The sequence below is a fragment of the Papilio xuthus genome, unplaced genomic scaffold (assembly GCF_000836235.2).
Source record: "Papilio xuthus unplaced genomic scaffold, Pxut_1.1 DF827680.1, whole genome shotgun sequence".
Taxonomy (NCBI): Eukaryota; Metazoa; Arthropoda; class Insecta; order Lepidoptera; family Papilionidae; genus Papilio; species Papilio xuthus.
In genome coordinates, this window is record NW_013530969.1 from 6,393,211 (window position 1) to 6,465,299 (window position 72,089).

Sequence of the window (72,089 nt, forward strand, 5' to 3'; positions counted from 1 at the left end):
GAGTCGTGGACGTCTAGTAAAACATAAATCCAAATATCTTGGCCTATAACCAGCTTGCATTTGATACTAAGTGAACCCTAAAATGTAAAAGCAATTTCGCACAACATAAATAATGTAAACGAACAACACTGAATATATTTCAAGTTTAACCCATAGCAATTCCTTACCGTTACATGAAATGCAAGCCCGATAGAAGACAATCACTTCAATCAGTTCTAAGTTGCCCTTGTAAGCCTTAAGAGTTCCCATACTGGGCACGTATTGTTGACGCAAGTAAATCAACATTAACATGTAAAGAAAAAAAAAACTAGTTCCGAAAAAAATAAGAAGGGCGAAAGCCATTGTGTTACGTTTTCGCACACGGAAGTTCCCATTTCAATATACGTTTGAAGGTAACAATAATATAACAATAAGACCACAGACAATGAAGCAGAGAAACGAGAGCACTCTATTGTCTGTGGAGCAGCTGATCTCCAAGATCACCTTATTCTTAATGCAATTTTAAAAGTAATAAATATCGGCATTGATTCTGAAATGTCTCACCAAGTTTATCGTTCCAATTTTTAAATGAATTACTGACATTGAAGTTATCTGTTATTTGAAACGTAAAATAACGATGTTTGCTAAAAGGTAAATGTCAATGTTGTCGCGTGCCGTTATGTGTAAAAAAAATATCCTAGGTTATATGTAGTTTCCTAGCTCAATTAATGTTAATCGTATTAACCGTTGGCAGATGTTTTCATGCAACCTTTTACTTTACATTCTACTTGACGTAATACATATATCTAAAAAAACTTACGTTCATTTGAATGGAGATCTTTTCTTTATAGTAACTAGCTGTAGTCCACGACTCCGTCCGCTCGGGATAAAAAAGACAATTATTAGCCTATGTGTTTTTCCAGACTGTGTTGTATATGTATGGTAAATTTCGTCGGGGTAGGTTTAGTCGTTCTGGAGATACCTTCAAACAAATATACATCCATCTATCCATCCATCTATTAAGAAGTTTTTCATGTCACAATGTTAGTTACCATACTCCTCTGAAACGGCTTGACCGATTTTTATAAGCATATTTAGTAGGTCTAAGAATCGGCTACTGTCTTTTTTTATTCCTGCGAGGACGGAGTCGCGGACGATAACTAGTTTGTTTATATATTTTGATACAGATAATAAAACTTAACCAAAGAAACTATCGTGCAATTTCTGACTTATGAAACGTATCTGCAATTTATCATCAATTGTTTTTAACAAAACAACTGTATTTATAACCAAATATGCAGTAGAATTATAAAGTAAGAAACATACTAACCGTGGGTTTCTGAGGCTAAAATCACCGTTAAAACATATTATCTCTGTCTCTCAAAGATAAACAAGGATTACGATATGTTTTGGTCTCCGAAATCAACGGTAATAGTAAAAAAGAAACTTGACAGACGGACGGACGGACAACAAAGTGTTCCTATAAGGGTTTCGTTTTATTCCTATGAGGTACGGAACCCTAAATATATGTATAGATTATGTCTCTTTCTATATTATTTATTAATCGTTCATAATTATTGTCGGTTTTCATAACATCGAATAAACGAACATCTAAGTATGCAAATTATTACAAATTATGTGTAAATTAAATATATTCATAAATTAGATAGTTAAGATATACAATAATAATTGTTATTACAATTGAAATAGGGTCTACATTCGTTTGAAATTTAAATGGAATTTTAATTCAAGAAACCATTCTACCATTATTGGTAGGGCGTAACTAAAAATCAAAGCGGTCGTTATTATAAAAGATATTCGCTCCGAATACATAACTGTCATATTAATTCAAAATGTTTAAACTACTAAGCGTCACCCCTATCTTAACTGTATTTATAATACAGTTTCCTTAGGGTGGTGTCCAAAAAAACGTGGGTAAGACATAAAAAATCTGACAGAGGAAAAGAAATTACTTAATACCTGTCTTGTTTCAGAATTGATTTAAACTTATGTTAGTAAAAAAACGCAATGTTTTTTTTTAAAGCATATCTAAGTTAAATTTATTCATTGTACAAACTGGCTGGTTTTCAATAGTTTTTTTTTGTTTAAAAAAAAACCTACTTACGTGTACACACCAAATTTTTTAATGCAACTACTATAACGAACGAACATATATTTTTAAAGCATCGATTTTTACTTATTACTAAATAAATAAAAGACAATCGATGTAATTTAAAGAGGCGTAAATAATAACGTACTTTTTGTAGCATGAATTAATTATTTGTTTTATCGATTTAAATTCATGCCAAAAAATTCGTAATAGATTTATTTATTTATTTAAAAACTGTATAGCATCCTTACAGTATACAACCAATTTGACACTATACACACTTTACATAACAATTTACACGATAACATATTTTATAATAACAGTAAATAATACATAACAATGATAAATAAAAAGAAAAAAAAATACATATAATTCAGTGCAAGAATATATCAACGCGTAACTAAACATCAATATTCAAACGTCTTCCACACATCTGTACGCAGCCTCTGTGAATTTCGACTCGCTGCAACTAAATAAATCTATATCTCTAGATATGATATTGAGAATGGATATGGAATTCTTACCACGATTAACCTTTTCAAGCACTGATTTTTGGATACAGTTACATGCGCCTTGATGACGCTCTATCGGTAGATAAAATAGGTTAATTGTCTTAAGAATCCTGTCACAAATATCAGAGAAAAACCACGAAAATTTAAAGTTGTATATACTTTAATTTTTTATTACAAAATAAACTAGAACTTACTCTACATTATATCTTTTATTCATATACATAAGTGGGTGATATTAATTCGTAGTCGGCACGCAATACCTTTTAGTTACAATTTCCGTTCGTTCAAGACTGACCCTAAGTCCGCCATCGCCTTGCAAAGGTCGGCCGTGAGTACGTTACATTCCAACAATGACCTTTATTTTTTGCTGGATTACGTCCAGTTACGACTCTAGTTATCGATTAATTATGTTACTGCGAAAGTACAAAGTTATTTTAATTTAATGTTATGTATGTAACATTCTTAGAATTCTATTTGTTATAGATAGGGGGAAAGGAGCAGTGCGTTGGGTTAACTTAACCTCCACTACTACTTTTCTTGAAACGTACACTTGTTGTGACGCACACTCATCAGACGAAACGCGGAATGGCTTCCACTTGACGCCTGTCTTCTGTGTGGTCGTGGTATTACACCGGGCGAGCCGGGCCAATTCGTGCGAAGATGTTAAAGCGGGCTCTACGACTGTTAAAATTTGTAATTAAGTTTTGACTTAAAACACGTTTTAAAATTGGGACGAAACACGCCGATAATTTACACTACTACCCCTGACCGTGGCGCACCATAATGAAGTAGTCTACTGTAATGTTACATTCATTCCATGAACACCTCTCATTGAGTTCAACCCTTTGTCCGCCGGGGTGGAGGCGGCCCACTGGGCGCAGCGTGGGCTCTTTATGACCTCGAACAATCACCGGACGAAGGGTTGAATCGACATGTAATGAGCACAGTAAATTTTTGACACGTGCACATTTGGAGGGTTTTGTTTCGTGTTTTGCCGCTCGAGGCGAATAAATAGACGCCGCGGGGTGTTTTGATGAAATTAGATGCGTGCACAATGACTCAATTATAATGTAAATAAATGCATACATTTATCATTGTAACTGAAGCGTGTGGACATTGCTAGATTCAAATGCATTCCTTAATTCTAATCTAACATGAAAAGCATCATCTCATCAACATCAGCTCACTATATCCACCGAGGGGCTCAGAGCCTACCCTAAGTTAGGGGTGACTAGGCCATAGTCAACCACGCTGGCCCAGTGCGGGTTGACTTCACACATATCATTGAATTTCTTCTCAGATATGTGCAGGTTGCATCACGATGTTTTCCTTCACCGTAAGAACGTATTATACATATGTAAATCGGAAATGGAAAAAGACATTGGTACATGGCGGGATTCGATCTGCAGATTGCAAGTCAAGTGCTTGACCCCTGAGCCACCGACGCTCAATGAAAAGACTATATTAAATAAAATTTAAAAGCAGAGAGAGATAGGTTAAGGTTACCTACCTACCCCTTTGGGTTACGGGTTTGAGTTATGTTGGTGTTGTTTTTAAAGAAATGTACAAACAAGATAAAAACTACAAGTAATAAACTAGAAACATTTCTTAGTTTGTCGTGTATGTTATAAAGATAGGTTAAGTTACAAAAATTACGCAGATTCATGTAGTTTCTTATGTTTATTATCTAGCAATAATGAAATAAGAGTACAATCCAGCATATTTTTTTTTTATTATATCAAAAGGTGGCAAACGAGCGAGCGGCCACCTAAAATCGCTCAAATAGCGAGGTGACCGTTGCCCATAGACATACGCAATTGCATATGCGTTGCCTATCTTTAATCGACGGAGGAGATGATGCACAGAAAGAAAATATTTTCCCTTTCCATGAATCCTCTCATCCGGAAAGTCCACTTCCATTTCCCATCCTTTCCTTATAAGAAAGAGGGTGGGAAGGGAAAGAGGACTATAGAAGGCCTCCGGGACGCACACTCATCAGACAAAACGCGGAAGTGCTTCCACTTGACGCCTGTCTTCTGTGTGGTCGTGGTATTTCACCGGGCGAGCCGGGCCAATTCGTGCGAAGATGTTAAAGCGGGCTCTACCACTGTTGCAGTATGCTTTCAACTTTTATGAACAAACAAAAATCACAATAAACACTAGTATTGATAGTCAATGACAATTTTGTGACCTCCTACAGCGCGACATATCAAAGATAATAAAATACATTGTAATGTCAGATGCTTACAAATTGCGATGATTGGGCAGTATTCTCTATATACAACTGTTATTGGGATTTTCTACTCTATACCCTTGTGATAAAGTTTAATTTCGCATTTGTTATTTATGATTTTGTCATAGGCCGCCCGCAAGGTACGATGTCGAATTTGATAAATGCACTTCTAGTGAATATGTTCGTAATTTAGATGTAAAATGGACAATGTATCAATTTATCGGCGAAATCAAACGGATTTTATATCGGAAAAATGTTATGTCATTCTATTTAATATATCTTACTAATATTATAAAAGCGAATGGATGGATGTTTGTTTGAAGATATCTTCAGAACGACTGAACGAATCACGATGTAATTTGCCATGGATGTTGAACATAGTATTGAAGAATTCCGCGCGGACGGAGTCCCGAGCTACAGCTAGTTATAGTATAAAAATATTTTTCATATATTATAGAATAAAAATCACACGAAAAAAGTGTACAAACTTTTTAAGAATTAATGGCTTTATTCGTATAATTAATTAGTGTCACGTGATTATTATAGCTAAAAATATATACTAAAATAAACTCATAATTGTAATCTAAGACCTTAAAATATACGACACTGCATTAATCTAATGATTTTTTTTTAATTTTACCGTTTACCAGAGATTATTTTGATAGCTTCATTAGTTCTGAATATTATAAAAACACCCTATAAATTATAATAACATAAAAGGGCAACACTAATACAATTTATTTTTATTGCTACACTGTATATCAACAAATTTGATTATCTGTATCAAACAGATGGCAAGCAGCAGTTGGTGTTCAAATAGAGATTTAAAAAAAAATAACCCGAATATCGTTTGGTGGACAAAAAAACTTTTATCATAATTTTAATGCTACTGACGTAATGATAACATGATTTAACGATGATTTTTTTGTTTATTACATAATAGTATTGTAAAAACATTAATTCAAAATCAAACCTATAACTGTTAAAAAATAATTTAAAAACAATCGAACTTCTTCAATATTTTTCTGTTAAATCCTACAACAAATTTATTTAAATTATTATGAACATATCTTAAAAAAACACCTATAACATAGCATCAAACAGTCAAAAAACTGTGCCTTGCTTCGTGATAATTTTGACAGTTTAACAAACAGGGCGCCATATTGGATAACAGGTGGCGAAACGGAACAGATTTTATCTTTTAATCTAATTATGTAACCGTGGAATCAAAAAAAACGTTAAACGTTGACTGACATGATATATAATTTAATGTAGACAGGACAGTGCAACAAGACGAATCTCAAACGATTTTCTAGGTTATTAAGTGTAATATAAAACAAGTTAATAAAATTTATACATTCGTTTGAACTGATAATTCCAGATCGTTTTTCTTGGTCGAGAAAACTAAGACGTGACCTAAATAATTAGAAAAAGGAACGTACAAGAACAAAAGAGGTTTATTACGCACTCTTTAATATTCTCCGCTATTGCTTGCTTGTCTATGACTTCTTGTTCTCTGTTTCAAGAAAGACTGAAACGAAAGATATAGTTGCTATCATACTTCTTTTTAATATTATAGATGGATGGATGTTTTTAGAAGGTATCCCCAGAAAGACTGCATGGATCTTACTTAAATTTGACATGATGTAGTACATAGCCCGGAAGAAAACATAGGCTACTGTAATATCCGAGTATTTGGAGGGTTTTATGGCTCACCAACACCCCGTACCACACAACCGCCTCGTTCCCTGTCACAACTGACATGACTTTGTCGCTTAAAACAAGCAAGACTATAGCCAGTATAGTACAGTTGCTAAGTTTATTTTAATAACGCGCGGAAGGAGTTTTGTTCGACAGCTATTCGTACCATAATTCATAAACCAAGATAGTGCGTTCATTAAATGTCATAGGTTCGATATTACCCTGAAAGTTTTAATGATAATTGATTATACGAACCCTTAAAACATTAGACAACCCCGTCCCTATAATTAAAGCACTTAACATTATAGTGACCGTACATTATTTTGGTATATCGCGTAAATTGGTAATTTTCTCACGTGATGTTTAATTGGTACGGACCACGGACACCTGCGGTCACGTACCGGAACAAAGTATTGGTACGAATGCACCTTAGTATCGTGTTAGTTTACAAGTGACCAGTTACCGTTATATTAATGTGATATATTTTTAAAGTAAGGGTAGGTTTTTATTGTAGTTAGTAGCCTTAGTAAATATAAATCGTATTTACAATATTAAATTTAATGATGGTCTTACGTTAAATGGAGGTTAGTTGGTTGTTTACGAATTTAAAACACTTAAAACTTATTTGAATAACTATTTTAGCAACCTACAGGTCCTTTTTTAATAAATAACCTTAAATAATAGAATGATTTGATAGAATTCTACTAAATGTAAAAATTTATTTTTAAAAATTCAAAGAAAGCAGTATCATTTTTTCACAATCCTCTGTAACAGGCCTGTATTTTTTTCAAAGATATGGTGCCAACAATTTCGATGTTATTACCGTGTGCTAAGCTCTTACATTATTAAAATAAATAAAGGCAGGTTAAATGTTACGTAACACCTGTTGTGACGTATAATTAGGAATTCGTAAAAACTTTTCCTTGCAACGTAAACACCGACGGACAAAGAGAATACTATGGTGTTCAAACTATTCAAATACTAACTATCGTCCGCGGTACCGTCCGCGTTGAATTTAAAAAATAATAATAAGTAGCCTATAAGTTCTTACAGACTATTTTCTACATCTATCCCAAATTTCAGCAAGATCCGTTAAGCCATTCTGGAGATATCTTCAAACAAACATCCATCCATCCATCTAAAAATTCGCATATATAATATTAGTAAGAACTAAGATATATCTGAGCTTTAGTTAATATTAAGATGAACTAATTAATATAGGTACATTTAACACTAATTAATTTAATTATTCGTTGCCGGCACCGGCTAGTTAAGGAACCCATCCGGACTCCGTCTTCACGACAAGTGTTTAATTCTCTAACATAATGTAGATTCTTAGTACGTCAAAAAAGTTTGAGCACCACTGGTCTACAGTTATTTCCATAGCAGGTGTGTAACATAAACACAAGTAAACGGTATATTTGTATTCTATTATTTTTTGCGTGCTAAAATACACCCCTTAATGAATCTTAATTTCTTATCCTGTTTTCCTAATTCTAAAAAATAATTTTAAAATTTTTACTTTATAAGGATCATTAGTAGATTTATGAAAACTTAACAAAACTCTTATAAATATTATTATAAAAATATTGCTTTCCCTCATTTTCTTTAAAAATGTCAGGATAAAATTGCAAAGAAGGAGGATGTAAAATGAGAGTTATTTACAACTAGCTGTAGCTCGCGACGCCGTTCGTACATTTATAAAAAAACTTAATCTATAGTCTATGTATTCTTCCAGGCTATCCATTCAACCGTTCTGATTATAACTTCTAACAAACATCTATCCATCCATCCAAACATTCGCATTTATAATATTAGTCGCAAGTAAAATGGAAAAGAGAGAAGTGTACTTTTTATGTATTTTATTTATGGAATAACGTTCTTTTAATTTTTTGAAAATTTATCGTCTTTTTTTTAGTAAAACCGTTGTCAGTTCATTATATTGCGTCACGGTTATATTAAATTCGCGTTACATTTCGTTCCGGAGACGATCTTTACCGTTTTTACTCATTGAAAACTATTTCCTATATTGTCTTGATGTTTATAACTTATACATTGTCTACTTCAAGTGCGGTTTAGCGTGAATACAGCAAATAGAATATTTAACACGACTGACGAAAAAATTATCTTAAATCATAAAAACAAAGATAAAATCAAACAAAAAATAAAAAAGTATTTGTGAAGTTCTTCCGCAAACTACAGTTTTCTATATTTTTGTTTGTCTAACTACATAACGATTGAAGTTTTTGTAGTTTTTTCCAACTGAACACTTTGATATCTACTATAACAAAAGTTTGAATAAATTGTTTTACAGTTTCTTTTGTTCGCCGCTAGGGGGAACTTTTTAGCGTTTATAGCTAATTCAAATACGTATATTTTTCTTGGTTAGTTAGTCGTACAACTGTAGATATAGGTTTAAAAATACCCAACTGCATACTATGAGTTTTGAATAATTACATAGTGGTCGAGAATTTAAAAAATGTTTTTAGTCATACATTTTTGACATAATATTATTGTTTATAAAGATATAATAAGCTATTTAATTTATTAACATTGCAACAGAAAAAATAGTTTTCTCTGGTATACTTCTTTTCAAATATCTTGACGGCTCAAGGTAGTCAGTACACTGCGAAGTGCCCCCCACCCGCATTCTACGCCCCGTTACACTTAACATTATGTTATATGCAGCGACTCGCAAGAGCCAACAAGATATCTGAAAATTACTATACCCTGACGATGACTGATGACTACTTGAAGTTTAAAAAATACTTAACCCAATTTAAAAATATTTTACGATCTCAACAAGAAGTCACATACAATAAGAAGTCAAGTTGAGGTTGGTTAATCTAGCAGTAAAATATTTTATAGCTTATTTTATTACCGGTATAGTTAGGGTTGTATAATTAAAACATTTTGTTATTCTTTATTGGAATTACTTATTGTTAAATAAACATCTAATTGTTATGATGTTGACAAAGAATGAAACGTATTGTCGTACTTCAGAGCGTTTATAATATGCGAACGTTTGGATGGATGGATGTTACAAGTTATCTCCAGAACGGCTCAACACATCTCGATGAAATTTGTCTAACATATAGAACATAGTCTGGAAGAACACATAAGCTACTTATTAGGTTTCTATTTAATTTCGCGCGTACGTAGTCGCGGGCGATAGCTAGTATTGTAACAAGAGGACATAGGGTCACACTAGTCGTTGTATTTTACGCTTAAGTTTAAGTATTAATTCGGATTTGAGCGTTACAATTGGTTGCCATTGTAAACTTAATTTTAAATATTGGAAAGCGTTACTCGACATTTAAAATCATCTCCAATCCGTTATATTTCACTTGCCGTAAACTAAACGGTCGAGTAAATAGTTTTAATTACTTACGGTTCATAATGTTTTACAAGTTGAGCAAATTGTTTAATAACAGCCAAGTGTATCAAGCCCACTGACCAAGATACGGTATGTTACCGTTAGATTGTGTAACTCGCCCAAATGAAATTTGACAAAATGTAATAAATTGACTAATTGCATAACAATTCACAAAGTGACGGAATTCCGACGCATTGTAAAAAGTAATTTGTCTATGCAAAGATTCACCGTTATGTACGTTATAATTTTCAAAAGTTGGTTAATTTAAAGGTACTTACCGAATACATTTTTATAAAGTTTATTTTTTAATGCAATTTATGATTGAGTTCGTTCGATATTCTATTTGTAGATACTTCAACTTTCCAGGGTACATAAGAAACTGACAGTATTCAAAATTTGTCAGTGACAAGTCTACCGCTACGGAACAGCTAACGGATTCCCAATGACTTGAGAGTTTTGATACTTTTCTCTTAGCAATGCTTTACTATTAACAACTGTATGAAATTTATACGTCTTGATACTTTCACTTTTGTAACCGTATGCCTAAAATGAAAGGCTATCTTAATATTTCATGGAAGACTATCGATATTAACTTAGCACTTTTAATTATTTTTATTAGAAGTTCCAGTATCAAGTAAACCACCGAGATATTGTTTGTATTATTTTACTTTTTACTATGTATTATGGCTAACATCTAATTAAAGTAAATGTTAAAAAAATCTTATAATTATTACCAACTTTTTACTTTTGACTTTTTTTAATATTAAGATAAAAACTTAAGAGGACTGTCGTAAAAAAAAACGAATCAGTGACTCATCCAATACTATGAATAACATATTTAATATCGATATAAATATATTATACGCGTATTAAAAGGGGTAAAAGATACTTTAAGTAAAAGGAAGCTGCAAATCTTTTATAGATATTCTTATCAGAAGATCGTCTTGCAACCGATAAGGCGCCAAAACAAAACAACAAAAAAAAACAACCCTAAGGTATACGCGGTCGTTTTCTTACAATACTTCGTACATCCCTTTCACACCTGTACGTAAATATGTGTGCAAGAACGAGACGAAATGTGTATAGCAAATGACAGTCCCCAGGTAAGTTCCATGCATGAATTTATTTGGACACGAGCTTTTCGCGCGAAAGCACGTCCGCGTTCGGTTGTTCGATTTGTCCGGTTTACTTTAAAAAGTGTTTGAAGAATTTTATTTTTGAATTTCGAACTGATTGTGAAAACTTTGGAATAAATTAAATTTTATTTTTAAATTTTATAAAAAAGACACGTGTTGATATGTGCGTTGTGCGACAGTTGGATTTTAAAAGTGACATCTTGAAGATCCTTTTGTGTAGGGATATCCTTTGAAAAAGGACACAAGCGGTAAGGTTATTGTAAGATTTTATTATAACATATGGCAAGGGAATTTTCTGTTACAAAGTATTGAAAAAAAAACAAATATTTTTTTTCAAACTTCATAGTTTATCTAAATATTCTTACATAAATCTATTTTACATAAAATCATCGTAAAATAATGTTAAGAATACTGGCCATATTTAAAAATGTGGCCACACTTTTACAATAAAAAATAAAAAAAACATTTAAAGTGTTCTATTCTATATTTGAATAGGATATTTGTGTTTACTTACGAGTTTGGCGCGTAAAATCCAGGTAGAAGCATGAAGATTGGAGCGGGTTGGAGGTTTAGTTTTTTTAATCATAAATTCCGACCTTCATTTATAACAGTCATTTATACATTAGTATAAACAGTCAGGTATTTGATACTATAGCCTTCTTTTAGATAAGTTATCATTAGTTTTAAGATTGATGGATTAAAGACTTTAACTGGGTTGAATTAAAGTCGACTTTATACCACCAAAGTTAATGTAAAATAACTTTATTTTATTGTCCGAATTATATGGTTTTAATATATTGTTGTCGTTTTAATTCACCGATAATATTATAAATATTTCAAGAGGTACAATAGTTAAGTTCAAATTATTATATTTTTTAAATAATAACCTGTGTATTTTGAATATCTTCATTTGTAGATAGCGTAATTAAGAAACGGATTGAGTCTCATAAATTCACGCTTAATACCGCAATTATCTTTTCAATAATATAGATGGCGCTAGCAGTTTGCTGTTTTATTAATCACTGTTTTTAGTATTTAATTATTAGTTCTTTTTTAAATTTCATGTTTTTGATTATCATCAGAATCGACAATGATTGCGTTTTTATATATTTAGCGTAACGTTATATAACGCAGTAAGAATCATATGATTTCAAGAAGAGTCTAGAAGAGCTTATATTTAGCTACTAGCTGTAGCACGCGACTCTGTCTGCGCGGTATTATTAAAAAAATAGCCTATGTGTTCCAATACTATGTTCTACATCTGTAATCTGTAAATCTGTAAAAAATGGTAGTAGCCGGTTTTCAGACTTATTGAATATGATAGAATATTGTGACACGAGGATTTTATATATATGAATACTAGCTGTCGCCCGCGACTCCGTCCGCGTGGATATAAAAAAAAACTTAATTAGTGTAGCCCACCCATCCATTCATCCACATCACATCCATCTAAACATTCGCATTTATAATATTAGTAGGTTAAATAAAAATAAGCTATTTAAGGCATAAATTCGAATAAAAAAATAGTATCCTATGTCCGTCTCCTGGCTCTTAGCTATCTCCTCGCCAATTTTCAACCATATAGGTAAAGCTGTTCTTGAGTTATAAATAGTGTAACTAACACGACTTTCTTTTATATATATATAAGATATATATTTATAAAAAAAATGTTTTATACATCATATAGTCTTACTCGGACATACATTATACTGATTGTATAAAAGTCAATTCAAATTTAATGAATAAAAAAAATAAGGGCCCTTACACACTCACTTGAGGAAACAACAATAAAACAAAGAGTCATAACAACCACTTCTCACGCTCACTTATATCAGCTTACCTTCAAGGGTCAGTAATTCCATTAATTAGCGATAGACAGAGACAAACAATTATTTTCAACGTCTACAAGAAAGAGTGAGCAGAGTAAATAGATTATTACACACCCTTACAGTTTAGCGGAGCGTACACGGATTTTTTTTGCACGTTTTTTTCTTTCAGTCTGTGAACGGCTTTTACAGTCTGTTGCATTCTCTATTGATGGAAATTAAAAAATATAATTATTGTTTTAAAAATGTAGTTAACATTTGTAATGGACATAAACTTTGTAGCTTACAATTTTAGAAAATCAGATTCAAAGTTGAAATTCAAAGTCTCTAATCAGTCCGTTATACTTAAAAAGCTTGATATTTTCCTCAGATTCAGGATTTCACAGTTTCATCACTAATACACATCGAAAAACATGATTTGAAACATGTCAAAGAATTCTTCCAAGAAATTATTAGTGATTTTCTAATATTTTTTTATATCATAAGGTGGCAAACGAGCAAGCGAATTGAAATCGCTGAAATAGCGAAGCGACCGTTGCCCATAGACATACGCAATTGCATATGCATTGCCTACCTTTAATCGCCGAGGAGGGGATGCACGGAAAAAAAATATATATTCTCTTTCCACGCATCCTCTCATCCTGAATGTCCACTTCCACTTCCCATCCTTTCCTTATGAGAAAAAGTGTGGGAAGGGAAAGTGGACAAAATAGGCCTCCGGGACGCACACTCATCAGACGAAACGCGGAATTGCTTCCACTTGACGCGTGTCTTCTGTGTGGTCGTGGTATTTCGCCGGGCGAGCCGGCTCGATTCGTGCCAAGATGTTATAGCGGGCTCTACCACTGTAAGAGATTACTAGACAACACAATGACAAGCCCTTAACGATAGAATAAAAAAAAATTAAACAAATCGTTATTTTAATGACAACATGTACACACTTAAGTCTTCCTTATGACGTCATGCGAATCATAAAAATGTCTTCCCACTGCATTGTTATTGAAATTTATGTGTTTAGAATTTTAAACCAGGAGTGCGTATTTAATTAAAATGGGGTACCCTTTTTTGTTTCGTCTTAACCAAGGATCAATTTTTAATTCTTTTACAACTCACGAGGATTTTAAATCTAGCAAAAAATTAAAATTACTTTAGCCTGAGGCAAATTTAATTTTTGAGATTTCTTTTTTGCTTGCGTTTTTTTTTACAGGTGCTGTAAAAAGCATTTCTTTCATTCGGCATAAGATTTTAATAAATTCCAATAACTTAGTGAAGATTTTTTTCTTTTCTTTTATAAGGCCAGTTATAAAAAAGTTTTTATCGTTCTCACGAAAAGGTACCCTTACGTTTTGATAACAAGTGAAGGTTGGAATAAAAAATATGTCAAGATATTGTAACAAAATGCGCAGTAAAAGGGGTTGAATCGAGTGCACCCAGGAACTAAATTAACTGATACCGATCGAACTTTTAAACCGTTGTTGCTCCACAAGACTCCATTAAGGAAAAATAACATCCGCGTGCTCTTTGTTATTGCGACATTGGATACTTAATTTTTTATGTTTTATTACTATAAGCATCTATGCAAGATTTAAAAAAAAAGGTGGTAATATTTTTTTTTTATTTATAAAGTATATTGAATATTTATAATTTTCTATCAATCTAATAGTACTATTATAGTTAGTTTAAAATTGTGCCACTTACAAAAAAGAGTTTATATGAAATTTTTATTTACTTTTCATTAACTCCGGTAACGATTTTTTTAAATGTTACAGGAAGTACCATAAAAAAATAAAAAAATCCAACCAAACTAACTTCCAGGAATCTTCCAAATCACCAAAACTGAATATCCATAGATAATAAAACTATCTAAAAAGCTATAACTTACGATCTGATATACGTTTTCAATGACACAAAATTATGCTACATGTCCCCAACCCCCAGGTGTCCGGCCCTGTAAATCACCCTGCTTGGCCTCCTGACCTTAGGGTTTTAAGGATTAGGGTACGATATTCCCAGGATATACGAGGTGGTAAAGTTAAATAGATAACACGCGTAATAAATATATCAATGTTCACTTTATATATTATATAAAAATGAACATTAAAAAAAATATTTTGTAAAAAAATCATGACATTTTTTTATACCAAATATGCTTTTAGTCTTCGACTAAGGCATCGGATGTTTCTTATTATCCCAGTATTTTTTTTTTAATATTAAAACTTGTTTTTCAAGTAGACAACAGACGAGACTACTTTTTGCAAATAATAAATTAAGAAAGGAACGAGGGCGAACGACAAAGTTTTGTTCACAATGCAAGTTAACAAAGGGGAGAAAACGAAGGAATTGAGTTTTAATATTGAACATTTATCGCATCAAAAGGGAACTAAAAAAATAAGTTTTTGATTTAAGTACGATAAGCAATCATCACTGTTTTTAATGCATTAACAGTAACCACTAAGGCTGATCTTTAGTGTAGGTTTCATATACCCTTTGTTAATTTTCACTAAGAGTCACCTTTAATGGTCATTAAACAACTGTAAGTGGGGTACAGAGATGTAGTAAATCATAATTTTAAGGAATTCAAATTAAAATTAATAAAATAAATATGTGACCCATAACTATGTCATTCAGTGATAACGTAACTTTTTAATAGTAAAAGAATTTTTGAATTGTCGCAGTAGTTTTTTTTTTATTTATAAAAAAATGTTGTATAAAAATTTGCATTAGTAGTGTTACTTGCCATCTGTGGGTCTATCACGAATATTTGCGACATAAATTTTCGTAACACATCGGCAAAATACATATCATTTGTATGAGAATTATCGTTATACTTTATTCCCGGCTAATACAAAATTAGAATAATATAGATGACGTTACTCTTTGGTTATAGGCCCTCTGATGTTCGATTTATAATTGCATTTTAAAACAAGAATAAGCTATTATATATATTATTTCTTTAACCAAAATACTTCATATTTTTTACGACTTCCGTGGCTATTTCTCTATCAGTTCCCACGTCGATGCTCCCGCGTTACTTTCCTTCACCTTAATGATATAATTCACAGATAGCGCAAACTAATTACAGATTAAAAATAATTGCCTTGTTACTCGACCATAGAGTTACTTTATTAATACAACCTCTTTGTTTAGTTTCACTCATTATCTTTCTAATGGGTGTTATAATTATGTACATTAAAATTTACTACATAATTTCATACTTTTACTGTAATAATACTTTTTGCTTGTAGATAAATATGTACAGACAAACAGTTCGTAATTTTAGTTCTTATTAATATTATAAATGCGAATGTTTAGATGGATGTTTGTTAGAAAGTATCTCCAGAACGAATACACGGGTCTCGATGAAATTTGGCATAGATGAAGAACATAGACTGGAAGAACACATCATCAGCTCACTATACGTCAGCATTGAGGGGCTCGGAGCCTACCCAAAGTCACGGGTGACTAGGCCATAGTCAACCACGCTAGCTCAGTGCGGGTTGGTTGACTTCACACATATCATTAAATTTCTTCTCAGATATGTGCAGGTTGCATCACGATGTTTTCCTTCACCGTGAGAACGTCGGATATATGTATATATGTAAATCTGAAATAGAAAAACACATTGGTACATAGTGGGATTCGACCCAGGACCTGCAGCTTGTAAGTCAAAGGCTTCCCCAGAGCCACCGACGCTCTGGAAGAACATAGGCTATTATTTTTTTTAAATTCTAAACTAGTTTTTAATAAGTTTATGACTATATACTATAATTCACTCTATGAAGTCTTAACATTTTTTTTATATTATATAGTTAAAATATAATTTCAATCAATGTGAATTGGAACTAGTTTTATATAAATCAACCTAATACATTATAACGAACGTATGAAAAAATTAGTAATAACTCATCGAAGGGTAACTAAAGCCCCACATATTCCTTACAAGTTACTTTTAATAATAATATAATTCGTAGACTTCGATATACCCGCCCCTCAATATTACCTCGTAAATTTCCCATAGACCGAGACAACGGCAATTGTTGACAAAAATAAATCATTGCATTTACATGAAGTTTGGTCAAAGAAAAAACTTTGAGAAATAAACTAGATCGGAATTTACACTGTTAAGCAAATTTAACTCTTACTATATTATGATAAGGTTGAATGTAGAATGTATTATATTTAAATAAGGGCGCAACTGTAGTCTTCAAAGATTTTTGCACACTTCCTCAAACAATAACAAAAGAAATGTGAAGGAAGGTTAACAATACTCTTGGGATGAGCCACGATCAGTTGCTCTAGATTGCATAACAATTAAAATTATTATTAAATATACGATCTATAGGGCTATTTTGTATACAACAATGGACCCAATTTCGAAAGGATGAAGGTTTCTTTACCTTTGACATCTGCTATTGAATTCACATTTCGTATCTTGCATTAAATTTGGCTGTTGCAGAAGTTTTAAATTATTCTCAAGAAACTTGTGTAGAGCCCACTTTAACATCTTCGCACGAATCGGTCCGGCTCGCCCGGTGAAATACCACAACCACACAGAAGACAGGCGTGAAGTGGAAGCAATTCCGCGTTTCGTCTGATGAGTGTGAGTCCCGGAGGCCTTCTTTAGTCCAATTTCCCTTCCCACACTTTTTCTTATAAGGAAAGGATGGGAAGTGGAAGTGGACTTTCCGGATGAGAGGATGCATGGAAAGGGAAAATATTTTCTCTCTGTGCATCCTCTCCTCCGTCGATTAAAGGTAGGCAACGCATATGCAATTGCGTATGTCTATGGGTAACGGTCACATCGCTATTTCAGCGATTTCAGGTGACCGCTCGCTCGTTTGCCACCTTATAATATAAAAATAAAAAAAATTGAAAAAAATTATCTGTCATATTTAATCAATAAACTTACTTTTAAATACTAAAGTTTTAATGTATGTATGGATGGTTGTCACTACTTTATAATGGCCTAATGAAATTGGAGGAAATTTGCAACAGCTGGAATAGCGCATAGAGTACTTAGTTTTAAATTAGACTCTAACAAAGTCGCTGTCTATCTTCATAAATTTTCTTCTTATAGTGCCTCATCAGTCTTGAAGGTTGGCCGCTAACTTGGAATATTTGGTTCTGTCAAGTGCAAGGCGAAACAGTTCCTCCGCTGACCTAATTACCATCTCTAATATTACGTTTATCATACTAATATTATCTCCAGAACGGCTGAACGGATCATTATGAAATTTTGCACAAATATGTTCTATAGTCTGATATAACACATAGGTTATAAATTAAGTTTGTTTTATTCCAGACGTAGTCGCGGACGACAACTAGTAGCTTAATAAAATAAACGTTTCACCCGCTCCCCTTATTATATTATCATAGTGTCCGCGAGGTGGCGCTATCAACCACATGTCATGTGTAGATTTACGTAATAGATAAGGCATCGTAACATATTGCTAGGACGTTAAGAAGACATATTTTAGTTTATTGACCTAGGTGTTAGAAATAGGTGACATCTGGACAAAAACCTTGAATTTTGGCCGGATATAACGGAAAGTTTTTGCCAATGTTGGCCAAAAGTACAGATGTTTATAAAGACATATTGTATCGTAAACGTTAATTAATTAATACTTTTAAGTGTTATTTTATTTATTATCTTTTATAAGTAAAGCAATATTGTTTTCTTTTCTTGTATTACGTTTCAATTTGAGTGTGAACCAAACTGTATTAATTCGTACAATAAAAAGTGCATTGCAATGCAATATCTATATCTATCGAATCTGAATCTGTTCAACGTTTTTCTATGAATATAACTTATTAGATTCCAATTAGAATATTTACTTGTTTAAACTGGTATATTTAAATCTGTAACTGCAAACATATTGTCATCTCACGCATTTTCTCTGAAAAAACAAAGACAACACTATGGTTAATTATTCAAACTTTCGTGAGATATTATACTAAACTGATATATAAACACGGCTAAACACTCACGTATATACGTCCGGTGGCGGCACCGATTAGTTTCAAGCCCATTGGGGGCCCTTCATCAGGATGAGTGGTACTGATATTATTTCGAGGACGCGGCCCGTAGCCCTCGTGAGCGCGAAACAACACCATGTTTTGTAGAGATGTTACAACATTGGAACATTCGGTATGATACGACTCAACAGGGGGGTTACAAGGTGCATTCGCTTCGAAGCAATTCAATAACTAATTTCAAAAATGTATGCAATAGACGCGCAACAATAACAAGACTTATCGAAAGTTATAGTCAGTTCTATACATTTTTGAAGTTCGCTATGGAATCGCCAATATTGCAAGCGTTGAACAATTTTTTCGCTTGGCACAGGACAGTAAAGGGTTCGCTGAGCTGACGGCCAACCTCCAGTAATGGAGAGGCATTAGAAGGAGATGAAATCGCGTCGAAGCGAATGAATTTGGTCTAACCCCGAAGATATATGAAGTTATAATTTGCATGTCTTTGATCAGATAAACGTAGACAATGCGTAGGAGTCGAAACAATAGTGACGTAAGCGTATTGTTACCCAATTCCTTTGACTTTTATAAGACAGGACCTGTCATGACAGCACATTCCTCTCTGTCAAATAAATAAAAAGTTTTAATCTTACTTGTGCGAGTATTGTGCCAGCAAGCGTTTATAAATACGTCTCAATTTTACGTTTCACTATGATATGCAAATGTGATTATCATTTAGCTCAACTTATACCAAAAGTGGCAGGATTTATTTAGAACAATGGCGGCTATTAGCCTAGTCCGTTTCTCTATAGTCAAAGAGTTATCGGCCTTGTGATTTGCAAGTCGTACTGTTGCAATCGATTCCATAACGGGCACAATGGATAATCTGTGTCGCCTTTGAATGATTCATACAAAATGTAGCAAACATTGTTGAATATAATTCCAAAAAAAATGTCACCTAAATGATGCTGTAATGCAAAAGCACACAATTACATAAAATAAAAACTTAATTTGTCTATAAATTATGTTATTCACTACGATTTTTTTCTTATTTTTCTAAACTTTATTATAACATAGAAGAGAAATAAAATAATGAAACTACTTGTAATTGCTAACATTTATCGCGGCGGCGGCGCTACTAATTTGAAGTGGGGGCGTGCGGCAGCTGCGCCCGCGCCTCTTGACTTCCACACTACTGTACCAAAGGGTTACCTTACAGGGTTGCCTCTTGTAACAAAATTATAATATTATTTACATCCCTTCTTCAAGTACTCCACGAAAATTAAAGTAAATTTGAGTAGAGAGAGCAAAGTTTAATTCAGCTTCAGGGCCATCTTGGATGAAAACGAACACCTTGAAGTACAGCATTTTTTTTTTAATTTTGCCATTGTTAGAAATTATCATCATTATCAGCTCCCTGTAGGTCGCCACTGAAGGGCTCTGACCCTATCTTAAATTTGTGTTGTTAGAAATTACGAATCAAGAATGACATTATAAACTTATATGTATTGCTATGAAGGTGACAACCCTGTTCTTAAAAGCTACTTTACGTATGAATTTCCTGCATTTATAGTTCGTAAATCTATTATGTTAAGGCTCATTTTTCTTTTTAATAAACAAAAGCCATACAATTGTGTTAATTTGTTTTAAGTGATATTTAGTTTGGATTTAGATATCAAATACTGAGTGGTTTATTGGATAACGTTTACTTTGTAACGCGGTTTCGTGTCACTTTACAATCCTACGAAGTGTTACGATTTGATTTATCTATTAGATTACATGTAATCATTTTACTAATAAAGTGTTTGGAGTCTTAACTTATTGAAGAGAACAGTACCGATAAAAAAATACTAGCTGTCGCCTCCAACTCTGTCCGCATGGAATTAAAAAAGTTAATTAGTATCCTATGTGTTCTAACAGACTAAGTTCTACATGTGTGCCAAATTTCATCAAGATCCGTTCAGCCGTTCCGGAGATACCTTCAAGCAAACATCCATCCATCTGTCCATATAAATATTCGCATATTTATCTGGAAGTAAATAAAAATGTCGCTATAAATCTGAAAGCGTTAGAAACTTTATTATACGGTAGATCTCTTTTTTGACAAAATACCTTTGCCTTGGTCTACCCACTGTTGTACTTCTCCTGTACTTTCCACGGCATGCAAATATATGTTCCACCAAAATTCATAAACCTCGTATTACATTCAAAATTAATGTACAGTCATGTACATATACATTAAGAATAAAATTTTACGGCTCACCATCACGTTCATGACATTTTCCGGTATCGTTCGCATATTAAATAATTTCCGATATAAATGTTCCAGAAATGTATTTATTTTGTCGTAATAAAGAGGGAAACGTACGCAACAACGTATCTGAATTATTCATGAAACGTACGCCACCTGCCGGCGTAACCGAAAAACATTGTCAATCGATATATAATATAGTAAGAACAGTACCGGAATAATTGAAAATAAATTATTACGATCAAGTAATTTTATTTCATAGGTTAAATATTACAAGAATATAGTCTGGAAGAATACATAGACTATTAATTAACTGTTTTTTAATTCCGAGCGGACCGAGTCCTGTAATTAAAAAAATATATGATAATAGGAAAGGGTAAAAAGTAAAAAAATGGGAAAATGATTCCGTTCTGATTAACACAAATTTTAGGATTAGGAAAATTGACAAATCTAAAACATTTGTGTAAGAATTTAATTTTAAACATTTTCAAATAAACTTTAGTACGCGATTATACCAATGGCCTAATTTAACATTCAATTGATATTCGATCCATATGGGACAGAATGTATAAATTCAAAAGCCCGACGACAAACTTGCACTGTCAAATCATCCAAGATACAAAGAAAAAAGTATCCGTTTTGGCACAAGCCGGTTCTAGTACTTGGCAAACGTTGCAATATTAACTCTTTTTATTTGCCATTTATGTCACTCTTAATACCACCACCTCTAGACTGAAATTTACTCATTTTAATGTCACATTACTTTTAGGTATTCATCTTCAGATCTTAAAATACAAAACTAAATTCAAGAATCGAATCCGCTAAAACGTGTTCCATTCAATACGTTGACATTCAAGAGTGTTGCCAGTGCAAATGTGAATTTTATATAATTCTAAACCTTATGCAGTTACACGATCGGAAACTTAATATTATTGAGCCGCAATACAATCTGTGGCGTATAAGAAACTTTTTGTTCAGCCACCCCAAGTTTCAAGTCGAGACGTGAATTCGATATTAAAAAATGCTCCAGAAGAAATCTTAAATACAATAGTAATTTGACGTTAACGCTAGGGAGAGGATAATAGTCGTACGCCCTGTTTTTGCGGTGTTGTATTTAGTTCGCAAAATCTCCGGGGTCGTTTTGTGTACACTGGTTTCTGAGCACAGCATGTGTCTGTCAGTACGGCGGGAATGAATGCTAGCCGAGATTCAAATTATACACTCGATTTGGTTAGTTGAGGGAAGTATGAATTATTGCCTCCGCGTAACCGAAGTGAAATCGGCCATTTTGTAAGGTTTACAAAGCTTTAATTCGCTGCCAATTTTTTGGTATTATAACGTGTCATTGTATTCGTAAGCGATTAGGTTGTATAATTAATTTATTATATTTAAATATTCTTTAAAGTAATTAAAATATTATTATGAATATACTACATACAATGAAATTATAACGGATTTAATTACAGTTTTATGCATATTTTACTCGGTAAAAGTTTTTCTTATAACAAGATGGACATACATAAAGACAAAACATTAAACTTAATGTTATGTAGTGAATTATTGAGTTAACTTTAAAGCCGTCTTTAACCTCAAATTTTATAGATCTGCAGTAAAACTGTTAGAAATATCACTGTTACTGTGTTATCTGGGACACGAGTTATAATTTACTTTTAAGGTTAAACTAGACTAGTTTAAACTTACGATTTATTACTTATTTAATAGCTTTAATGATTGTGAGTTTTGAAATCGACAAAAGAAAGATATAAGATAGACATAATTAATTTTAATTATATATAACCCTTGTAATTATATGAAGAAATTCGGCGTTACCTAAATTTATATACTTTTTTTTATATCATAAGGTGGCAAACGAGCGAGCGGCCACCCGAAGTCGCTGAAATAACGAAGCGACCGCTGCCCATAGACATACGCAGTTGCATATGCGTTGTCTACCTTTAATCGACGGAGGAGAGGATTCACAGAAAGAAAATATTTTCCCTTCCTATGCATCCTCTCATCCGGAAAGTCCACTTCCACTTCCCATCATTTCTTTATAAGTAAAAGGGTGGGAAGGGAAAGAGGACTAATATTGGCCTCCGGGATGCACACTCATCAGAGGAAACGCGGAATTGCTTCCACTTGACGCCTGTCTTCTTTGAGGTCGTGGTATTTCACCGGGCGAGCCGGGCCAATTCGTGCGAAGATGTTAAAGTGGGCTCTACCACTGTTAAAATACATTAATTTTACATTATACATATTTACATTATATTAATATACATTTGAGTTGCTTTTTAAAATACATATTGCGAATTTACAACGACATTTCAACAAACCTATTGGATTACATTGATAAGTTATTATTCAATCTGGATTCCGTTTTATCCATTTCAAATGGATTCAATCTAAAGCGTGTCTAAGCCAAGGCTCACGCGGATACCGTTATAACTATCAAATGCACGAAGTCGTAGTATACGTCGTCAGCTTAGCTAATCGCCAAAAACGACTGCAATTTGTACTATTTATTGCAATGAAATTTCAACTTTAATGTTATAGGAATAAGTGTTATATTGTCTCGTTTTATATATTAATACATTATTGATGTATTTAGAGTTTTGTTATTTATAAGTCTACGTTAATTAAGTTACCCGATTTGGTTATGGAATTTCATTGGTGTTTCTGACATGTTTTTACTCTATGCCTACATATTTCCATCTTACTAATATTATAAATGCGAATGTTTGAATGAACGGATGGATGTTTGAATCTCGAAAACGGCTACATGGAACTTTTTATTTTATTTTATGACCTGGTAACATAAACCTTTAGGTCATATCTTATTTGGACACTGATAGCTTTTATTGCTACATGGAACTCGATAAAATTTAACATAGAGCACAATCTATAAGAACACAGGCTAATAATTCCACGCGGACGGAGTTGCGTGTGACAACTAGTCTTTTAATCCCACAGAGTATGTAACTTGTTGATATAATTCACAACTATATTACTTTAGCTTTTTTTAGTTAGTAAAGGAATCTTACCTTCTATCGGAATCGTCTACGTCCTATAAATGAACACATTTAGAATGTGCTCTATATTCCAAATATGTCAAATTTGTTTGCGAAATCTCTGATATGCTGACTTTATTTCTAATATCTTGTACACGAACATTCCTCGTACCTAACGGTTGTGGGAATTGTACAGAGTCGTGACAAATCGACACACTGTCAGCGCACGATGACAGATTACAATGGCCGCCCATTGGTGGCACGACTCAGCAAAAAGCGCGCCAAAGTAAATGTCATCTGTCAAAATTACCCGCGCTATTTGTATTGTTGCATGTTTTATAGTGTTAATCATATTATAAAGAAAATAATCCAAAATATTCAAAGCTAATGGTAAAAATAATTGTCATTTAATCTGTGTCATGAAAATACACTAAAAAATGACAACAATTTCATTTAATTAAATTCGAAAATGAATACAAAAATTCTATAATTGCTTTCCTGTTTTTTCAATCGTAGATATAATATAAATTCTATTTATATCTCATTGTATTTTTTTGTTACTGTAATTTATTAAATATAGCAAAAATAAGTGTTAAATAACCGCACTAACATTTTATTACACTTACGACTTATCTAGAAAAGATAAGAAACCAAGTTGTGATCATACGATATAAAGTTCAAGGAAGCCTTCACAAAGTGTCTTATCTTGCTTTATAACATCTATTAATAACTAAGTTAACATTAAACTTACGTGCTTAAGCTTACATAACTATGTTTAGTTATACGTAGACATAAATTTCACCGATTTTAAAATTACCTTTGAACATAGAAATATATTTTTAATATTTTGTTTACAGGTACAAAATGCTGAAGTGGGCAGTATACAAAAAGAATCAGGATGGTCAAACGATTATTCCGCAAACAGAAGTCAAAAATCCTAATTCAAATGAACGTTTCAATGAAAGGGCTCGTAGATCATTAGATGCTCAAGTGGTGAAGAAATGTAAGAAACCAAGTCGTTATCAAAGAAGATCTATGGGAGCAACTGGCAGAAAAAATACCAATAAATGTATAGACAAAGAAAACATAAATTGTATTGGCAATACTCCTAATTACTATAAACCAGGCTTTATTAAGAATACCGAAAATATTGCCTTGAAAGATGTTAGCAACATAACACCTACCTCTGTCACCCCAGTAAAGAAATTTGATCAAATCAAATTTTATGAGGATAACCAAAAAGATGAACTATTCCCTGAATTGCCACCGACTCCTCCGTCATACAGCAGAAGAGTTAGAGAAGCAAAGAAGAGGAAATTAGAAATGAGTAGCTTGAACAATAGCGAAACTTTTACAAGAAACCTTAGCGCTTATAAATCTGAAAGAAGAATTAATAATATTGATAGAAGTCTCTTATGTTCACAAAGACTAAGTCATAGCATCTCGGAGCCATCTTTAAACAATCTCACGGACAGACTTAGTGCGACAACGGCCAGTAGTAGAAACTCTCTCAATTTAGAAAAGTATTCAAGTAAAAATAAACATGTATGTACAACTAAATCAATGAATCATGATATAGTTGAAATAGAATACGATGAAAATCTAGTTATAAACTGTTTAGAAAAGCCATTAGTCGTCGATAAACATGAAATAGAAAAATCTACATTACCTATCTTTGGTCACAACATATTTATGGACAATCCTGTATATTTAAAAAAGAATGAAGATATGCCAATTAGTATAAGACCTTTGAAAAGAACTAGGAAAAAATCAAATGACTTTGAAAGTTCTTTTAAATCTCCATGTATGGATAAAAAGGATACACATGCTCTTGTTAGAGATGGATGTTCGCCAATATCAATGACACCGTTGTCTTTAAAATTAGAAGCACTAAGATTTAGTGCAATGAGTACACATGAAATAAATCTAACTAAAAAGGCAACTCCTGTAAGCGAGGTAACTCAATACTTTCCCAAAATTGAAAACCCTTTCAACTTAATCTTAAAAGATGAAGAAACCTCCACAGAAATGGAAAATAAATTTATATTAGGAAAAGATTCTTTGACAAATGCATCTGAGTCTACAGTATCGACTACTCAAATGGGTGATGTAACACTTGAAAGAATGATAGAAGACATTATCAAAAGTACAAAGATTGTCAAATCTAAACGAAGAATATTAAAAAATATTCCCGATCCAAAGTTGACTGTGGAAGAAGAAAAACCTCCTTTAGACACTGTCAAAGATTTATTTGTACGACCACAAACAGAACATAAATCAAATTTAATTAAAGAGGCTAAATACGTAAATTTATCACGAGAAAGTTCGGTATCGCCTAAAAATAGTCCAACAAAGAAGATGTTGCCTGTTCATAAAGTCAATGATAAATTACTAAAAAACGTACCGATAGGTTGTTTTCTATTAGACGATGGAGATGGGTATAACGAAAGAGAAGTTCGTACACCTAGCAAACTGAATGATGACATAGAATTAGAACAAAATAGGAATATAAATAAACCCTTACACAGGTCATATTCTTTAAGTGCATGTAGTAGTAGAAGTAATATGCATTACACGCTATCAGAATCTACTCCAGATTTACATACTTCAAATGGGAACGTTCGTTTAAGAAGACAAAGATGTATACGTAAAAAGAAAACTGCAAAAAGCAATGAAAGTCTATGTAAACAGCAAATGGATCCAAACTCCCCTAAACCTTCATTACTACGTACTCTGGAAATGGGCATACCCAGCCCCGTATTAGAATTGCAAAACGTATCGTTATGCGAGCCTCTTAATTCCCCTTTCCTGTTCCAGCCCAACGTATACGATGATGAAAATATACATAATGCATCAATTCTAACAAATGTTTCACACAGCAGTTTAATGTCTTATAAACCGATTCAACAAAATATAAGATCTAGAGAATTATTTGGTTTAACTTTAGAAAATGGTATACCCAGCCCTATAACTCCAGCTGTAGGTGTTAAACGGCAAAGCAATGTTCTCAGTGAAGAAAGGGCTAGTAAAACTAGTAAATTAGACGAAGACATAATCACGAACGATGCGTTAACTCCTGTATTAGAATATAAGTCTACGAGACGATGTCTGACGTATTCTCTAGAGGAAAGTAGTATTAATAGTAGCGAAGAAAAACGAAGAAGCGTAGCTAGTAATCGTTTAGAGCGTAGTACTGATAGATTTCAGACATTAAAAGCAACTATAGATCTAGAAATTAAAACTAGACACGACACAATAGATGTTCACGGTGAGTGGTGACTATCGAACTTCTTTTAACTTTTTTTTATTTTTCTTTTAAAGTAAACATTTATTTTTATTATTTGTTTGTCTTTGCAGTTATTCGATGTCGAGATCTTCAGCGACCAACAGGACAAACGGAAGATATTAATGCTTATGCAAAGGTAATGTTCATAAATAAAGAACATGACACTTTCTATAGCGAAGATGTCATTTTCTATTTTATCAATAACAATTACTGCAAGGCCGATTACTTGGCTAAGGTCACGGGAGTGGATTGGATGCGGGTGGCACGGGACCGAGTATTGAAGCAACCGATGGGGAGGTCTGAGTCCGGCAGTGGACAAACTCCTGATAATGATGATGATGAATTACCTTTTTGGGTTATTAAACATGATATTATTAGACTACTTAAGTAAATTTACAGTATGTTCATGGCATTTTAAAATATATTTTTCATAATTTTACCAGGTTGTCATAACTGATGTGAATGAGAGCCAGTCGCTACCGTCTCAGAGGTCAATATTCCAGCGCACTTCGGTTCTGTATGGGAAACGAGAGCCAGAATTCCAGCGACATCTGAAGCTGCCTCTACCAACTGCTGTGTATGATTATCAGATGCTGCACGTCTCTGTCTGGCATCGAGACAAGAAATACAGGTAAGATATACTGAACAATACTTTTATACTATCATTATTGTTGTCTGGTCTTAAATAGACTATGTTGGTAGTTTTGGTTACCATTGATATTTTCTCGTGTTGTGTTTTCTAGAAGACCGTTTCACAAATATATGCAAAGTTCGGAATTCATAGTTGCAATTTTAGTTATATTTACAAATTTTAAAATTTATTAATGTCCACAAAAGACGAGATACCGCGCTTCTGAATGAATACTGATCGGCTTAAATATTTATTCTAAATCTTATCGGCACTGAATCTAAATCTATTGCAAAGATCACTATCGTAATAGGATCGCAAATCTCATCGGTAGCTGAAAGCACCTATTGAAATCGGTCTAGGTGGCTGGCTACATGAAAAATTTTTCACTCTTCCCCATCGTGTACCGTTCATACATAAGATATCGGGGGTGGAAATGACGCGAGCGTGGGACTGCGCACATCGATCGATGGCAGGGCGGCGCAACCCCGGCCAGTCGACGTCCTAACTCCACGCTGTGAGTGTCCATTTTGCGACCCGGTGTTTTAGAATTACGCATTGAACATAGCTGTGTTGTGTACGATCGTGTTTGTGGATTGTGTGTGCACAACGGATTTATTGTATTTATCGACTCCGGTGTCAATTTGCTGTGGTATAGGAGTAATTTGGGTAAGGGTCCCGGTGCCGGGCGGCTACTGATAGTGTTTGACATGTAATGATTTAAATTTACGATTTCTTTGTTTGATTGCTACTTTATAACTCAAATATTACTAAGTATTATTTAAGTTTTAGTATGTAGTTAAAATATCTTTCATTTTGATTTTAGTTTGAATGATAGATAACGACTTTATGGTTTCCTATCGTGCCTGCATCTTAATATATTAATCAAAATTAAATAAATTAAAATGTTTAAATTGCAATTACACCTTAAATGTAACCATATCAAAAATGTAATATGAAAAAAAATCTGTCCCGTACCATATTTATGAGTAAGCCCACATTTCAGGTCAATATTTGACGAGTATAATTTGATGGAGCCATTACAAATATCAAAGCATTAAGCTTATGCGATAAGATAAATATTATTTTATGACTTTTCTTTGACAATGACGCTTTATACAATAAAATCCTATTAAAACTAAATTATTAATAAGCATCGTAATAAAATTAATGAAAATATTATAATAATTCACAATAGATCTGAAATATAAAGGGTGTTTTAAATGTAAAATTATATTTTTATTAATTGGATCTCCATTCCCATAAGATTAAGGTGGTTTGGATATTCTGCGGAGGGATGATGATGATATAAGCAAAAAAGTAATGAGATTGATTGATGGCTACAAAGGTAGAGAAAGACCAAAAAAATACGCATGGATTGCGTAAAAGATGATATGCGTAGGAAGGTGGTAGATTCAGATATGACGGCTAACAGAGATGTATGGAGGAGTAGTACATACCGTGCCGACCAATAGGTTGATGATGATGATGGTTTCTATAGCCAAAATACCTGTACAAACATATATTGTTACCCTTCTTTTTCCTTGTAATAGACAGAGATATGTATGTTTACCAGTGGCAGTGGAAACTGTTAAGATTGAATCACAAACAATGTCCGAGAGATATGTCATAATGCAACGTCGAAAAGAATTGTAGTGTCATTAGTTGGAGCGCTGGCGAGCGTCCAATTTGCCGAAACCTTGGAGTTTGATATTGTCATGAGTGGCAGATATTCTTTGCTATTATTGCTGTTACTAACCAAGGGAAATGAGGTCAATATAGCCTGTCAAACTATATGACCCGGTGGACACAAGTGAAAAATTACAAAGGTTCATAAGGACAATACAAAAAGAGTCACATGATCCTAGTAGAATGGTAGTTGACGTGTCAATAATTTTCTATGTCTTATTTCCTGACAGATCGAACCGCGATAACAGCGTCTCTACCGGGTCAGATAACTTTGTTAGTCTACAACCTACGAAAAGAGGTTAATTATTTTAATCGACTACATCAATACGTAGACTAATCTACGGCGTAGCATTAGTCTACGTCTTCAGAAAGATTAATCGATACTGGTCGTATAACTTTACATAGAGTAAACTTACGTAGAACTAACAAACTTTAACTTGTAAGACCATAATGGTAGTTTTCAAGTTTCAATTAAGATTTTCTTTTACACAATGGATGTTTTGCAAAGCATTAATTGCACGTTTTATGTCCTAAAATTGTGGAGTTCAATCATCTGCCATTTTCAAATAAATAAGTTAACTTACAAGCCGTTACATACTTCTAGTTTTCTTTTTCTTCTAAAGGTAATCTAGGGTATATGAATTTTCGGAATATAAGTTCTCAATCTAGGCTTTCAATAAATAATTACCTACATACATAGATAATTTTATTCTTTACTTAAACCATCGATGTCTTAGAAGTTTTTTTTTGTTTATAAAAAACACATGTCAGAAAATAAATGCTAACAACTGACAATGTATCGTCTTAATAATTCAGATTTAACGATCTATAGTCGGCTTTCAAATGAAACAAGGGGAGCCGTTCTGAAGGCTAAGTAATAAATAATAGAATAGGGTAAATGATACAGTAATGTCTACCATTTTAAATATTAAAACACTCATATCCGTATGATTTACAGTGGTTTGTGTTATGTTCATTTGTTTAACAAATTAATAAGTACCTAGAAACATAAATGTTCTCTAACCGTGGATTTTCACTGCTGATGAACACAGGTAAAAACATATTTTCATCTCTTTCATTTTCTATGAACCAAACAAGGATAACAATAATTTTCCAGATGAACCAATAATGAATTTTTAAAACACATTTTATTTCATATATCATCAAGGAACAAAATTATGGTATATCGTTTAGGTTAGAAATAAAATTAAAGTTTTGTAATTACAAGAAAATCAATATAGCAAACGTGAGCGTGAGAAAACATCGTCCCAGGCTCGGACAAGTCAAATAGACTTTCCACTCGGCCATTGTTGGCTGACTTCTTAATCAAACACGGTATTTACCTTTGCCTCCGTTCGGTCGTAATATTACAGGATTCATTCGTGCAATACAATTTTTTTATTTATATATACCTAGCAGAGGATCCCTTTGCAGGGATATGTATTTATGTAGTTCGTCTACTTACTTCCTTTTTATATATTCTACTAGAAGTCGCCCGCGAGCTAAAAAAAAAAATAGTAGCCTACATGTTCTTTAGAGTATGTTCTATATCTGTGCCATCTTTCATAAAGATCAGTTGAGCCGTTCCGGAGATACCTTCTAACAAACGTACATCCATCTAAACTTTCGCATTTATAATATTAGTAAGACTAGTCGTTAGTCACGTGCTTTCTTGAGTAACCTTGTCTGTAGATGTCCCAGTTTCCAAGTCCGTCCACATTGGAACAAAATACAATATATCTGGCATAGTGACTGAGTTTCAAAAGATGATGTGACTAGAATTTTTCATAACGTTGGGTAATAATTGAAGAGTTGGACACACTAATGAGCACTCTTCGTAATAAGTCAGATTTTTTTGTTTTCTTTTTTAGAAAACTTAAATGTTGACCTTACATTTTGTTATTTCAGTTTTAAAATAAAGAACATATAAACTATTTCTTTATGAATTTAGAAAGAAAAGCTTATAATTATAACACGCGAAATAAATGGCTTTACTTATAATAATTTGAAAACAATTCAACTCCTTTTAAGTTATTATAGATTCAACGATATACAAAAAAAAATATCTAGACGAGAAACTTATAAAATCTATTTCCATTCAATATTTGCTATTTTACATATTTAATCAAATAATATTTTAAATGAAGAGTCTTAAATCTATGATATTAAATAAAATAATAAAAACGTATAATTACCTAAAACATATTATTGTAAGGAGTCCCTTTAGGCAAGGTTCCGAAGATACTGGCAGCGTTCCCTCTTTGATTAGCTAAATTTATCTTTGCTATTTTAAATATAAAAGTAACCTAAAAAAATAAACTAACCTCAATATTTTATCATAACAAAGATGGCGCTTGTACATTTTTAGAGCACATTTCACTGAAATAGATAAATACAGCACTCAAAATGGAATTACACTATTAATTCGAGAGTATAGGAGCGGTTTACGATCATGACCATTTATGTAGAGTATTTGTGTACAAAACGCGTTTATGAGTGTACATAAAATTACTAACCGGACGAGTGAGAGTCGAGTATTGGGGATGTTTCTATTACGTTCTACTAAATTCTTTCGTGTACAATGACAGTGGTAGAGCCCGCTTTAACATCATCGCACGAATTGGCCCGGCTCGACCGGTGAAATGCCACGACCACACAGAAGACAGGCGTCAAGTGGAAGCAATTCCGCGTTTCGTCTGATGACTGTGTGTCCTGGAGGCCTAATTTAGTCCTGTTTCTTACAATAATAATTTGCTCAGCAATAGTGAGCAAATTACAATTGTGAGCAATAGTAATTTGCTCTTAGAATTCAGCAACAAAATATGTTTTTTTATGCCTCATTTACACGAAAGGCTACATTAAAGATGCATTCTCATGTAAAGCGTACAAGCGAGAATGTCGGTTCATTTCGGTGCTATTGTGTACAACGTGTAGGCGATGTGGCGTACATAGACAACAGTTCTTTGTGCATTATTGTTGGAAATTCAAACGTTTGACTGCGCTTTGGTATTCTTCAGAGTTGAATGTGTATTCTTTTATTTGTTACAAACGTTCACTTTGAAATGATTGTTTGGAATAATCCAATAATATGCAGGAGATAACTTGGATTATAAGTTTAAAGGAAAACAAGTTAGCAAGAAAAAAAGTATGTACGAATGATTGCGCAAAAAAACTTAACGTATAAATCAAAAAGTAATGTTACGTCATTTGTAAATTAAAAAATCCAAAATTCATTAAAAAAAAACAAAATTATCCCTGCATTCATCCTTTACCTGTTTTCAGCACAAAAACATTTCCTTGTTTTCAAAACAATGCATGAACTTAACAGTACAACTTCATTATAATGACGTTGTTTGCATCTATTATGACTGGTAATACCTGCCCGGGAAAAGAGGAAGGGGAGGGGAGGTTCAATTGCCTTGTTGTTATGCGCACTTTCCCCTTTCCATGAATTTCCGTGTAGCCGCTCGCTTAAAACAAATGAACACCTAAAAACTTCTGTGTTTATTTAAATGAACAGCTAATTTTCTTCTTAAAGATGTACGCATTTTATATAAGGAATTATACATTTTTTGTATGAGTAAGAGACATCAAAATAAGGTAGATATTTCTATCGAAAAACGTGAATTAATTAAAAGAATGACGTACAAAAATCTGTCCATATATTTGTCTTTACTTAAGAACTAAGACAAAGACCGTTGACCCGGTGTCGGTTGATTAAGCAAGTGTTCAGAAGTGTGCCATATAAGACGCACCCTTCGTCACGGCGCGCCCTCCACTAACAACCCGCAAATGTCAAGAATCCTACACCTACATGACAACAACCGAGTAACTTTATTTACAGAAACATGCAACCTTTATAAATAAAATATCTTACTGGTAGTATAATACGAATGTTTGAATGTATGGATAGATCTATGCATCTCCAGAACGACTGCATGGAACTAGATGAAATTTGACAAAGATGTAAAACATAGCCTGAAATAACACATACGCTACCAATTAAGTTTTTTTTTTCTCTCTCTCTCTCTCTCAAGGTTCCTCTCCATTTAATGGAGGTTGCCATCAGCTCAGTGAACTTTCGCCGATCTTGTGCCAAGTGAAATAAATGTTCCACGCTGGTAACATTCGTCCATTCCTTGATATTTCGCAACCACGATTTCTTTCTTCGTCCAGCGCGTCTTTTGCCTGCGATTTTTTTTTCAATTTAAGGAAATCTAGAAAGAAATTTTTTAACAAAAATCATAGGTTAGATTTACAATAGATTCGTCTAAAATACCACACGAATTAAATCACAAAAAAACCCTACGAAATGTTTCGTTAAGCTCACGTAAACGTCAAGTAAAAGTTGTAGTAAAAATATATGAGTCGTACTAATTTTACATCCACTAAATATGGCGTATTAAATAGAAATTGAATAAAGAGCTGCGAGAGATATCATTAGAAAAACATGCCAATAGAATAGTACGTCCTCATTAGTAAAGCAAGACAGACAGATTAATGTCGTATAGTTTTGTTCCTTAGGGATATATACGACATACTTTTGTTATCTACAACGAGGTGTATTTTATTTACTTCGTTATAATAAAATACCCAAGTAATTAATTAAAAAAAAATCGAGATATTAATCCTATTAACTTTCCCTAATATTGGCCTTTCTTCTATTTAAGACTAGCTGTAGCTCGCGACTCCGTCCGCACGGAATTAAAAAAAAATAGTAGCCTGTGTTCTTCCAGACTATGTTCTATATCTATGCCAAATTTCATCGCTATCAGTTCATCAGTTTAGGAGATACATTCAAACATCCATCTACCTAAAAATTTGCATTTATAATATTAGTAAGATTATCACGCCCAAACAATCTCTTCTATATTTTTATATTCATACTAGCTGTGGCCCGCGACTCCGTCCGCGTGTTTGTCTAAAAAATAAAAAATAAAAATTTAAGGGTGGACTACCCTTAACATTTAGGGGGATGAAAAATAGATCTTGTCCGATTCTCAGACCTACTCAATATGCTCACAAAATTTCATGAGAATCGGTCAAACCGTTTCGGAGGAGTATGGGAACGAAAATTGTGACACGAGAATTTTATAGATGATAGCGGACCCGACAGACGTTGTCCTGTCTACACGTCTTTAATTTGAATAAATTAATATGAAGTTAATATTTGATGAAAATTGTGAATCTAAACCATTCCTAGATCCCCTTGAACACACAAAAAATTTCATCAAAATCGGTCCAGTCGTTTGAGAGAAGTTCAGTGACATACACACTCACAGAAGAATTATATATATATATATATATATATTATATTATATGTAACATGTATATATTTAATGTAACAGTATAAGAATTACGAGATGTAATGACATGTTATAGAGGTACAAATTAGATTGCTGGACCTTTTTTAATCTATATTCAATTAGTAAATTACATCTGAAGTAGAAAAGTCTGGATAACTTGAAAGAAATATTTTCCTACATATATTCGTATATTATGTAATACATTAAGTATATTGGTTGGGAAATGACGTTGTTAGGAAAGAACGATCAAATAGAACCGACCGCAATATATCTGTATTATATTTTATGTTTTATTTCAGTCTTAGTTGAAGTTGTATTTTCTTATGATAGATTCTAACAAACACAATGTTATTATTATCAAAGTAAGCATTCATAGAAGCAGTTTAGTTTGGTAATATTTTGAATAGTCGCGTGTTTTTCAACCATTTGTAATTTAAAGTCGCCTTTCGGTCAAGCAAACAAACTCGAATACATGACATGGAAACTCAGTCTCGGTCAAGGGAATTGGAAATAATATATTGAATTAAGAAAATATAAATTTATTTGTAATATAATCGTTAATACGATTTCTCGTACATTAAATTATATATTAGCAAAGATGTTTGTTAACATTTTTTTGACTTAAAAATTTTTTTTTTTAATTTTTTTTTTAATTTTTTTAGTAAAAAAATTTTCAAAGATATTTTGATTGTCATCAAGTTATATTTTATATCAAGATATTTTCCATTTTAACAGATTTGTATAGTGTTAAATTTATATTTTATCCCAACTCTTATTAAAAAATCAAAAGATTACATCACTATTGAAAAAAATATATAAACAAGTAATTGTGTTTTGAATAAACTAATTAATATTTTCAAACGTTTTCGACTTTATTCAGCCTATTCATTAGCTTTGTCTTTTAAAAAAAAAGCTCAAGACAGTTCAGTGATATTTTAATTTTCCATCGCCTTTGTTCTTTATTCATTTGTTGGAAAAAACCTCTATGTACTGTCGTGATCAAAAAGCTTTTATAAAAAAAATTATGTAAGATCAGTATCATCTACTTAAGCATAGCTTTATGTATATTTATTTGTTCTTGAAGAATTACATTTACTAGTTTAAATTTACTTCTCTTTGACCTAGACACATCGAAAACACTTATTGTATCGATGTAAAAAAACAACAAAACGGTTTATTTTAATTTAAACCAGTGGTTCCCAAACTTATTTTGTCTACTGCCCACTTTGAGAATAAATATTTTTTTAGTGCCCCCATATTTTCACATATTTAAAAACCACTATAACTTCAAATTAAATTAATTAATTATTGTGACCTTAATATGTATAGTAAAAGAGAATTCTAAACGAAACTTTTACTATTACCCGCAACGTGAGACCTGCAGCGCCCACAAGGGGGCGTTATTGCCCACTTTGGGAAAGACTGATTTAAACGGTTATATACAAGTAACAAAAACCTACAATTTTTCAGTAAACACCAATTAAGATAAACTATTAACTTAACACTGAGAAAGAGAGATATAGACGATGTCTTTTGTCTCGCAAACTGTTGCCGGATTGAGTCAGACGAAGCGTGAGGAGCCAGTACCTCGTCAGCATTGCTCCCATCAACACGCACATCGCCACTTCGAGCTTTGCAGGAAGAATAGCTTACCCGAACGAGACCCACCCGAACCTAGGACCAGAAAGAACAGCCTGCCTGCAGATATCCTCGATAGACTGACAGAGACTTCGTCAACGACATCTATTTATGAAGAGTGACAACTATCGCCGTAAGTCAATAATCGGTGTCCCCCCTGTCACTCTTTAGTCGCATGGAACCGCACAAGAGGGACAGGCTTCGTGGAACAGGCCCCTTGCATGCTTAGAAGCTTGTGTGAACCACCTTAGGGATGGAAGTTGCACGAAAATGTATAGATGTCTTGTATACAATATTGTGTTTATGTTTACTGTTATACATAATTATGTATATATTTCAGGATGGTATACAAACAAGAAAAAGTAGAAATACAAATTTTGATGTAATGATTATTTTTATTTATACGACTAACTTAACTTGTTTACTGCAAATGAGTTTGCATTTATAGCGCAATAAATTAAAGGCAAAAAATTTAATTAGTGAGTTTTTAAAATTAACCGTCTATTCGTTTATAGCAATATAATTATCTATAATTGGCCTAGTACTAGGTTCAAATAAGGATTTGTGCTAGATTAACATTATGCTAAACGTTATTTAAAGATTATAAACATAAATAATAAATACGTTAATTAAACGTTAGATTTAAATTGCTAATAAATACTTTTTATCATTAAATATAACTGGCAATCGATTCGCACTATACTATAAAAAAAAACTTGCTACTAGTAACCAACAATATATTTTTAAAGCAATTTTTCTTGGCTCATTTTTAATATAGCGGTTGTAAATGTTAACTCGTTGTGGCGCGGGTCACGCGAACTTTTTCTTCAAGTGTAAAGAATACTAAATAACGCCGACATGCAATCATACGCCCCTCATGATTAAATAACTATTGTGTTATACTGACCTCTAGGATCGGCAGTAAGACGTTATATTTTGTGCGTATTCGATTACCGCCATTATGACGCTGATGATTGTTTGTAGCTGTGGTGTTGATTGGAACTAAAAATATAGACAGAGGTAAGTCACGTAATATCTACAGATGCGTTTCGGAAAGCGAATCGGAACGAAACAACGCTGTAATTTCAAAGCTATTGCCCATCCATATAAAGGGATCAGTGTGTTCATGGCAATAATTAGATGGTTATATTAATGAATACTCATTGGTTTACGTTGTTTGAAGTTTAGAAAAAGGTTGTAAACCTTATCCTATAGTGATTCCGATTCGCGGAAATATTAACAAGACAAAGGTTGTGAATGCAAAAGTGTTAAAAAATTCTATTTATGAATATTTAACAATGAGGAAACTTGCGCTTAACCACCGTCCGAACAGTTTGTTAATCGGAGTTGGAGAGGAGTAACGTGGTGGTAAGTCTAAATGACGCAAGCTAGTTTAGTAAGAGTCTATTCAATCCCCTCTTTGGGCTCCCAGGTCAGTTAAAATTAGTTTCACAAACATATATTGTAGGATAAGGCAAATGTCGTCAACTTTACAATGCTGTTTTAGGTCTGTGAATCAACAATAATTAAATATTTAAATTGACCCGAATATTAGGAATGTATCACAAAAGTATAAGCTATCGTTTCACGGTCACCTAATGAGCTACAAATCTATTTACCTATATCTTATAGCACAAATTCATGGTGCATTAAGAAAATTCATTGCGGATATTTTCTACAACTCATCGTCTTACTATCAAACCATTCTCTATATATTTATCCAAGCTTTCGCCAAATCATGTTCACTAAATCAAAATTGATGGCGTGAAAGTCAATTATTTGGTACATTATTCTTGACTGTTAAAACCTTGTTTTGCTAAATACTAATAACTAGCATAAGGTATTAGCTTTAATATGAGGTATATGTGCTAAATAGAGTACGGACCAAGAGTCTGTAGGTGTCGTTTCTTGTATAAAAAACCTTATTTTAAGTAATCTTTAAAAATTAAATAAACTGTTACTTGGTTTATTAGGAAACTATAAAAATATCTTAAGTAGTCATTATTTTAAGTTCCTGGAACAAAACTCTATGAAAGAATTAAATTTAACTTATATCATGCCTTGGAATTAGGTGGCATTCACATGGCATTAGGGTTCCAACATTTAAATTATTTTATACTGCAAACAAGACTACAAAGAAAACCTATACCATTATATACCTACATAACATTGTAGACTTAATCTTATTTTGATTCAGAGTTTGGAATTTACGAGTAATATTTCAACAAGAACCGTCTATGTTTTATCGGTATTGAACGAAGGGAAGCTTTCTCAGATCTCACAAGGAGATTAAGCACGTTCTTTATGTACCTTTCATACTTATCCGTGAAGAATATTGATTTTATAAATAGCTTAGAATTATAATATTTTACTTTTTTAACATTTACCGTTCGGTGCTCCGTTCACCGCATCTTAGTACTCGCTTACTCTGTCTGGTGGTCGAGTAATTTAGTAGGCGCGAGCAATGCTGCCCTGATAAAAGTTAACCTTGTATAATTCCACATAAATTGTCTTCTAGTACTATATTCTGTGGTTGCTAGGCAACTGAAACCGAGGCTTACCGAACCAGTTGTAACCTGTCGACTCAAAACGCTAACAGACGTGTCCATGGATAAAATTGCCTATTAACTGGTTTCAACATCCCGACACAATTTGGAACAGTGGACGTCTTCAAATTTATCTTGATGATGATATGAGAACATTTCTTTTTCTTGTTACAGGCGGAGCGAGTTTCTAGGATGCGTCTCGTTCCCGCTAAAAGATGCAATTAAGAGTGACATCAACGGCACATACTTCCTGCAGTCGGGGCGGCAAGGCGCGCCTGACAGATGCGCTAGGGACCGCGTGACCGACGATCGTCGCAACATGGCTACCGATAATACAGAGACAAGCACCAGTGAAGGCGCTAAAGATAACCAAGAAAAAGGTAAGCCTAGCTGAAATAATCCATAATAGTTATTCATTTCTTAAGTCTTCAGATTATAGAATACCAGAAATTCATGCATCCGCAGCAAAACCGTAACAACGTGGCTTATAGACAGACAGCCGTTTTGGCCATAAAGTTCTGGAATTGTGGCCATTTACAAAATTCTTTGAATTTTGGCTAATAATAACTAGATAGGTTATATATAACTGTTCTATCTTCCAGCAGTTGCAGCGAATGGTCCTGCATCAGCGTCCGGCAGTCAAGCGCAGGCAGTAGCCGCGGCTCTGCAAAGAGAGGCAGACGAGCACCTCTTCCTGAGATACCTCGAACTTGACCCACCTGAAGACCCGGCAGCGCCGCGAAGAGCGCAAAGGAACGGGAGGACTCCATTCACAACCACAAGGAAGTAAGTATAACAATGATAAAAGTAAAAACTATAAATGTAAATGATCCTCGACCTATTTAGAAATGTAAAGGACTATTTAAAATAATTAAATAGAAAACTTAATTCCTTTAGTACAAGTATTTACTATTGAAGAAACAATGCAATATTAACGAGTTTTAATGATTTCATTGAAAAATTTTGTTCAAAAGTTGGCGTGGTAGCTCTAGAAATGTCCGTCGTGTGCGTCAAAATTTCGAATTCAGTCTGCTTTAATATTGAGTTATATCTTTCCAGATTGGTCCGCGGCACAGGTGGTGGGTTTGGTTTCACTGTTGTGTGGACAAGACCACCTCGAGTGGAGCGCGTAGCGGCAGGTGGCGCTGCGGAGCGTGCTGGCCTCCGCGCCGGAGACTACATCGTCTTCGTTGGCAACAAAAACGTCGTTACTACTAATGAGGAGGACGTACGAAACCTTGTCAAGTGAGTACTCACATCCTTACTCTCCAAGTGTTATAAATACTTCTACATTTATGAGTTGCTGATAGTTGTCTAAATGAAACGACCTAATTTGTAGTTTCTAAATAAATTTACAAAGCTATTCCGATTTATTCCAGATCAGCGGGTCAAACGTTAACACTTGAAACGTTCAGAAGAGTACCACAGAATGGCGTGGGAATCCGACGACTGGCTCAAGTGTCGGCACCGCCGCCGGAATCAACGCCGCCCCCTCCCCGCTCGCCTCGCGCTGTGGCAATGACGTCCCCCGCGCCCGCACGACCACCTACCGCTTGCTCATCTACCAGCCAGTCACTCGACAGACGCAAATTGCACCTGCCTCAAGTCACCTTCTCCAAGGAGGTCGGTAATGGTATTATTGTTTGAGATGCAATGTTCTTCATGCTGTACATCTTCAAGGATCTTGAGTTCACTGTAATGACAGGTCTACGTATCTCAAATTTTCCATATTACATGTCAACTCACTTCACTGCGAATTATTCTGCGGGCGGTTCGGTCTTCGTTCAGTAGTCGTTAGTCATAATAAAAAAGATTTCAATTTGCCTTTTTATCTTAAACTATTTTAGGGTGTTCAAAACCCTGCGAGTTTGTATCTTTTTTGTATGTACCACTTAGCATTTACAACGTTTACATGTATACTTTTTATGTATGAACTTTTGGACTATTGAATTTAATGTTTCGAATTTGAATTCGTGCTAGTCATGTGTAGAAAATTTCAAATTAATTCTTTTTTAGAAATCAAAATTTAATGTGGTGCTAGACTATTCTTAGTAGATTTCTTTATTAATTTAAATCTAGGATATAATGGTTTTTGTGTGCACATTTTGTTTTAGTTTTAATTAAGTTCTGTTTTGTACAGTTTTAGGGTACTATGTTATTTATTTTTAAGTTCATGTTATAGACTTCGTAATACATTCCATTACGTATAGATTTGTTTATATATTTTTTTAATTTTTTAATGTACAGTTACTTTTAATTTAAGTATATAAGGTTTTATCAAATTATTCGCAAATGGGGAATTGTTACGTTTAAGAAAAACTCTCTTTTGTTATTTTTTTTGTTACTTTTTCATTTGTCACATACAGCGTGTTTTATTTTGTGAATATATTTTTTTTCTAATATTTTTTTCATTTTAGTTTTAGTTTTGTGTTGCTGTATAGTTTTTGTTTAATAAAACCGGTGGTTTCCTCTACTAAAATACATGTACAAAAACATATCTCTGATTTATAAAAAAAAATAGAAAAATATATTTTTGTACATGATTTTTGGTCGAAGTATCCTCCTGTAATCATGATTTGTAATAAATATTTGATTTAATTTTGTTTGATTCCTGTTAATATTATCATTTTTTTTCTTTAATTTATCTTTCTTTAATTTATGTTTCTTATTTAAGTGCAAATAAATTTTTTGCTTTTGATTATTTTCCGTTTTATTTCTTTTTTTCGGAACACTCTTACTCGTCAAATTCAATTATTAATATCGGGTATACTAAAATGGATCACTCTGTTCACGAAATTCACAAAAATGTTACTTTCGTTCAAAAGTTTGTTTTTGCTGTAATCAGTTATGTTTGAAATTGCACGATCAAAAAGTCGTGTAACCTATTTATTGTGAGGAAATTTTTCAAGTATATTTATAACTCTAATATGCAACCAAAGAAACAAAGAAGCCATTGTGATGGAAATATTTTTTATTTAAATATAAAAGAATAACCGTTTTTAACATCCAAAAACCACGATTAGTAAACGGTAAGCCTTTCACATATTAAAGCTACGAGGCTATATTGGATATTGACTCCGAAAGAACAATTTTTAAGCATCAATAGACTACCTATGTTATTAGATGTAGGGACATCCAATCACGATCCGCCATTCAACTAAGCGTCCAACAATTCCTACCACAAGCCTACAATATGATAGTATTTTAAAATATAAAATAAAGGTATTCAAGTACCAATCCACGTCTTAAAAAATCGGTTCGCTAAAAAAATCACAACGATTAACATAATTGTGGAATCCTTGCACATTCACAGTAGAAACTAAATACATTAAAACAAACTCTCAATAACCATACAAGACAGATTGACCAAGTCATGTGCATGTGTAAAAGACGTTATGGTACCTATTACTTCCATGTTATCAGACACCAGGGGCATCAACTGACGGCAGAAAGCGCGCGCTCCTCGCCGTGGTAGCGCGGGAGCAGCACTACGCGACATGCCTCCAGTTTGGTCTGGTGAGGTTCGTCTCACCTCTCGCTGAGAGGGCTGACCTCATCGCCCCCAGTGACCATCAGCTACTGTTTCAGAATATTGAAGAGGTGAGATAGGAAGCTAGGAATTTTTTAAATGAGGAGCTGATTAGAGTTGATAAGTCACGAAATCACATAATTCTATGGATACGGTAACATACAGATGGGCTACTGATGCCTTACCAATAATTTTATAGGACAAATAGACTAAGATAAGCTATGTTAAGCTTTCCATGAACAATAGAATGTCCTTCGTTGTATAATTTATACCCTTGTTAATAAAATTGTTTAGCAAAGAATATGCCAAAAAGAAAGTCTTAAATATCAGTACCATTGGTAACTTTTTGTTCTTCTATTCATTACAGATCTTCAGGTTGTCTGAAGATATTCTCGACCAAGTAGTGCAAGATGACGGAGAAATACAGACCTCAACGGTGGTTGCGGTATACTTACAAAAGACCCCTGTGTTCCTTAGTCTCTATAAGAAATATTGTTTAGGACTTAAACGAGCTGACTGTGTATTGGTAAGATATATTCATAAACTTAAAACCCATAAGTGCATCTGCAAAAGTGATTTTCCAACTACAAAATATCACAACACCAAATAGGACCTTTCTTAATTACTTCCACTACTTTCAGGTAAAAAAATCAAAGGACCCAAGTGGGGCGTTTTCGCGCTTCTGTACCAGTCCTCCAATACCAAGGAGAAGACCCGACATCACGTCACTGGTGCACAAACCGCTGGAGCAGTTCAGGGAATTATTGAGACTCATGCGCGCTGCCGCCATCGGTAATGGCGCCGGCCCTTACGATCAACTGGAGAAAAAGCAATTACAAGTCATCGTTGAACAATTGCAGGTAATAACTTCTTTGTTGGCATGATAATTGAATATAGTATTTGATTCAGCTTTAAGTTTTTGATAGTGACCGACGATTTAAATGCTAAAATTGTGTTTATTCCATTTCAGAGTAGTTATCAAGATGTCACCGCTGGTTCCGGGTTAATGGGATTAGCTGGTGATGGCAAACCTTTACTGTCTGTTGCTGATCTGGAGAGTAGACTGGTGTTCACTAGGTGTAAGGTATTGTATCAAAATTAATAACCAATGTAGTAGATTGCCATTTGTTAATCGACAAAATCTAATTATATTGGTTGTTTTCAGCCCTTCGTGTTAAGCACTGCAGGTAGGCAGTGGATATTTGGCGGTGAGCTGTCCAGGGTAGAAGGTAGAGCGGTCAGACCGTACTGGGCGCTCCTGTTTAGCGATCTTCTTCTGTTCGCCACCGTGTCAAGAGACCGAGTGCTTTTTGTCACCGAGGAGCCGGTCTCACTAGCATCGGTATCGGAAGCTCAATTTAATATCAGGAAAAAAGGTAAGTGCGATTTATCTACCAGAATCCTTTTTTTTCTATATTATAAAATCCATAGCTCAACAAGAATCGGATGTTAAGCGTCGATGTGAATTTTACTAGCCTTTTTATCGTCTTTAAGTAGAAAAGAAACTGGATTGACTAAAACGATAAGTACTTTATTGTAAATGTTTTTATTTTTAGCAACGGAATTCCGCCTCATACTTGGCCGTGCGGGCGGAGAAAGTCCATTAGTGTCCTGCGCTCCCAGAACGCCCGGAAGATCCCGTCCTATTGTTCTACGCGCGCCGTCAATAGACTTAAAAGCTGTCTGGCAAAGTCTACTTCAAAGGCAAATGTAAATATCAATACTTTGTACTCCTTTAACGCTACTAAATGTTTTACCATTTGTTTGTTGATTTGTTTGTTATATGAAATGTTGTCTTTCCAGTTATCGAGCGCACACAATGTCCGGGACTCCACTCGGATCTCCGTTAGATTCACCAGACCCACAGCTCACCTTCTCACTGGGGACCCTGGACTCTCAACAACGCCAGGTATCAGGATCCAGCATCCAACGTCACTCGAGCATGGCGCTCTTACCAGCCAGCTCGTATCGGTCACATCTTAATATGTTGGTAGAAGAACGACCCGAAAAAGAAGTTAGAGTTAGTTTCGACGTTCGACCTTACTCCGAGTCTCCCCTTCCTCAACCCGTTAGAGGTCCACTAAGTTCAGTGTGGAAGACCGCGCCCACTCCCGAAACGCCTTCGGCTAATCTCTCCCCTGCTGACTCGCAAACTTTCTCTTCCCATTTTGTGTCTTCCTCCAGTATCGAAAAGAACGAAGAGAGACCTACTTCTCCCAGTGCACAGGTTACATCCGATGGGTGTGAAGATTATTCGGAAGTGTCTCCTTGTAGATGGGAATCCTTCGAGGCCGATCTAGCTTTAGCCGATTTAGACGTGGACCCCTCCTATAAGCATGCCGTCGAAGAATGTATATTTCTTCCCGATGACCCACTCTTGCCGCGCGTCGCTTTACCGGAGCGGCCGACACCGCCAGCGTACTTGGAACTTTGATCCGCGGAGTCGGATCCGGAGTTGGCAGAAGCCTGCCTACATCGGATCCTAAATAGGAAATTCAGTTAGGTGGTTTACCAAAAGAATTCCCCTCGGGTGAGCCTTTATTGTTTTGCCCTAACTTAAATTCACGTCCTGGTCCTACCTTTGAAAAAGTCTGACAATCTCGACAAAGAATTATATTTGCAACGTAACTTGAAAAAAATTAACTTGGATTGAAAAATATTCTCATTTATGAGAATCAAGGTTGTGGTAGTAAATTTTGAGAGACATATTTTCGAACGTAAACGATATTAAAAGAAATAATTCAGACTATTTTGAATAAAAAATGCGTTATTCCTAGAACTTAAGCCCCTAAAACAAGTAAGATACTATTAGATACCTTCCCAAACGTATTTGATAAAATCCCATTTGTAATATCAAGCTCTGGTTTTGCTTGATCTTTCCAATTTGTATGCCAACATTTTACAATTTACAAAAACACTGTGTCAAATGTAATATAGGGTACCAATTAGTAGCTAATACGGTTTCATTACGTATTAATTTTTACGATTCGTCGCTTTTTAAGTCTTCCGTCCTTTTCTTATGATGCATTGTCCTTTTTTAGTATTTTATCTGTAGCAATTGAATCACTTATTTCTTATTCCATGTGTTTCTGTAACATCATATATATAAACTGATATATAAACACAGCTAAACACTCACGTATATTCGTCCGGTGGCGGTCCGGTGCCGTATATTCGTCCGGTACCGTCACCGGACGAATATACGTGAGTGTTTAGCCGTGTTTATATATCAGTTTAGTATAATGCATCATATGTATGTTAGTATATGTTAATTCGCGGTAAATAAGTATGTCTCTGTCTAATGATATTGTTATAAATGTGAAATTTCAGTTAATGTTAGTGTTACCATTTTGTACAGGTCATGTGGATATTTGGCGATTAAATTCGCGATATTTTTATCTCATGTAATCCATTATAGAGTTACACTAAAATATTTTTTATTTAAATATATTATTGCTTCTTTATTTTTAATACGAGCACTCGCTAACATTATCATCATATGTGTTACAATGAAAAATGGTAGTCGAATCGTGTTGAATGTAGTTGATGATATTTGATTTGTACGCATCAAATCCATGCATACTTAATAAAATCGCTATTATCGTGAAATGTTCACATAACCTATTCCGGGGACATTTTTGTATGTCTTTTATAAAAAAATAATCGTAGTTAGAATCGAACATTTTCGATATCTTTGGCTGTGTGTGATTAAAAAAATTGATGATAATTTTGAGAAAATATTTTCGTCTGGGTTTCTTGTTGACACACATCTTGGAGTAAAGGTGAATTTTGATGTTTGTGTTTCGTTTCAATTGATATATTTCTATTGGGTAAATAAATATTGTCAGTGGTAAACCCTTTTTTTATTTTGCAATCTCTAAAACCTAAAATGTTTTCGACGACGAACATTTTATATTTTATTTATTACCGACCTACCATTTTTCAGTGTAGTACAGAATTAAATTAAACAAAATACTTGCATGTTAAGACGCATTGTGTTGTTTTATTTTACTGTAATTATTTTTTTGCACAATTTTTAGCAACACTATTTAATTATAAAATGTCTTATTAAATAACGTTGTCATAATAAAAAAGAATCGTTAACATAATTCATAAAAAAAATCTCTAAAATTTTTACGTAAATAAAAATAATAAATTAACAAAAAATGTAACTACACTAAACATATTACTAAAAAATTGTAGTTGTTGCCTAAGGTTATATTTATAATTTTTATTTTAAAAATCTCAATTATTTTTTAATCCCTTGAAATTATAAATTTCATAATTAAAAATACTCACAACCTTTAAAAATGAAATTTTTACTTTTCACGATTTTATTGGTAAGTACCTAAATAATTTCATATAAAACATATTTGCTTAAGTACAAACATAAACCTACTTAATTCAATATCTGAATATCCATGTTTGAAAAACTGTGTCTGTGCAGCAAACAAGACGTAGTTCTGCTGAAACACAAACGGGAGCACCGGGCAGTGCTGCAGACGGAGCTAGAAGTACCCGTAGTAGAGGATCAACACTCCATTTGCAAAGATGGATGACACAACTACCTGAAGCAGAGGAATTAGATCCACCAGAACCTGATATGGAGGTCACTAATATCATTGATTTAAATTGATTCTCATTCTAAAGTCCAAAAAATGACCAATATTATGATTTTTTACCACAGATGTGGAGCATAGAAGAATTGAGAAAGAGATCCAAAGAATTAAATTTATTAGAAGTAGCCGATATTGTGGCAAAGAATGATGAAACAAAAGAATCATCGCCAGAAAAGAAGGAAAACGACAGAAGTCCTTCAAAAAGTAGTAATTCTGACAGCCAAGTGAGTTTATAATTCAAAAAAAATTATGGTTACTTGATTTTAAACATAATTTTTTTAATTTTCTTTTTATTTTATAGATAACGGTACGAACTAGTCCTGTTGTGGTCGATACGATACCCGTATGTAGACAGTGCCATAAAAAATGCCTATCAAAACCAAATAGTCCATTAGTATCACAAAAGGAACCACCAATTACACCTAAGCCCAAAATCGAAACGTCACCACAAACATCAGCTTCAAATAAAAGCACCAACAGCACGTGTAGTGCAAACTGTGATAATCGAAAACAAAAGTTTTTCTGCCACTTAGAACGTAAAGGTGCAATTAAAATACGCCCCGAAGATGCTCCGAAAGTCGCCTTAAAAGTGATTGACTCAATAGAACAAAGCCAAAAGATGCTAAAATCGACTTCATATGACTTGAACACTGATTCTGCAATTTTAAACAGTGGCATGAGCCGAAGTCGGACAAAAAGTCGCTTGGAACTTAGAAAAGACAATTCAATTATGTCACCTAGCCCTACTTCTAGCAGTAGAAATAGTCCCCTCTCAACTAGTCATACTACTTGTAGTTCTATGGTTTTTAATTCTAGTTCTAATGACTTAAGAATTTCTAATTCTAATATAACTAATCAAGTTCAGTGTGTCATCGCACAAGAGAAGTACATCAATGAAGTGAAATGCGTCGAAAGTATTACTTTAAGCAAACCTCGATCATCTTTATCGAACTATTCATCTCCTGCATCAGCAAAGAAGGAACAAATAACAAGACAAAAAGCGGAAAATGTACTTAATAAAGTACTAGGAATGAACATTATAACAAAACATGAAAATGTTGGGACACGTTTAAAAACATCTTCAGTGTTCTTAGATGATGATTCACTGCACGAAGACGATAATGATTTCAAAATAGAACGTGGTATGAGAAGATCGCCGAGAATGGGAATAGCAACTATTAGTAAAATGAATGGAGATATAAGTAAAAAGACTGATATGATTGATGATATTAATAACGTAAATGAAAATGATACACTGTCAGATGAGGAATTGGAATTGGGACCACTTATGTTAATGGGGTTATCTGCGATTAATCCTGCAGCTCATCTCATGCGAGTGGAACCTTTTAAAAGGAATTCCGAAGTTACCATCAACAATATTCATTCAAGACCGGCCAGCCTTTGTTCAGTGAAGTCCGAATCACCTGTGCCTAATATATCTATAGTTCCACCCACACCTGATTATAATTCAACAAATAAGACTGTAAGTTTATTTACTTAATTTGAGTTATTTCGTTAACTCTATTACAGATGTTGCTGTTTACTTTTTAGGATGGTATTATAGATGATTCACCTGAATCACCAGATGTGCCTGAAGACCTACCCTACGTTTCATTAAAAAGGTTTTTATTTTATAATTTTTTAATTTTATTTAAATTGAATGCAAATGTTTTTATTATTAAATTCATTGTAGATATGGTACAATGTCAAGCCTCGAGAGACTACCGTCTGATGAGACGGACGATGGTAACGTAAGACTGACCACACAAGAGCCTGAGCCGAAATTACACAATTCAGGTGCAATATCTTCACTTTCAACTTTATTTGAAATCATCATTCACAATATTATGTTACTATCTTACTAATATTATAAATGTTAAGATGGGTGGATGTTTGTTTGAAGGTATCTCCCGAATTCGGCACAGATGTAGAACATAGCCTAGATGAACACATAGGCCACTTTAAGTTTTTCCTTTAATTCCGCGCGGAAATAATCTTCTGCGAAAGCTAGTTATTCTATAGTTTCAATATTTTGAAATTTTGTATACATATACACATTAGCATCAGTGTATAATTGTATACTACTTAATTAATAATTAGTTTCAGCAACAAACACGGTAGCAACCAGTACAGCGGGTGGTATAATGGGATGGACCGCAAGAGCTGGTTCATTCGTTGTAGAAAAAATGAACATCTTTAGTTATACTGAAAGTGTTCCAAATACTTCAATAGCTCATAAACAACCATCTTTCCTGGAAAGGTATGTTTCACTGCTTATTGAGAAAGCTTTATATATGAAACTAGCGGACCCGACAGACGTTGTCCTGTCTACACGTCTTTAATTTGAATAAATTAATATGAAGTTAATATTTGATGAAAATTGTGAATCTAAACCATTCCCAGATCCCCTTGAACACACACAAAAAATTTCATCAAAATCGGTCCAGTCGTTTGAGAGAAGTTCAGTGACATACGCACTCACAGAAGAATTATATATATAAAGATTTTGTATATTACACTCTTATGACCTGTAATTTAAAAATTACTAATAAACTGTGTTGTATTGTATGAAAAAGTTATTTTCATTGACCGTTAATTATTATAAGCAAGTGCTCTTTTATTATAAAGTTAGTGTTTTTAAAATGGTTCGTATTGTCAATGGCTTAATTTATCTTATTTTTTCTTTAAATACCTCTCTGATATTTTATTTCTGATTGTAAAAGAATAATAAAAAGTTTATATTATATTGTAATCATGTTACCTTTCATATCGTAGGTGGACGACTCAAGATACCAAAGTTCGATAAGTATGTTGTGTGAAGATTCAAAAATAATTTAAATTTTTGTGTGTTTTATAGCTTGAATTATACTATATCCTCTTTTGATTATACTATAACCTCTTTTGATTAATTTTATAACATTTTCGATATTTATTTTTGTTTAAAATAAGTTACATTTTTTGAAAAGTTTTTTCTAGCTGTTAAATTAGGGAGTTATAGGAAACAAATTGTAAAATATCTTATAGATATTTGAAGCCTTAGATTTTAGTTTACTTTTAATGTTTAATTATAAGCATTTAAGGGAAGTTTAAAATACATAATTTAGTTATAGTTGATTTGTAACTACAATTCAGAATACTACTTAGTTTAAATACTTTAAAGTTTTTCTTAAATTAAAAATTAGCGTCCGTTTACATTAGAAAGTTACTAGTTAAAGAATTACGATGTTTTTAATGCTGATAGTAGAAATAGGATCATCAATTTATTAGCGAATAGCAAGTTAAATATTTGTAAATATAAATTTTTCTTTTAATTAGCGATATTACCGTAGAGTTCCATTGTCGTAACACTTTTATTGAAGTACATTAGTCTCTGTTTTGTCAGAACGAATAAAAGACATGACTTTTAAACATGCGCGGCAGTGGAGTTCTACGGCTACAATTCATGAGCATAAGTATACACTTATTAATAATAATATATTATTTATTAACCAGGTGTTTGGGTGTAAGTGATTGGAAGTCTACATTGGGAACTGAAGAAGGTACAGCTGAGACTGGTGAAGGAAGTGGTGCGAGCGGTGAAGAAGCGTGGGGAACACCATCCTCTGGAGACCTATCAGACAATCTTCCCGATTCTGATCACGGAACGCTTTCGGTTAGAAAATTTGTATTAATATCTTAAATATGTAGACTAAAATTAAACAAACATCTAATCTTACTAATATTACAAATGTGAATGTTTAGATGGAAGGATGCATGCATGTTTAAAGGTATCTCCAGAATCGCTGCATGGATGTCAGGCATAGTGTAAAAAGCATAGATATAGAACATAGCCTGGCAGAATACATAGGTTAATTTTGTTTTTTAGTCGCCAGTTAGTTTAACAACACTCCACTTAAATACGTAACTTCAGAGATTGAAAACCTCATACCATTTCTTGTGATAATGAGTTGGTTTGATAAAAACTTGACACACAGACTTGTATACCTCTTATTGTTAACTTAAAGTTGTAGTTGTGTTAAAATTGTGTGAACAGAAGCATTACCATTGCAGTCATCAACTAAGTCATCATCGTCGTACGCTGGTGATGATGACACTGAGCTTATGATGGACGAACTATTGATGGCACCCACACTAACTGGTCCTACGACGTTAAGACCATTATTACCCAGGTAAGGTTATTATTAATCTACACAAATTCAGCTTTTTAGCGGCTTTATCTCTGAGTTAAGCAATTTCCTGCATTTTACCTCACATTTTGCATGGAGTATTATTGCACATTTCTCCCAAATTCGCTTCAATGTAATTTTTAATCATTTAGCTTACGTAGATGCTAATTTAAATTATTTTTATAAAAAAATTAAAAAAACTAACTCATAATGTGTGACGTAGGGATGTTTTTAGGAGAAGACTGGAGCCTTTACTAGAAGAAGAATTTTCTGACAGTGAGAGTGAAGATAACAAGCCTACCCCTACCAATTCTGATGACCAGGTGAATATCTTCAATGAACTTTATAAAGTTGCTAAAATCATCAGTCACATGAAAGGAGACGACGTAAGAAAGAGCAAAAACTAATTTAGTTTTAAAACGGTAGTCCTGTACCAATTATGTGTCGTCGTGTGAATTTGTACCCGAGTATGTTAAAATGGATAGATGAATAATGTAGGATACAAACATAGCATGTTGTTAAACCCAATCCCTTAAATATAAAAAAGCATGTATCATTGCACGATTTCTGCATAAGGGCATTGGAATATCGGACTCGTAGTTGCGGTGATTTGTTTCTAGGACTAGATTTATTTATAGATAAAATGATTACTATTACACGAGATGAAAAAACCACAAATGTAGATAGCATTTTGAATTAAAACCATATGAACTGTGGACATTTCTACGGATGTTTAAATTGACTCCGTGATATCCACGGCAGATGCACAGCCGCGTATCTAGATTTCAGAATGTCCAACTTAACATGGAACAAAATATCAAATACCTTCTGTTGACATTTGTCATTGGTAAATAGTTGTAGGTTAGTTTGTGATCGAGTCTCGAGGCGACATCATCATTGGCAAACCGCTTTGAGGTGTAGACAGTAGTTAGGTTATGTCTCACGTTGTGACTGGTCCGCTGGTGCGGCGCTTGGCGCAGGGCAGCGGGCGTGGCCTCGGTGCTGACGACTGCTGCGACGCGCCGCGCCTGCCGTCCTCTGCTTCCGGCCAAGGTGAGTAACAACGAAAAACAATCAATAACTACAAAACTATTATAACACTACAAATTATTAATATATATACACAAGCATTTAGATTTCATGACGTATTTTCTGTAAGTAACTTTTGTTTAATAGATCTTTCAGACATTTTCACAAATATTAACGAATCTATGTTCATCTTACAACATAGAACCAAACCTTGTTATAAAATATTTTCTTAAATAGAGGATTTTAAGGTATCCACAAATCACAACATAAACGAGTTAACATGAATACTGAAGAAGCATGAAATATGCATGATTTCTGTATTTTAAACACCGTAAATGTAAGCAGTATAATTTGCTTAATGTCTCTTATCCCATACCTAATTTTGTCAGCTCAGCATGAACATTGTCTGCAGGCATTTCACCCACCTTTCATTTTAAATATTTAAATGCAATCATATAATAAATATCAATATTTGTAAATAATGTTAATCTCTTTAATTATTCTTGACATCTTCGCAGCTGTACCATTTTGTTAGACTTTTATTTTTAAATGCACAATAATAGCTATGAGTGCGATAGCAGATTCAAGCATTCTATATTAATATTGTATAGTAATAGTTGTTGTTGCTATTCGTGTGATGACTGCTAGTATTGGGATGTTACCAGCAGCAGAGGACGGGGGTGCGGGCGACGCACGGGATGCTGGAAGGGCGGCCGGTGGTGCCGCCGCGTCAGAGCTGAGCCCAGAGCGGACGCCAACCAACGAAGCGCCCTCGATGCCCTTACAATCTGGTAAACAAAATTTTTCTTCAAATAGTATTAATAAAAGCATATTGAAAAAAAAATTGACTTCGCTAAAACTTATTACTCTTTTAATGACATGCAACGACATGTGTTGTGTTTAGTTTCAAAAGAATGTGCGGAACGAGCCGGTGCTGGTGTTGGCGGTCGTCGGGGCTCAGCCAGCTCGGCCAGCACGCCCTCCACACTCGAGCGTACTACGATACACAACCCGACGGCCACGCCACTACATCAGCTGTCACCAGGTCAGTCTATGAATACCATGAAATTTTATGAATTATGGGACCTTACTTTACTAGTTTTATGGTACAGAAGTCGTCTTCTGCTTGAAGCGTTACGTGAAGCTTACTCTTGTAAATTTGTTTGGTGCCAGCTTCGGAGCCCCCCTCAGTCCCGGAGCCGAGCCCGCCGGAGACCAGGCCGCGGTCTCCGGAGGAGCGGCTCAGCCCACGCGCCGAGATGCGCTTGGCGTTGGACCAGGGCAAGGACATGCTGGCAGAACAGGAGGTAAACAGGTTTTTCTTTTAGTGCCCCCTCCAGTATCAGTAGTTGGCCGCAAGCTTATCGAAATTATTCCTATCAAATATTACTAGGATATTTACTACTAGTTATACTCTCAAGAAGGCTGTTAAATTGGTTATGTATACGAAAAAAGCTTTAAAGCCGGAAAATTTTTAGTTGAATCTCGAACAAAGAAATTACTTTAGTTATTTCAAGTGTCAATCACTTATATTCTCCAAGAGTCTTACAGATAAATCTGTATATGTTCTGCCTGCTCTTGGAAATGCAGCAGGGTGGCGTGTCCGACCCCTGGTCGTTTCGCGTGGCGTGCCAACGGTCGCTGCTGCGCCGAGTCGCGAGCGCCGACGCGGTGACTCTGTGCCGCGCGAACCCTCGCCGCACCGTCCCGCATACTACTTCGCGCAGTTCTGTATATGCTTGGAAGCGTAAGTATATATAGCAATATATCAGAAATGAGGCCATTGTGGAATATTTTGTAATTAAAAAAACGATCAACTTTCAATGAAAATTTTTTGACCGACAATTTTTGCATTTCTTTTACAACAAACGATATTTGTGAAACATTCAGTTCCAGAAAACGAGAAAGTTATGGAGATGGAGCAACTGGCACGAGTGGAAGCTCAGACGATGCGTTCGCGGACGCGCTCTCAATGCCAGAACGGGAAGATGTACGTGTACAACACTTTGTTTAAGTTCAATTCATTACAAGATATGTATTTCTTTACAGTAAAAATTGACATACGTGAAGACCATTTTAAACCAATCAATAAAAAGATCACAATTTTCAATCCCCAAAAAGACGAATCAAAGCAAAGGAAAGAAACGAAGGGGTCGCGGCTTAGTTGAAGTTAATAAGGCTAACAGGACGTGATTTCCGAAATAAACAGTTAATCCGATGATTTCTGACAGAAAAGAGATCTCATACTGATTCAAATTTTACATTGTTGTCAATGCAATTATAACCTTAAGCCGTCTTACTCCTAGCTAGCTTATTACAAGCTAGGTCTGGCGAATATGCAGCTACACACTCAAATGAAATTATGTTTACAGATTGGGTTTCCTCCGGCGCCGAGCGTCATCCGATAGCCCCCGCCGCGAGCCGTTCATGCCGGGCGGCGAGCGGCCCTTCTCTCCCCGGCGCACCACCGTGAGCAACCACGGCTATTACAAGATTTGCTTTGTCAATGGCTCCCTTTGAACATCTCACCTACACACATTAGCTTCTAAGCGTGGGTGTAGCTAATCGTAATACTAATAATTATTAAAAAAGTGACGCTATTAGCCATAACATGAAATAACAAATCGGTACATACTTGGTAAATCCATTGTCCCAATTAATTCAGCGACAACTTTTTTGACTTGTGGTTAATTCTAATTAAGTCTACCTGTAATTTTTAGCCATCTATAAGGGGCTATTGTGCTATGACGACATGTTTATGTCTCGTTAATTTATTAAAATATAAAATTAGTTAAATGTCTTTGCCTTGAAATTTAGCGGTACTTATGCAATTCTTATGGCAGTTAACACGAAAGCTTAAAATCGTAATAATTAACGTATTAAAGTAAATTAAGAGTAGAGGAATACAAATAAGGAAGACACAATTACTTGGAATGCCAATAGACTTTTACACATTTATAGTTTTTTTTTTAGAATTTACCTACTCCAATTAAAGACACTCTTAAATAAAGTGCAGTTAAATCAATACAAATAATTAAGTCATAATTCAAAATTGTTAGAACAATAATTAATTAAGTAATTAGGATATTAGTCAAAATTAACTTGAATGCCTTTCGGATATACTTATTATAAAATGTTATTACTTAATTGTATGATGTTTAAATTAATTGGAAACTAAAAGTTTTTCTTGACTTACAATTGTTAATATGCAAACGCTATTATAAAATGTCCATTGCTTTATTAATAATTTCCAGCTTAAATATACGCTAAACTTATATAAAAACGTCTAAACACTTACGTATATTCGTCCGGTTGCGGCACCGACTAGTTTCGAGCCCATCGGGGGCCGCGTCCGCGAAATAATACCAGTCCCACTCACCCTGATGAAGGGCCCCCGATGGGCTAGAAACTAGTTGGTGCCGCCACCGGACAAATATACATGAGTGTTTAGCCGTTTTTATAAAAGTTTATTATAATGTCTCACGAAAGTTTGAATAAATATACGCTAACCTTTTTGTTCTATGGAACTGATCTGTCCATTTTATTCGGAACGATTTTTAATTAAAATATATTTTCTAATAAAAAAATCCATTGCGCTTTTCACTCACCCTGCCGCTTAGCATCCCTTTCCTGATACCTCACACAAACATATATCTTCTTAACTTGTATATTTAACATAGTTTCAACTATCTTGATACTATTAAATTAATTAGGAACCGCTTAACTCACGTTTAATCGTTTGGTTACGGTACTGACTAGTTTTGGACCCGTCGGGGGTCCATCTTTAGAGCGAGTGTTTATTTAGGGTTCTTCGTAGTCCCGTCCCCTATTGCACTCAGTGGGTCACCGGACGATTATACGTGAGTTAAGCTGCTCCTAATTATCTTTAAAATATTTTTTATGAGCAAAACAATTATGGTGGAGCATTATGGCGGCCCATAATTAGTCAAGCAGGAGTGGGTACTCAGTGGATCCACTGCGGGGGGTGGAAAACTTGCGCACAACCGTTTCCCCGTACACCTTTACTTCTTGCAGTTTTGAAATTGTGGGACGTCATAAAGTTTGGATCACATAGCACGGTGTTGCACATTTAGGACAACACATCCTTTGTTTAAATCTATCGCACACACTAATATGAAATGAGTGAAAATCAATAGAAAATTTTGTGTAATATTATTTTCTTCCAGGAGAAGCACATGGACAAACGGTTCTGGAAGCAGGTGAACAGAAGACGACAGTCTCTCGGTTCCATCAGTCAAATATAAAGTGAAGTGCTATAATGTAATAAATTGTGACATCTTAGATGTAAACTAGCGAACAATTTCAATAACAATTAGTGTAATACAAAAGCGCGGACTTATTTCGAGGTTTGGTGAAATTAAGTGTTTATAAAATGAGGATACAATAAAGGAAGGTTAGAAAGTAATGCCAAATAGTGTCAAGGATATGAAAGGAATTGCCAAAATATTACGAATGGGACCTCGCGACTTACTTCATATCGTAGATAGATCTGATAATTGTTATATTAGGCTCTATCATAACATAAAACTCCAGAGTTGTCCTACGTTAGCAGTAAAGGTGACATGGCGGGAAAGTTAGCATCTTCAATGGGTTTCCGATACCAAAACCCCAATTTAAAGCATATTGTTATCGCTGTTTTGTCAAAGATAATGACAGGGATGACGATATTTTTAATGCAGAGAATTTGTTCTCAGCTAGCAACGGTTAATTCGACACGATCGATCGAAAATATCGAATCTGACATTTTGTGGTACTATATTGCATCGTCTTATCACTTTTCCTGCTTTCGAAGGACCAGTGGGTGAGGCCTAATATTGTTATTTGTAATATAAAATTGTTTGACTTTTCTTATATTAGTTTTAAAAGAATGCCTTCGTAGTAGGTGATATTGTAGTAAGCTTGATATCTTTGTATGAAACAACTTTAGCTATCTCTTTGTGACGCTGTTGACAATTTTAATGATAAATGTAAGCTCTTTTTATAGAATTCATTGTTATCTAGGTGTCCTTAGATATATTCACGCTATATTTAAAAAGTTTTGTTACTGTTGTATTTTTTATCTGTTGCACACTATTGCATTTTTGCTTTAGTATTTAACTTTATAACATCGTTTGTCATGAAATGAACTGTTTAATGGACGTAAATTTTAAAATCAAACGAATTTTGTAGATATATTAAAAAATTTCACTTTCGAATTTATTTAGTTTTAATAAATGCATCTAGATGTTAACTAAAATAATTCGATAATTATTTGTGATTCATTTAAACAATTTTATTAAGATCATAAATAAATAATTTTTATTTGTCAAAACTTTTATTTCTGCGTGAAACGAAACGAAACGAAATCATTACTCAATTTCTTCTATGTAATGTTAGTCTTTGGATCAAATAATAAATAAAACACAATCGAATTGTTAAAATTCATGTAATATTTCTTACAAATGTCAATTATCTTCTCGTACATAAAACACATACATTAAAAGTTTAAGAGCGGACTTTTCAAAAATTACTTTCCTCGTATTAGCACCACTATTACTCCATTGAATTCAGTTTCCACAACATGACATGTCTATTTCTTATACTAACTATAAATTTGGATTATCGAAGCACTTGATTAGTCATCTCTCTCGTTCACTTTGGAAAAAAGAGAGACAACAATATTTGTTAATGCAAGTCATGACAGAATGTCACGTTTGTCAGTTACAATATGACAAAACTAAATTACAAATGACATTAAAACTATTCTAATTTATAATCGTTAGTTGAGCGCATTTCTCAAACTTATTCATACTTAGGTCACATAGCAAAGAAGGCAAGAGATGAATTTTACACAGAAAATATTTAGATCTTGCCTAATCTGCTAGGTTTATTCCCGATAAGAGAAACTTTTATATACAAAACAGTTTTATATATTCTATATTGTCCTTAACATTACAATATATAACTAGATTAAATTCTAGTTAATTAAAAGTTGACTCTCGTAGGTTCCTCCCTCGTAAAGAACCTACTTACCTTCGTAACTTTGCGATTTAAAAAGAAAATAAAAAAAAACTACATGTATCAAATTCCATTTTTAAAATTTTAATTCGACATTTTTTTGTTCAGCATTTTACTTTTTGCTGATTAAATTTCGATATGTATTTTGGCACGTTGTTAGTAAATATTAAAGAAGCATTATGTATTCGAAAACTAAATTATTTATCATTTAGTTATAATAATGGTAGAGATTATATATTATTTATATAAAAATTATTTCTTTATTATTAAGAATATTATTAAGGAAGCTAATTTCTTTTTTATTAAAAGCAAAACTTAAACTTTTTAGTAGCATTTTTTAATGTAGCTTAATTTTATTATTCCAATATTTATGTTTATTGAGAATATAATTTTTTCAAAAAATCAAATAATCACAATTTGGACGGATTTTTTTTTTCTAAATGAACGAAAATTTTGCGTATCACAAAAATTATACGGTAAATTTAAAATGTCATTTTTCAGTGGCAGTGAAAATATAATTTCCAATAAAATTAAAATTATAAAAGCGTAAATATATTTGTTTCGATTTATTTAATATAACATAGATCACATTTATCTGCGGTTTCAACTTAATGTATAATTATTATTATTATATTAATATTTAAAAATATAAAAAGTTTTTATATAAAATATTGAATAAAAACTAATTTTAGTCATTTATAGCTTTTAGCTATTCAAATTTTAATTTTAGATTTTCTTTGACTAATCATCGTTTTTTAAATTTAAAAATGTAATTTTATAAATTCCTTCAAATATCTAAAGTTGCCAAATTATCGTAAAATTAATATTTATCCAATATTATTTATAGTTATTATTATATTTATAACTTATTGCATTTTAATGCGTTATTGGCAGCTTGTATGTATTATTCGCGCCATTCTCTTGACGCCTGGAATGTTCGAACCTCGGATGAAGTGAATGTAGTCAATCCTTGAGCACCTGTGAAATTAAATATTATATTTCTGTCCGTACAACACAATGGAGTAAGCTTATTTATCATTACGTTATCATTCATCTTACTAATATTATAAATGCGAATGTTTGGATTGATAAATAGATGTTTGTTTGAAGATATCTACAGAACGGATCCATGGATCTCTTTGAAATTTGGCCTAGATGTAGAGCATAGTCTGGAAGAAGATTTTGTCGTATTGATTTTGGAACGTCTTTCAACATAGAAATATACCTATGAGTACAAAGTTCGTTGATTTCACATATTATTTTATTTATTTTATTATCGCTCTAGTGTTTATAGTAAATCTCCTAGTTAGTTACCTCTAATCCTGCGGCCGGGTGTAGGCGTGACGTCACCGTCGGGTGCTGTCCACTGCTCCACCACCTCGGTGTTGGAGCGCGCAAGTGACGGCTGACTGACTGACCGGTTCAGCGAGTGCCGGGACCAAGATCTAAGTAATAAAAGTTTCTAAATTAATATAGAATTTTACACATATGTTGTACTACTGCATAAAAACTACACTAACATTTACAAGAAGGTAAAAAAAAGTGAGAAACAGTCCACAACGTCAAAAAAATTATAAGAAAAAATCGCTATATAAAACTTATTCTTATTTCTGTGTTGTCGAAGTAATGAAAAGGGTGACAGGTTTTATCAAAGTATTTTGGTCTCAGAAACCAACGATGACTTAATTATTATAGGAACAGTCTTCCTTACTGATTATGATTGAATGGCTGTTCATTGTCACTGTCATCGTCGTAGTATCTGCCCAGCAGCGTGCCCGCGGACACCTCTGACTGCGTGTCCGCCTGCTCCCGCGCGTAGTCCACCATCATCTCAGACATCGACCTATAATATGACATTATCATCTGTCAATTGTCACTACAAACTATAAAAATCATAAGCTAAGTAGAAAAGAAAATGTTATGTAGTTAGAGTCATACGCTAGAAAGTCAGCCAGAAGTGGCTAGTTGCTTAGTACAAATGAATGTATAATTTACCTCATATCAACGTGGTCGCTGCGGTAAGAGGAGCGGCGAGAGCGCTGTGGCTCTCGGAGCGATGTCGCGTCGCTATCGTACTCGTACAAAGTCGGCAACGAGCTGCGTCGCGACCGCGAGTCCCACTCTGTCTTCTTGCGGTAACGGTTCTATATGGACATACTAATTTGTTAAGCTATCACGACAAAAAGACTACGGCTAAGAATGACTAAGTCTATAGCTATGGGTTCAGTTATCACTGGCAGCTTTGTAAATAAGTTAAGATTGTGAAAAAAAGGAATCGTCAGCAATTCTTAAACATGCCTCCTATATTACACACTCTTGCATTTTTCTTACCTTGGGTTTATCCTGTGGCGGGGACAGGATTCGTATGATGACTTCCCACTTAGGGGGTGTGTAGAGCGGTGCAAAACGGTGGTCGTGTGCCACTCGGGAGAAATCCTCGCGCGTGGAGGACCTAGCCAACTCCCGCCGTAGCGTGCTCTCGTGGGTGATCAGCTCGCGCCAACGGAGACGCTCCTCACGTGTCAGCCGATAAGACCGCTCAGATTCTGCTAGTACCTGCAAAACATGATAAAAAAACACATGAGTGAATCTATGTATGTGCCCATGTACCCATATCCTACATTTTCATTAATTTATTTTTACTAACCTCATCTTGAGCTTCTGTCTTCAATACCCTAGTAAGAACAGTCCAGTTAGAAGGCACAGGTGGCGCCGGAGTGGGGTCTGGTACATCCTCGTCGTCTTCTTCTCTATACAGCGGGTTACGAGCTGGTGGCAACTCTGGCAGCAGGGGAAGGTCGGGGGACGACGGCTGGTATACTTTTCCGGTTTGCTTGATCAGCTCGGGAGAGAACAGGTCTGGGCCACCTTTACCTGTGAAAAATTAAAATGTATAATTATAATTCGCAATATAATACATCTCTAAGCACATAAATATCGCTTGCTTGTGAAACTTATGCTATTACTAACCAATAAACTTCTGCGGCGGCAATGACAATGGAACTCTTTCCATCTTCGGTGTCAAAGTCATTCCTGACGCACTGCTTATATCTGAGAAGTTTTCCCACTGTGCCTCGGGCAGCGTGTGGTTTCTTATGGTGACATCAAACTGCGGCGGTGGAGCCGGCACCTGTCGATACTCTGTTACCAAACGTTTGTGTCGCTCAATATCTTCTATGGTCTTCTTCTCAGTGATAGTTCGAAGGAACACGTCATCGACTACGTGGGATGTTATTTCTGGTTTCCTATAAAATCAAAGTCATTTTTACTACAATTGTAAAATATGAAAGACATACTTTATAAGGACATAATATATGGTTGCATTTTCACAATAGCCTTATTCTTTACCTTGCCGGTATTATTGGGGCATCCGGTATAGGTTCAAGGCTTCCCATGGTCAATTCTTGCTCCTCTGTCTCCAAACGTTCTGTCATCATGGGTGGTGGTGGAGGAGGTTTCTGAAATGTATCCAATTTAAATCATTTGAAGTAATCCTGGTTAAAGTAGTCCGTAGTTGTAAGGTTTTAATTACTGCTAGAAATAGATAGACCAAAAATGAAGAAATACATCAAAGATTTACAATAAACAAAGCGAAAGTCACTAAAACTATAAAAGAAGATGCCATTTGAGCTAGCAAACGATCTTCGCTATTTTCAAACCATCACCAAAACCAAGATTTGTAAGAATATCTTGTTGCTACCTTGATATGGAACATCCTTGCATGTGTCGCATCGGTGACCTCGGTGACAGAGTGCGTGTCAGTCATCTCAGTATTGAGAGAGACGATGGATCGCGGCCGACGAACCCATTCCTAGTTAGTTGGATGAACGTGACTTTGGTTATGGAGTGGTAATATTGTTAAAATTAAAACTTATTTAGTGTTTTAAACATTTAGGTTATGAATGTTGTTTAATACTATGAGTTGTAATTGCATTAATAATTATGTTGCCAGATATTAGCATTTATAAAAGACTTCAATGCTGTCTCTTTTAGCAGATTAATGTCATTTGCAACTCGGTGGATTAAATTGTAATTTAAACACAAACAGTTAAAACAAATTGTGCATTTGTGATATGTTAAATGATATAAAGTAATTATCCCTCTTTTTTGATGTTATTTCATGGTTTACGGTAAAAAATATTGTGTTTTATTAATTAATTTTATTGGATTACTTTTCAATTAGTCATTTACTTGATTAATTTATTTTAACCTTTATTTACCACTTACTAGACATGAAATCATACGATGAAATATCACAAGCCAATAAAAATTCCAGTGTAACCACAACAAACGTTAAGTGTAAGTCATAAAATCACTGTTTGCAAAGTAAACAAGAATGTGTTAGTTACCTGTCTTTCGCGATTGACCTGTGAGTAGAGGGCGGGGTGTCGCGGTGGGCGGGCGGGAGGCGCGGCGTGCGCGGCGCGGGCCGGAAGCGGCAGCGCTCCCGGCGATACTGTGCGCACAGATTCTTGGCGTTCGTGCTCTTCAAACATTACATCCCTGTGACAACACGTACTTTTATGAACCTCACTACTTTGTTATTGCCCGTTGTTTGCTATTATATTAGTTCATTAGATTCTGCATGAAAGGTTCTCAACTTACCTAATACTTCCACCATCAACTTCCTCGGTAGCTGTAATGGTGGATGGCGGCGATGGTGGCGCGGGCGGACGCTGCACCCTGACGCGCACGTCGAAGGCAGGCGGCACAGCGCCGGAATGGCCCGCGTGCACGTGCGCTGAGTGCGAATAGCGGCCGTTAGATGCGCTCGTCTCGTGCATCTCACCGTACCCTGTTAGTTGTTATGGTGTTACACACAATATGGAATGAATGGATGTAACGAGTGACATAAATATATGTTAGACATGGTTTGTGGAAGGACATATACTATGGATACGTTTTGTTCACCATTCGCTATATCGTTCGCCTAAATGCCATGATTGAATTAAAACACAACATTAATTTTGAAAATGTGAATGAGGTGTTACATAAACAAAAAATAATGGGGTTTTAAAAAAAAATAGAAATTGAACATAAATTATAATTAATGATCGATTATTTCATGAAATTTGTTAAAAGTAATTTGTAATTTAGTTCAAACATACATACCACACGCTAATTTTACAAATAAGTAGAAAACACGAGCTACGATAGCTTTACTAACCTTCACTCTGATATGACTCATCCATCATGAATGCCTGGTTTGTGTGGGCCTCCGCCTCGCTGGGCGTCTCCGACGGGTAGTCAGAAGGTATGGTGCCTGATGCTACACTAGCACTTTCCGCCGAAGGGTATACAGGGTGTGCTCGTGGTATTTTAACTTCTGTAAAATGAACGACATCACTTACAGTGCTGTATTCACATTAAGATATGTAATGCGAAAGACTTTTCGACAGAGGAAATGTCATAGGACATCCTCTCCTCCACTTTTGAGTCTAAACTTGCGAAATGTTTAGTAACGCAGTAAACCAACCTTGTATACTCTCCCTGCTAACTATAGATGCGGAGGAGTCATCAATCAGCCTCCTCGGCACCGGCAGCGTGCGTCGCCGCAGACACAGGTAAGAAACGCCAAGCCCCAGGAGAAGGAGCGTTAGGAATAGGATCGCGCAGATGATCATCAGAATGTGAGTGCCCGCCAAAGGCGCTTTGGCTGGTAAAGGGCCTTGCTCAGGGCTGTAAAATCGATGCAAATTAAAATAACCACACAAAAGGATCCTAAAAGTTTAGAAGCAGAACATCAAGACAGTCCAATTTTTATATTCAGTTCTGTTCCACAATCATTGTAAATTATCAATTTCAAATGACTGGCGTTCTAAGGTAAAGAGACATAAAATAAATAGTTAAGTATCTTACGCAACAACTAGTTGATTGAACACAGGCTTGGGAACAATAGGCGGTGGGTAACGGCAGACGATAGTGATGACCTCGTCCCCGTCCATCTCCAAGCCCGGGTGGAAGCGCACCACGATGTTGTTTGTGAACACGCGGAGAGGATCCTATAGAAATAATCAGATATTATGTAAAGAAGTTATAAATCGTACTCACTAACTCGGATTTTTCTGAACAGTACAAGGCACCGACCTGCTTGGTCCCACATCCTTTGAGTGGCAGCTCTAGCTTGTATGAGGTCGCTCCCTTGCCTGCGACCTGACACGCTGAGTGTCTATCGAAGTCGGCATACGCGATGCCGTAGAATTTCTCGTTGAACTTTAGTTCGATCTGAAAATATTATATTTTTTAACAATTTATTAAGTATTGAAGGGTCATGGTGTGCATGGGTATGTAGATTGGACACTTATTTAAAGTAAGTGATGAGCTCATGTACCGATCAGATCTTATTTTTAGTACTTACTTTAATTTTAATTTAGTTTTAATATTTTTTAGATTTACTCAAATAAAATAGTGATAAATATTAGTGTACTGACCTGCATTGAACCCGCTGCGCAGTTGAGCGTCGCTCTGGTCCTATTCAAGAAGATAACGGGACTCAAGTCATCGAGTTTAGTCACCTGGAAGTAGAACATTATATCATTTATCAATACTATCCCTTAACCCATAGTTCTAGAATAATTTGCAATATAAAAAATAAAATTAAAATTGTGAGTACAAGATGATTATGAAAAACTTAACAACAATGATAACTTCCCTTTACTTGTTTTTTATCACAGATCTCAAACACCTCGTTATTTTAAAAATAAGGTAAATTATAAAAGAACAAAATCACAAAGCATTGATACAAAAATTTAAGTAATTGAAAATATAGACGAAGAAAAATAAACAAGTTTAAGACTATCCGAATACAAATTAATCAGAAAGAGTCCTACAGCGCAACAAAAGAAAAATAAAATAATCCAAAGTGTCAAGCATGGAGGATTTATTATTGGACGAGATGTTGGGACCGAAAATATTTAAACAGTAATTCTATATTTAGTCTCGCTGCAACCGCCGCTATAAATCCAAGAAGCTAATTATTGCCTCGCGGCTGTATCTATCCGATGGCGTGTTTCCATTGTATCATCCGATCGATGCAGACAATAGTCAAAAAATTGAAAAAAAAGTTGCATTTGATTTTTTGACAACAAATAAAGTAATGAAACGACGTGAAATGGTTTATATAATCTGAGAAAATAATTATATGTATCTGTCTGTCTGTATGATGTATTCTTCAGATAAAACCAAAATGGAACTCCGATAAGACGAAATACGACAAAAATTCTCCAAATCTCAACTCTAAACTCTCACATAAAAATGTTTAATATAGTCAGATAATCTAACACTTACAAATAAATATAATATACAAAAAATCTAAAATAATATTGATAACGTGACGTGTTTTACAATGGAGCTACGCAATACCACCACGGGCTATTCTACAACGATAGCTGTATCCATCATTGCTCTGTCCAGCTCACAACGATATCTGCGCCCAACAATACCTCTGCGCGAATAATTCTCTACTCGAAGCCGTCCATTAAGATAAACCTTATAAAACCTACGGATTTATAACGCCTTACATTCTACTTGCATGTTTTATTTACAACTTTTTATCAGATTTATTAGTCAGTAGATGTTATGAGCGTAAAATGTTAACACGGGATGAATTATTAAAACTACTAATGCAATTTACGACTTCAATGTGGCAATGCAGTATCAAAGTTAAGATCTATTAAGTCTTATTGATTTAACTAGATTTGTTATAGACGCCAGCACAAACAAATTCTCGTGCGCCAATTGGTATTCACGGACAAGGGAACGTATAGGAAGGTCAGACATTCTGTTTCTATGCGTTCCCTCCTCAGTCGATCTTTTCCTTATAAGAAAAAGGGTGGGAAGGGAAAGAGGACTAAATGAGGCCTCCAGGACGCACATTCATCAGACGAAACGCGGAATTGCTTCCACTTCACGCGTCCATTTTAAACTAATCTTAATTTGGTACAAATTCTAAAAAATACAAGTACAATGATCTCTGTCAACTTAGAATTCTAAGAAAAAGAAAAACCGCTCCAACAACTAAACAAAACAAAAAGCGTGCAAAGTAAAACCTCGGTCCATCAAATATGTTTTGCACGTCAACAAAAACCCACTTGACAGATGCCCCGCTGTTAACTAACTTGAAACCTGTTTTAATAATATTAGTAAGCAAAATCCTTGCGGTAAAGGAATAAATATATTCACAGAAACACAATGTAAATATAACGCGGTCCTGTCAATATCTTCAACCTTTATAATTTAAACATGCAGGCCGTTCACAGGTACTCTAAAACTGAACCTCTAGAATTTTAAATAAAGTTTTATTTCATACTAGCCTTCGCAAGCGACTCCGTCCGCGCGGCATTAAACTTAATTAGTAGACTCTATGCCAAATTTCAGCGAGATACACGCAGCCGTTTTGGAGATACTTTCAAACAAACATCCATCTATTCTATTCTATATGCGTAAGAAGGGGGTAGACTCGGATATGACGGCTGATAGAGATGTATGGAGGAGTAGTACATGCTGTGCCGACCCTCGATAGGGATAAGGGCAGGTTGATGATGATCCATCTATCTATTCATCTAAACATTCGCATTTATAACATTAGTTAGATTTCTTTATAAAAATTAACCAGATTATTTGTAATTAACTTCTTTCAAATAATCGCATATAAAAGCGCATTTTATAGTTAAAATTTACATATTTTTTCATAGTATAGAACAATATATACTTCAAACTAATAATACGAAAAATAAGACCGCAACAATCTATAATAGTTAATGTATTGTTTTCTTTTGCGTAACGGTCAAATAATTACGTCTCAGAGTTTTCTGTAGCCCACATTCGATTGATTTTAATAAACTGTGCCGTTGTACGGATGCTGGTCATAACAAACTAATTATTTTTTAAGAGTTCCGTACCTCATAAGAAAAAACGGAACCCTTATAGGATCACTTTGATGTCCGTCCGTCGGTCTGTCAAGGCCCATTTTAACAGTATACTGTTTTGACCTCACATACAAAAGCGTCATAGAATCATCATCATTTAAAGCGCTCCAACCTCAAATGGGCTTGGACCTAGTCAAGTAAATCTCAATAAATTTCTCCACACCGATCCATTTTTTGTCTTTTAACTCTAAGCGTCATATAAATGGGTAGGAAATTATCGTCCTCGACTGTACAGCGTTTGAAACACGAAAGCGTACAATAAATACCTCTAAATCAACGATATCGTCGTTAGCGGCACGGAACACTAATTATCTAACAACTCGAGGTGAAATATTTTAATCGACTGTTCAAATCAAACGATGCTTCGAATTTGTTTTACTATAATGATCGATTACAAGAAAAAAAGCGTTTGAAACATTACAGTTCATTCACTGAGTCTATTGATCTTAGCAAAGAAATCTTTCGCAGACAATTCTAATAATACTAGCAGACGCCTGCGACTCCGTCCGCGCGTAATTAAAATAAAAACATAATAAGTAGCCTATGTGTTCTTCCAGGCTATGTTCTATATGTGTGCCAAATTCATTCATCCATCCAAGTAAACGTCGGCATTTATAATAATAGTAAGATGATTACTAAATTTGTATTAAAATGAGACATGAAAAATTACGTTTACCTTAATAACCTTTATTCAATTTCTGTAGAGACAATTAAAAAGTTTGTATTATATCGTAAACGAGGTTATAGTTTGTATAATCCTTAAAATGGAGTCTAAAAATACCATAAAAAACCTATTTAACATAAAGTGGTCGTCCACCAAACTATTTTATTCAACATAACAAATAATTTCAATAAAAAAAAAAAATTAATTTTTGCGTAAAAAATAATCAAAAAGTCCAATGTAATTCACACATCTCTCAATTCTCGACGCTAGTCAAATTCGTCACAGCGTTTACAGGTTGTTGTACTCATAAAACTAAATTCGTACATTTTTATTAAACCATTGTAGGTTTTTTTATATCTCATTGTAAACCTTACCAAATTTTATAAATGAAAAGAAATATTCTTTTACTTACTATCGCAAGCTGATTTAAGTGATCACTTAAGGAACCGCTTATTGTACATTTAGTACGTGAACAACTTTTTTTATTTAAGTAACAATTATATAGCTTTCGCACTCAGAGTCATAGCATAAATGTTTGTCACCAAGTGCCCTAGAACAACCAATAGCAGTATTGAATTAATCGTGAATTAGCCCTTTTATTTACAGAGGTTCGGCATAGTATTATTCTTCCGTACATCTCTATCAGCTGTTATATCTGAATTCGCCCCCTTATGAAGGATATTCTCATACGATCTATAAATTTCTAAGAACAAAATTGGCTACTATTTAAGTTGGAATAACGTAATTTAGAGCTGTTGCCATTAATAGATTGACGGGAAAGAAATTACTGAACTAAACCTTGGCGTACAAAGAGCTGTGTAGCTAGGACACGTATGTATTGCTAAGTAAATAATCCGACACTGTGCCGGTGTACTGACGCAACACCAGTCTTACTAGGTCGACGTTTATATCCACTCACAAATCATACTGACAATGGTTTTTGTAAAGAAAGCGCGACATTCGCGCCAAAGAATTCTCACTAATAATGTCTAAAAGTGTACTGACCTTCCCATCCAGGACCGTCTGCTCCGGCAGCCCCTCTCCCTGATACTCGATGTTGTTCGCCTGAGAGTCATAGTTTGATTGCGCACACGCAGCTGTCAACAGGCACGTCAGTATACACCACAGTAACGCCATCTTTATCTGTAACAAATTGTTCAAATATAGTATAAGAGAAGGAAATAAATTATTTCTTTATAGAAGAACAATCGTGTTCCCTCCACCAATTCTTTCCTTGTAATGCAATGTAGTAAACTGGTAATGATTATGAAAAAAAACAATTGTAATATTACAGCTTCATATCATTTAAAAACGTCTTTCCTTTGTTTTTCTTTACTAATATAATATAGAAGAAAGATTCGATTGTTTGTTTCCATAGACTCAGAAACTATAGAACTGATTTGAAAATGTTTTTTTTTAATCCGCGCGTAGTCGCGGGCTTCTATTCGTCTATAAATGTACACCTTATCTTAATTATAAAATTCTCGTGTCACAATTTTCGTTCCCATACTCCTCCGAAACGGCTTGACCGATTCTCATGAAATTTTGTGAGCATATTGAGTGGGTCTGAGAATCGGACAACATCTATTTTTATCCCGCGCGGACGGAGTCGCGGGCGACAGCTAGTCAAATTATAAATGATAATTTTTAGAAATATCAGTTAATAATTATTAGTTGTACCTTACAGTACTCATTGAATTGTAAACGTACAAAAAACGCTGTTAAAATTCACACTACTTTCCAGTTCTTATAATATCTACAGAATCAGTTTCACTAAAAAGGTTTGCTATATAGGGTGTCGGTTTCAAACATGCTTTCTTACTAGTTGCTTACGTTACGCGATATCGAGTTTAAAACGAAAGTTCTTTGATAAAGGTTTCTAATATTAAATGTCTGAGACCAATTTTCATGTAAATATTTTAAACTGAGATGATTTTATAGCTAATAGTGCATTAAAATATATTTTAGGGTGTATTTTTTGGCTCAGACATATGTATTAGGTAAAGCTTGTAAATCTTACTATGCACCCATCAGGTCTCCTATTCTCTTTTTAATCTTAAACAAAACTTTGAGACACAGAAATATCGTTTTTAATATTTTACTTTTATATGACTTAATACTTTTATCTTAACATTTAGAGGTAAAAAAGTGATATTTAAATCTCAGATAGCATTTATCATTAACAAAAAGTATAAAATATAACTAAAAAAAATAATATTCATTATCGTTCATCGTAATATTGCCCGAGCATCTTGAAGTAATAATCGAAGCGGAGATATTAACATACGGGTAACATAAAGCACGACATTTCAAAAGTCGACAAGGACATCAACTCGACCGCCCACAACGACAGCTAACCTTTCACTGAGCAAGGCTGTCGGCAATAATTTCATGCCGCTGTAATGAGCGCCATGTTTGAATAGCGTCCTATTTGTTTTTTTTTGTTCTATCATTTCTACCGGGCGTCCGATTTGTTTATGGCCAGCCTTCTGTCAGCTAATGTGTTGTCCGTATCTTTATTCGTATACACTTGTAACATCGGCTTTAATGTCTCGTAACTTTTTTATGTTCAATGTTTTATGTTTCGTTAATTTAAAAAAAAAAAAAACTTATGTGATCTTCCAGGCTATGTCCTACATCTATGCCAATATTCGAGTCGTTCCGGAGATACCTTCAAACATCCATCCATCTAAACATACGCATTTATAACATTAGTAAGATTTTAACAATGGTAGAGCCCGCTTTAACATCTTCGCACGAATTGGCCCGGCTCGCCCGGTAAAATACCACGACCACACAGAAGGCAGGCGTGAAGTGGAAGTTTCAATTCCGAGTTTCGTCTGACGAGTGTGCGCCCCGGAGGCCTAATTTAGTCATCTTCCCTTCCCATCCTTTTTCCTATAAAGAAAGGATGGGTAGTGGAAGTGGACTTTCCGAATGAGAGGGTGCATGGAAAGGGAAGTATCCTCTCCTCCATCGATTAAAGGTAGACAACGCATATGCAATTGCGTATGTCTATGGGCAACGGTCACTTCGCTATTTCAGTGATTTCAGGTGACCACTCGCTCGTTTGCCATCTTATGGTATAAAAAATAATTAATACTCGTAGTTAAGACTATGCAGAGATATTGGCTTAGTATTTAGGTGGCGTATAAAAAGACGTATGACGCTGAAGGAAAACATCGTGATGCAACCTGCACATATCTGAGAAAAAAATTCAAAGATATGTGTGAAGTCAACCAACCCGCACTTGGCCAGCGTGGTTGACTATGGCCTAATATAACTTAGGGTAGGCTCCGAACCCCTCGGTGGGGACGTTTAGTAAGCTGATGATGATGATGAAATAGGAATTCTGGGTGTATTATAATTATAGAGACATCATTCTGCAGCACATCGTAAGGCGAATCGTTAGCACTTAGATAGCAAGTCATTATAGTTTTTGCTTTGTTTCCATTAGGATGTTACTTTAACGCTCGCAATAATGCCCTAGGGCGGAGATACTGGAATTATACAAATGACTTCCAATCGACCGATTCACGGAACGCGCTCATGATACCCTAACATTAACAATTTGCCGGCGTATTTACCTTAATTTTACTCAATTCCTTTAAAGAAATATGAATTTTACTTTAAATTAGTATTGGAAAGTTTCCAAACCCCTTTGATGGTATAACGTCTTGTAGTTACTTTAAAAAACTATTGTGGGTTTCTTAGACCTAAATCCTTGTTTAAAACATATTGGTATCTCTAATTTATTGAAGATGAATGACAAAGATGACGCTATATTTTATACAGATTTTGATCTCAGAAACCAACGGTAACACTTATTTTTCCTTTCAGTATTCAGTGACATATCTCATTGAAAAGATAATTCCTTTTTTTTCTTTTCGTTATCTTAAATTAAATAAAAGAAACAATAGATAAATATTCTTGGAATCA

General features: G+C 34.3%; 3 protein-coding genes across 6 annotated transcripts in view; 2 read left to right on the plus strand and 1 right to left on the minus strand.

Moving 5' to 3' along the window:
* The first annotated feature begins 11,074 nt into the window (after positions 1-11,074).
* PsGEF (Protostome-specific GEF) lies at positions 11,075-47,943 on the plus strand. Its single transcript, XM_013310988.1, has 19 exons — positions 11,075-11,295; positions 24,963-27,373; positions 27,463-27,527; positions 27,835-28,022; positions 39,373-39,578; positions 39,801-39,984; positions 40,258-40,443; positions 40,578-40,821; positions 42,622-42,798; positions 43,095-43,253; positions 43,369-43,587; positions 43,698-43,811; positions 43,893-44,103; positions 44,284-44,437; positions 44,531-44,636; positions 47,175-47,336; positions 47,415-47,570; positions 47,648-47,787; positions 47,913-47,943. Exons 2-19 carry the CDS (start codon positions 24,970-24,972, stop codon positions 47,941-47,943), a joined length of 5,106 nt encoding a protein of 1,701 aa, XP_013166442.1. The 5' UTR covers positions 11,075-11,295; positions 24,963-24,969.
* On the plus strand, positions 47,483-53,261 carry LOC106117464 (uncharacterized). The gene is made up of 10 exons (XM_013311796.1): positions 47,483-47,570; positions 47,648-48,829; positions 48,898-48,968; positions 49,040-49,143; positions 49,447-49,606; positions 50,839-50,998; positions 51,397-51,515; positions 51,736-51,835; positions 52,498-52,565; positions 53,210-53,261. The coding sequence occupies exons 2-9, from the start codon at positions 47,966-47,968 to the stop codon at positions 52,516-52,518; spliced, it is 1,599 nt and encodes a 532-aa protein (XP_013167250.1). The 5' UTR covers positions 47,483-47,570; positions 47,648-47,965; the 3' UTR covers positions 52,519-52,565; positions 53,210-53,261.
* A 6,063-nt stretch (positions 53,262-59,324) lies between these two features.
* The window catches only part of LOC106117244 (zona pellucida domain protein papillote), a 53,080-nt gene continuing 40,315 nt past the window's right edge, over positions 59,325-72,089 (minus strand). For 2 of the 4 annotated variants that reach the window (XM_013311438.1, XM_013311437.1), the window contains 17 exons: positions 69,156-69,293; positions 64,991-65,074; positions 64,647-64,784; positions 64,419-64,561; positions 64,036-64,238; positions 63,727-63,885; positions 63,165-63,354; positions 62,909-63,062; positions 62,260-62,370; positions 61,908-62,017; positions 61,530-61,804; positions 61,207-61,433; positions 60,891-61,115; positions 60,555-60,703; positions 60,271-60,402; positions 59,874-60,004; positions 59,325-59,537 (listed from right to left, as the gene is read on the minus strand). In XM_013311438.1, the coding sequence (XP_013166892.1) occupies positions 59,464-59,537; positions 59,874-60,004; positions 60,271-60,402; positions 60,555-60,703; positions 60,891-61,115; positions 61,207-61,433; positions 61,530-61,804; positions 61,908-62,017; positions 62,260-62,370; positions 62,909-63,062; positions 63,165-63,354; positions 63,727-63,885; positions 64,036-64,238; positions 64,419-64,561; positions 64,647-64,784; positions 64,991-65,074; positions 69,156-69,287 (2,637 nt within the window). In that variant the 5' untranslated portion in view covers positions 69,288-69,293 and the 3' untranslated portion in view covers positions 59,325-59,463. The remainder of the gene's footprint in view (positions 59,538-59,873; positions 60,005-60,270; positions 60,403-60,554; positions 60,704-60,890; positions 61,116-61,206; positions 61,434-61,529; positions 61,805-61,907; positions 62,018-62,259; positions 62,371-62,908; positions 63,063-63,164; positions 63,355-63,726; positions 63,886-64,035; positions 64,239-64,418; positions 64,562-64,646; positions 64,785-64,990; positions 65,075-69,155; positions 69,294-72,089) is intronic. The other 2 variants (XM_013311439.1, XM_013311440.1) reach the window with 2 other exon arrangements.

What these genes read in the sequence shown, in the direction of transcription:
- PsGEF (XM_013310988.1), top strand. Translation starts at nt 24,970, where the DNA reads ATGCTGAAGTGGGCAGTATACAAAAAGAATCAGGATGGTCAAACGATT. An exon ending in CATCGAGACAAGAAATACAG is followed by an intron (nt 28,023 to 39,372) that starts GTAAGATATACT and finishes TTCTTGTTACAG; the next exon opens with GCGGAGCGAGTTTCTAGGAT. An exon ending in GTAGTAATTCTGACAGCCAA is followed by an intron (nt 47,571 to 47,647) that starts GTGAGTTTATAA and finishes TTTATTTTATAG; the next exon opens with ATAACGGTACGAACTAGTCC.
- LOC106117464 (XM_013311796.1), top strand. Translation starts at nt 47,966, where the DNA reads ATGCTAAAATCGACTTCATATGACTTGAACACTGATTCTGCAATTTTA. An exon ending in CTGATCACGGAACGCTTTCG is followed by an intron (nt 50,999 to 51,396) that starts GTTAGAAAATTT and finishes TTACCATTGCAG; the next exon opens with TCATCAACTAAGTCATCATC. An exon ending in CTACCAATTCTGATGACCAG is followed by an intron (nt 51,836 to 52,497) that starts GTGAATATCTTC and finishes GGCGCAGGGCAG; the next exon opens with CGGGCGTGGCCTCGGTGCTG.